Source organism: Rutidosis leptorrhynchoides, chromosome 3 (assembly GCF_046630445.1).
Source record: "Rutidosis leptorrhynchoides isolate AG116_Rl617_1_P2 chromosome 3, CSIRO_AGI_Rlap_v1, whole genome shotgun sequence".
NCBI classification, from domain to species: Eukaryota; Viridiplantae; Streptophyta; class Magnoliopsida; order Asterales; family Asteraceae; genus Rutidosis; species Rutidosis leptorrhynchoides.
The window spans coordinates 666,018,988-666,091,076 of NC_092335.1; the positions used below are offsets into that span (position 1 = coordinate 666,018,988).

At 34.0% G+C, this 72,089-nt stretch overlaps 2 protein-coding genes and 1 pseudogene across 2 annotated transcripts; all 3 read right to left on the bottom strand.

Annotated features, from left to right (window-relative positions):
* Positions 1 to 21,742: 21,742 nt before the first annotated feature.
* Positions 21,743 to 24,712, bottom strand: LOC139902582 (uncharacterized). Its single transcript, XM_071885190.1, has 2 exons — positions 24,463 to 24,712; positions 21,743 to 21,942 (listed from the first exon to the last, which is right to left on the bottom strand). The coding sequence occupies exons 1-2, from the start codon at positions 24,710 to 24,712 to the stop codon at positions 21,743 to 21,745; spliced, it is 450 nt and encodes a 149-aa protein (XP_071741291.1).
* A 2,221-nt stretch (positions 24,713 to 26,933) lies between these two features.
* LOC139899296 (general transcription and DNA repair factor IIH subunit TFB4-like) lies at positions 26,934 to 29,761 on the bottom strand (annotated as a pseudogene).
* A 38,083-nt stretch (positions 29,762 to 67,844) lies between these two features.
* On the bottom strand, positions 67,845 to 68,684 carry LOC139902583 (uncharacterized mitochondrial protein AtMg00310-like). Its single transcript, XM_071885191.1, has one exon. It carries the CDS (start codon positions 68,682 to 68,684, stop codon positions 67,845 to 67,847), a length of 840 nt encoding a protein of 279 aa, XP_071741292.1.
* Positions 68,685 to 72,089: the final 3,405 nt, after the last annotated feature.

The following is a 72,089-nucleotide window of genomic DNA, read 5'->3' on the forward strand; positions in this document are numbered from 1 at the left end:
GAGATTACATAATCGCCGCGGAATGTTTCTCCAATGAAGTTATGAATTAATACTTTGTCAGTTATTGTTGTTGGTACTCATTGGTATCTATGGTGCGTATGACGTTGATGCTCATGGGACAAATTGTGAAGTTGAGGTTTACGATGCGGTTGTGGTTGGAGGTGGTAATGGTACTGTTGGCGTTGATGATGGTGGTACTGGTTATGCTGCTGATGCTGCTGCTGGTGTTTGTAATCTCTGCACCATATTCTCCAAAGCCACTACCCGAGCGCGAAGCTCGTTGATTTCTTCTATTACACCGGGGTGATTGTCGGTTCGGACGAGCGGATAAATAAAATCTAAAATTTGATGTAATATATAATCGTGACGAGATACTCTGGAAATGAGCGAAAAAACAGTGGTTCGGACAGGTTCGCCGGTAAGTGCTTCAGGTTCTTCGTCAAGAGGGCAATGTGGTGGATGGAAGGGATCACCTTCTTCTTGTCTCCAATGATTGAGGAGGCTACGAACCCATCCCCAATTCATCCAGAATAGGTGATGACTGATTGGTTGATCTATTCCGGTCACACTGCTTTCAGATCTTGAATGGGATTCCATTTCGGAATCTGAGTGACTTGAACTGATGACGAATTCCATTTCGTACGATTGGATAAAGGATTTTTTTTTTATGAAATGATTTTGGCTAACGGATGGTATTCTAATTACATAGAATATATATATATATATATATATATATATATATATATATATATATATATATATATATATATATATATATATATATAGATCAAAAGATTTTGTAGATTACGGAGGACTTTGCGGGATATGTCAGGCAAAGTTTAAAGTAACAGATACGATAAGATATGATTTAGAAGATATGCTAAGATATGAATTTTTGTCTATACACTATTCATGCAATCAATGCAGCAAGACGTGTCTTAGACTAAAAATGATAAACAGGTAATTTTCTGAGGATGATAAGTAGTTAATTTTCGACACAAAATGATAAGCAAAACTTTTGACTTGCAGATACGGTCGAAGTCCAGACTCACTAATGCATCCTATCGACTTATCAGTTAGACACACTAATGCAGACCTGGTTCGCTAAGACCACCGCTCTGATATCAACTGAAAGGACCCGTTCATATACATTATAAACGATTCACAATAGTTGATTACATTGCGAGGTATTTGACCTCTATATGATACATTTTACAAACATTGCATTCGTTTTTAAAAGACAAACTTTCTTTACATCGAAAATTGACAGACATGCATACCATTTCATAATATCCACTATCCAACTATAAATTGATTTAATAATAATCTTTGATGAACTCAATGACTCGAATGCAACGTTCTTCGAAATATGCTATGAAAGACTCCAAGTAATATCTTTAAAATGAGCAAATGCACAGCGGAAGATTTCTTTAACACCTGAGAATAAACATGCTTTAAAGTGTCAACCAAAAGGTTGGTGAGTTCATTAGTTTATCATAATCATTTATTTCCATCATTTTAATAGACCACAAGAATTTCATTTCCAGTTCTCATAAATATACGTCCCTTGCATAGAGACAAAAATAATCATTCATATAGCGAACACCTGGTAACCGACATTAACTAGATACATATAAGAATATCCCCTATCATTCCGGGATCCTCCTTCGGACATGATATAAATTTCGAAGTACTAAAGCATCCGGTACTTTGGATGGGGTTTGTTAGGCCCAATAGATCTATCTTTAGGATTCGCGTCAATTAGAGTGTCTGTTCCCTAATTCTTAGATTACCAGACTTTAATAAAAAGGGGCATATTCGATTTCGATAATTCAACCATAGAATGTAGTTTCAATTACTTGTGTCTATTTCGTCAAACATTTATAAAAGAGCATGTATTCTCAGTCCAAAAAATATAAAGGGTAAAAAGGCAAATGAAACTCACCATACTGTATTTCGTAGTAAAAATACATATAACGTCATTGAACAAGTGCAAGGTTGGCCTCGAATTCACGAACCTAAATTAATTATATATATTTATGTGTTGGTCAATATTTGTCTAACAAATTAGGTCAAGTCATAGTGTACCACAATCCTAATGCTCGAGACTAATATGCAAAAGTCAACAAAAGTAAATTTGACTCAAAATAATTTCCAAAAATCTATACATGATTAATATATAGTTTAAATATCGTCGTTTTATATTTTTAAATATTTTTAAAAGATTTATTAGAGTAAATAATATAATTTATTTATTAATAAATAAAATTTTATATTAAATTTATATAATAAAATATACTTTTATATATATTAAGTAATAAAATTTATAGGGTTCATTTAATATCATAAAGATAATATGATAGGTATTATTAAAGTAAGTTATCACACGTAGTAAAATATGTTTGTATCACATATTTATTGATAAAATAATATCTATAATGATAGTAAGTAAAAGTTGTATTATTTTGTAATAATAATTATTATTATAAAAATATCAATATTTATAATTACTAAGATAACATTATGATAAAACGATAATTCTAATTACGATAACTTTAATTTTTACGATAATTTTTAATATTATCTTTAAAATAATAATTCTATTTAAAATAATAATAATAATGATATTTTATAGTAACAATGACATTTCTATTAAAATGATAATTTTTGTTAAAATGTTAGTTTTAATACTAACGATACTTTTAATAATAATAGTAATGATAAAAATAATAAGAACGATAATTTTATCTAAATCAATATCTTATAATATTTTAATTTCATCATGATACTCTTACTCATTATTTCCTAATCGTTTCGTTTAATAGTTTTTAATCGTCTTTTATATAGTGTTTATAATAATGATAATAATAGTAATCAAAATAATTAGGTGTTACAAATATTTATTTTAATTACACTAATATTAATAATGATAGTTACTATAACATTATTAACGATAATACTAATAGTTATCTTAATGATAATGTAGTAATAATAATAATAACAATAACAATAACCATTTTTAAATAATGATATATATATATATATATATATATATATATATATATATATTTATATATATTGATAATGATAATAATAATAATAATAATACTAATAATAATAATAATAATAATAATTGGATAATAATAATAATACTAATTATAACTTTAACGATAATAACGATAGTAATAATAAAAAAATAACAATTTTTAATGATAAATCCCTTTTTTTATAAAGATAATAATAATGATAATAATAAGATAAAACTAGAACGACGATAAAAACGACGATAATAATAATCATTTTTAATAAAAATATCGAAAATTCAATTGATTATAACTTCTAATCCGTTCATCGAAACCATTCTATATCTAAAGGAAAAGTTCTTAATTTTTCGCTAGCTTTCCAAGGACATGCATATCTTATACCTTATCTCAATCGCAAGTGTAACTAATTCAAGATTCAACATAACCTGTCTAAGGGCAATATCAAAAGTACAAGCATGCATAATCCTAAATACTCGAGCACTAGTCAGGGATACACTATTAGTATGTAAAAGTTAAATTATGAGTACTCACGTATCAATATTGAGATTCAATATTGCAGGAAATGTACGTAGACGCATCGAAAATGATAAACACTATATTGACCTCACGAGCATACCCATGAACCATACTCAATCACCTCCATAGCTATAACCCATAATTTCCTTAATCCTATCCTACTCGAAAAACAATTTCGAAATCACTCGGACAGCACTCCGTCGTAATATTTTATGTATACTAATAATATCTTAAAATAATACGGAGTAAATATATATATATATAAATCGATTGAGAGAGTTTAGAGAAAAATATTTTTCAATTTTCTATAAAATAATGAAACCTATTGAATTCTATTTATAATAGATTTTTGAATTATTAAAGTGAATTATTAAAGTATGAATTATTAAAGTGAATTATTAAAGTATGAATTATTAAAGTGAATTATTAAAGTATGAATTATTAAAGTGAATTATTAAAGTTAAAGTAAAGTAAAAATAAAGTAAAGGTAAATTTTAAGTATAGTAAAAGTATAAAACTATGTACGTATAATACGCGTATAAATATATATAATATTAATTTAAATCCTTATATATATTTAATAAAATAAAATATAAATATCGTTATCTTTATCATACTAGTTAAGTAATGAGTTGTCAAAAGTGGTTCTACATATTTATAAAAGTTATATACATTTTAATAATAAAGTTCTTTTTAAACTGAAAATGTTTTTGTACGTTTGAAACTAAATAGATCAATCGAGTCTTTATGAGATTCAATCTTTCACTATCCTTTGTCTAGTTCTCAATGATTGACAATTTGTTCTTATTTATAAATCACTTTACCATTTTCCGAATATTGTTAAAATGGAAAGATTTCTCAAATCAACGTGGGCCTTTCAACAGAGACTTGTAATCATAATTCAATATACCTGATAATTCAATCATTTGATCTTATCTTCTAATTCCATTGATAAACATTTTGAAACAGATACAATCATATAAAGTATTTAATCTAATATTTTGTTTACGTTTCAAGTTATAATATATATACACATATACATATATAATCATATTCGTTTAATGGTTCGTGAATCGTTAGAACTTGGTCGAGGTTGAATGAATGTATGAACATAGTTTAAAATTCTTAAAATTTAACTTAACAAATATTTCTTATCGTGTCGGAAACATATAAAGATTAAAGTTTAAATTTGGTTGGAAATTTTTGGGTTGTCACACTGTCCGCGTAGCTCTTTTGTCGACTCTGGGCGGTTTTCAATCTTTGTTGAATTTGGATGATTTTCTCGGTAGTTTCTTGTATTATCTCCGGACCCGTAATCTGTCTATCCCCCACTTCACTCCAACAATTTGGAGACCTGCACTTTCTACCATAAAGTGCTTCAAACGGCGCCATCTCAATGCTTGAATGATAGCTGTTGTTGTAGAAAAATTCTGCTAACGGTAGATGTCGATCCCAACTATTTCCGAAATCAATAACACAAGCTCGTAGCATGTCTTCAAGCGTTTGTATCGTCCTTTCGCTCTGTCCATCAGTTTGTAGATGATAGGCAGTACTCATGTCTAGACGAGTTCCCAATGCTTGCTGTAATGTCTGCCAAAATCTTGAAATAAATCTGCCATCCCTATCAGAGATAATAGAGATTGGTATTCCATGTCTGGAGACGACTTCCTTCAAATACAGTCGTGCTAACTTCTTCATCTTGTCATCTTCTCTTATTAGCAGGAAGTGTGCTGACTTGGTGAGAATATCAACTATTACCCAAATAGTATCATAACCACTTGCAGTCCTTGGCAATTTAGTAATGAAATCCATGGTAATATTTTCCCATTTCCATTCCGGGATTTCAGGTTGTTGTAGTAGACCTGATGGTTTCTGATGCTCAGCTTTGACCTTAGAACACGTCCAACATTCTCCTACGTATTTAGCAACATCGGCTTTCATACCTGGCCACCAAAAATGTTTCTTGAGATCCTTGTACATCTTTCCCGTTCCAGGATGTATTGAGTATCTGGTTTTATGAGCTTCTCTAAGTACCATTTCTCTCATATCTCCAAATTTTGGTACCCAAATCCTTTCAGCCCTATACCGGGTTCCGTCTTCTCGAATATTAAGATGCTTCTCCGATCCTTTGGGTATTTCATCCTTTAAATTTCCCTCTTTTAAAACTCCTTGTTGCGCCTCCTTTATTTGAGTAGTAAGGTTATTGTGAATCATTATATTCATAGATTTTACTCGAATGGGTTCTCTGTCCTTCCTGCTCAAGGCGTCGGCTACCACATTTTCCTTCCCTGGGTGATAACGAATCTCAAAGTCGTAATCATTCAACAATTCAACCCACCTACGCTGCCTCATATTCAGTTGTTTCTGATTAAATATGTGTTGAAGACTTTTGTGGTCGGTATATATAATACTTTTGACCCCATATAAGTAGTGCCTCCAAGTTTTTAATGCAAAAACAACCGCGCCTAATTCCAAATCATGCGTCGTATAATTTTGTTCGTGAATCTTCAATTGTCTAGACGCATAAGCAATCACCTTTGTTCGTTGCATTAATACACAACCGAGACCTTGCTTTGATGCGTCACAATAAATCACAAAATCATCATTCCCTTCAGGCAATGACAATATAGGTGCCGTAGTTAGCTTTTTCTTCAATAACTGGAACGCTTTCTCTTGTTCATCCTTCCATTCAAATTTCTTCCCTTTATGCGTTAATGCAGTCAAGGGTTTTGCTATTCTGGAAAAGTCTTGGATGAACCTTCTGTAGTAACCAGCTAGTCCTAAAAACTGGCGTATGTGTTTCGGAGTTTTCGGGGTTTTCCACTTTTCAACAGTTTCTATCTTTGCCGGATCCACCTTAATACCTTCTTTGTTCACTATGTGACCGAGGAATTGAACTTCTTCCAACCAAAATGCACACTTTGAAAACTTAGCGTACAATTCTTCCTTCCTCAATACTTCTAACACCTTTCTCAAATATTCACTGTGTTCTTGGTCATTCTTTGAGTAAATAAGTATGTCATCAATGAAAACAATGACAAACTTGTCAAGGTATGGTCCACACACTCGGTTCATAAGGTTCATGAACACAGCTGGTGCATTAGTTAAACCAAACGGCATGACCATAAACTCGTAATGACCGTAACGTGTTCTGAAAGCAGTCTTTGGAATATCATCTTCTTTTACCCGCATTTGATGATACCCGGAACGTAAGTCAATCTTTGAATAAACAGACGAGCCTTGTAGTTGATTAAATAAGTCGTCGATTCTCGGTAGTGGGTAGCAGTTCTTGATGGTAAGTTTGTTCAACTCTCGGTAGTCGATACACAACCTGAATGTACCATCTTTCTTCATGACAAACAAAACAGGAGCTCCCCACGGTGATGTGCTTGGTCGAATGAAACCACGCTCTAAAAGTTCTTTTAATTGGCTTTGCAGTTCTTTCATCTCGCTGGGTGTGAGTCTGTAAGGAGCACGATCTATTGGTGCAGCTCCTGGAACAAGATCTATTTGAAATTCAACGGATCGATGTGGGGTTAATCCCGGTAATTCTTTTGGAAATACATCAGGAAATTCTTTTGCGACGGGAACATCATTGATGCTCTTTTCTTCAGTTTGTACTTTCTCGACGTGTGCTAGAACAGCATAGCAACCTTTTCTTATTAGTTTTTGTGCCTTCAAATTACTAATAAGATGTAGCTTCGTGTTGCTCTTTTCTCCGTACACCATTAAGGGTTTTCCTTTTTCTCGTATAATGCGAATTGCATTTTTGTAACAAACGATCTCTGCTTTCACTTCTTTCAACCAGTCCATACCGATTATCACATCAAAACTCCCTAACTCTACTGGTATCAATTCAATCTTAAATGTTTCGCTAACCAGTTTAATTTCTCGATTCCGACATATATTATCTGCTGAAATTAATTTACCATTTGCTAATTCGAGTAAAAATTTACTATCCAAAGGCGTCAATGGACAACTTAATTTAGCAAAAAATCTCTACTCATATAGCTTCTATCCGCACCCGAATCAAATAAAACGTAAGCAGATTTATTGTCAATAAGAAACGTACCCGTAACAAGCTCCGGGTCTTCCTGTGCCTCTGCCGCATTAATATTGAAAACTCTTCCGCGGCTTTGTCCATTTGTGTTCTCCTGGTTCGGGTAATTTCTAATAATATGGCCCGATTTTCCACATTTATAACAAACTACATTGGCATAACTTGCTCTGACACTACTTGCTCCGCCATTACTCGTTCCGACACCATTTGTTCCTTTCGTTCTGTTAACCCCTGGTCCGTAGACCTCACACTTCGCAGCGCTATGACCATTTCTTTTACACTTGTTGCAAAATTTGGTGCAAAACCCCGAGTGATACTTTTCACACCTTTGGCATAGCTGCTTCTGATTGTTGTTGTTGTTGTTGTTGCGGTTATTATTGTTGTTGGGATGATTGTTGTAGTTGCTGTTGTTGTTGTTGTTGTTGTTGTTGTTGTTGGGCCGCTTGTTGTAGTTGCGATTGATGTTGCGATTGTTGGGATAGTTGTTGCGATTATTGTTATAATTACTGTTGTTGTTGTATTGGTGATTCTTATCACCGTTTTCCTCCCACTTTCTTTTGACTTGCTTCACATTGGCCTCTTCAGCAGTCTGTTCTTTAATTCTTTCTTCAATCTGGTTCACTAGTTTGTGAGCCATTCTACATGCCTGTTGTATGGAGGCGGGCTCGTGTGAACTTATATCTTCTTGGATTCTTTCCGGTAATCCTTTCACAAACGCGTCGATCTTCTCTTCCTCATCTTCGAACGCTCCCGGGCACAATAGGCATAATTCTGTGAATCGTCTTTCGTACGTGGTAATATCAAATCCTTGGGTTCGTAACCCTCTAAGTTCTGTCTTGAGCTTATTGACCTCGGTTCTGGGACGGTACTTCTCGTTCATCAAGTGCTTGAATGCTGACCATGGTAGTGCGTAAGCATCATCTTGTCCCACTTGCTCTAGATAGGTATTCCACCATGTTAACGCAGAACCTGTGAAGGTATGCGTAGCGTACTTCACTTTGTCCTCTTCAGTACACTTACTTATGGCAAACACCGATTCGACCTTCTCGGTCCACCGTTTCAATCCGATCGGTCCTTCGGTTCCATCAAATTCCAAAGGTTTGCAGGCAGTGAATTCTTTGTAGGTGCATCCTACACGATTTCCTGTACTGCTAGATCCAAGGTTATTGTTGGTATGTAGCGCAGCCTGTACTGCGGCTATGTTTGAGGCAAGAAAGGCACGAAATTCCTCTTCGCTCATATTCAAGGTGTGTCGAGTAGTTGGTGCCATTTCCTTCAAAATAGTCAAATGAAACAAGTTAATCATACAGAATATTAAGAGTAGTCAATAGTATCTCGTAGCATAATATGAACCTACCCGTTAAGTTCATACTTAGTAGCTAATATACAATTCAACTACTACAATTCTATATTAAAAACTGATTATAATAATATTTCGCGTTCAAACTTTTACACAATATTTTACAAACTTACAATACCGCTTATTTTACATATAGCATGAAATATAGCACACAATAAATTTGATACAAGATGGTTGTGAAGATAATTCTAGCTAGTACACAAGTCGTTCAGCAAAGGCAATATTCATACGTCCAGAAACAAGTCATGCATTCTGGTTTTACTAGGATTACTTCCCATCCTTGGTCTTGTGGAACATAACCGTTATGGCCGTTGATAAGACATCGTGTTGTAACGTCGTCAAAGGGACGAGGGTTACGTAATGTCCAACAGTCCCGTAACAATCTAAAAACCTCATTTCTTACCCCAATTACCGACTCCGTCACTTGTGGGAACGTTTTGTTTAATAGTTGTAGCCCGATGTTCTTGTTCTCACTTTGGTGAGAAGCGAACATTACTAACCCGTAAGCATAACATGCTTCTTTATGTTGCATGTTAGCCGCTTTTTCTAAATCACGAAGTCCTATATTCGGATATATTGAGTCAAAATAATTTCTTAACCCGTTGCGTAAAATAGCATTTGGGTTCCCCGCAATATATGCGTCAAAGTAAACACATCGTAACTTATGGATTTCCCAATGTGATATCCCCATCTTTCGAACGAAAGCCTTTTATAAATCAAGGCATTCTTGGAAAGTTCTTCGAATGTCTTACAAACTGATCTCGCCTTAAATAGTTGTGCCGAGGAATTCTGACCGACTCTAGACAAGATTTCATCAATCATGTCTCCGGGTAGGTCTCTTAAAATATTGGGTTGTCTATCCATTTTGTGTTTTTATACTGTAAAATAGACAAGAGTTAGATTCATAAAAAAAATACTTATTAATACAAGCAATTTTTACATATATCATAAAGCATTAGCACACTATAGTACATATATTACACCACACGAATACAACTATCTTATTCCGACTCGCTCGTTTCTTTTTTTCTGTTTTGGTTCGTTTTGCCAAGTTTCTAGGGATATATGATGTTCCCCTAATACGAGCCGTCATTTTCCACATTGGTTTAGAAAAACCTGGTGGTTTAGAGGTTCCCGGGTTATTGTCACAACTTAAGAAATACGGGTGTTGACGATACATATAAAGTTCATCGGGTTTGGAATCAAATTTCTCTATTTTTATGCCCTTTCCCTTATTGTTCTCTTTTACTTTATTAAATTATGTTGGGGTAATTTCTATAACATCATCGGAATCCTTGTCGGGATTCGATTCATCGGAGAATTGGTAATCCTCCCAATACTTTGCTTCCTTGGCGGAAACACCATTGACCATAACTAACTTTGGTCGGTTGGTTGAGGATTTTCTTCTACTTAACCGTTTTATTATTTCCCCCACTGGTTCTATTTCTTCTTCCGGTTCCGATTCTTCTTCCGGTTCCGACTCTTCTTCCGATTCCGACTCTTCCTCCGGTCCCTCTTCGGGAACTTATGAATCAGTCCACGAATCATTCCAATTTACATTTGACTCTTCATTATTATTAGCTGAGTCAATGGGACTTGTTCTAGAGATAGACATCTATCACATAATATCAAACACGTTAAGAGATTAATATATCACATAATATTCACATGTTAAAAATATATAGTTTCCAACAAAATTTGTTAAGCAATCATTTTTCAAGTAAACACGGTCGAAGTCCAGACTCACTAATGCATCCTAACAAATTCGATAAGACACACTAATGCAAAATACTGGTTCTCTAAGACCAACGCTCGGATACCAACTGAAATGTCCCGTTCTTATTGATTAAAAACGTTCCATATTAATTGATTTCGTTGCGAGGTTTTGACCTCTATATGAGACGTTTTTCAAAGACTGCATTCATTTTTAAAACAAACCATAACCTTTATTTCATAAATAAAGGTTTAAAAAGCTTTACGTAGATTATCAAATAATGATAATCTAAAATATCCTGTTTACACACGACCATTACATAATGGTTTACAATACAAATATGTTACATCGAAATCAGTTTCTTGAATGCAGTTTTTACACAGTATCATACAAACATGGACTCCAAATCTTGTCCTTATTTTAGTATGCAACAGCGGAAGCTCTTAGTATTCACCTGAGAATAAACATGCTTTAAACGTCAACAAAAATGTTGGTGAGTTATAGGTTTAACCTATATATATCAAATCGTAACAATAGACCACAAGATTTCATATTTCAATATACATCCCATACATAGAGATAAAAATCATTCATATGGTGAACACCTGGTAACCGACATTAACAAGATGCATATATAAGAATATCCCCATCATTCCGGGACAACCTTCAAATATGATATAAAATTCGAAGTACTAAAGCATCCGGTACTTTGGATGGGCTTTGTTAGGCCCAATAGATCTATCTTTAGGATTCGTGTCAATTATGGTGTCTGTTCCCTAATTCTTAGATTACCAGACTTAATAAAAAGGGGCATATTCGATTTCGATAATTCAACCATATAATGTAGTTTCACATACTTGTGTCTATTTTGTAAATCATTTATAAAACCTGCATGTATTCTCATCCCAAAAATATTAGATTTTAAAAGTGGGACTATAACTCACTTTCACAGATTTTTACTTCGTCGGGAAGTAAGACTTGGCCACTGGTTGATTCATAAACCTATAACAATATATACATATATATCAAAGTATGTTCAAAATATATTTACAAAACTTTTAATACATTTTAATGTTTTAAGTTTATTAAGTCAGCTGTCCTCGTTAGTAACCTACAACTAGTTGTCCACAGTTAGATGTACAGAAATAAATCGATAAATATTAACTTGAATCAATCCACGACCCAGTGTATACGTATCTCAGTATTGATCACAACTCAAACTATATATATTTTGGAATCAACCTCAACCCTGTATAGCTAACTCCAACATTCACATATAGAGTGTCTATAGTTGTTCCGAAATATATATAGATGTGTCGACATGATAGGTCGAAACATTGTATACGTGTCTATGGTATCTCAAGATTACATAATATACAATACAAGTTGATTAATTTATGGTTGGAATAGATTTGTTACCAATTTTCACGTAGCTAAAATGAGTAGTTTTTACCAATTTTGTTTTGCTCGCCATTTATTCGTTTCTAATCCGTTTTGAGTGATTTAAGCGGCCAAGGTATAGGTTTATAGTCGGAAATACAAGTTACAAGTCATTTTTGAAAGAGATAGTCATTTCCGTCGAAAGAACGACATCTTGATGACTGTTTTGAAAAACATACTTTCACTTTGAGTTTAACCATGATTTTTGGATATGGTTTCATATTCATAAGAAAAATCATTTTCCCAGAAGTATAGCTTTTAAATCAAAGTTTTTCATAGTTTTAATTATCCAAACCAAAACAGCCCCCGGTTGTAACTACGACGGCGTAAATCCGGTTTTACGGTGTTTTTCGTGTTTCTAGGTTTTAAATCATTAAGTTAGCATATCATATAGATATAGAACATGTGTTTAGTTGATTTTAAAAGTCAAGTTAGAAGGATTAACTTTTATTTGCGAACAAGTTTAGAATTAACTAAACTATGTTCTAGTGATTACAAGTTTAAACCTTCGAATAAGATAGCTTTATATGTATGAATAGAATGATGTTATGAACATCATTACTACCTCAAGTTCCTTGGATAAACATACTGGAAATGAAAAAAATAGATCTAGCTTCAAAGGATCCTTGGATGGCTTGAAAGTTCTTGAAGCAGAATCATGACACGAAAACAATTTGAAGTAAGATTTCCACTCAAAATAAGATTGTTATAGTTATAGAAATTGAATTAAAGTTTGAATATGATTATTACCTTGTATTAGAAAGATAACCTACTGTAAGTAACAAAGGTTTCTTGATCTTGGATGATTACTTGGAATGGATTTAGAAAACTTGGAAGTAAACTTGCAATCTTGGAAGTATTCTTGATTTTATGAAACTAGAACTTTTGGAATTTATGAAGAACACTTAGAACTTGAAGATAGAACTTGAGAGAGATCAATTAGATGAAGAAAATTGAAGAATGAAAGTGTTTGTAGGTGTTTTTGGTCGTTGGTGTATGGATTAGATATAAAGGATATGTAATTTTGTTTTCATGTAAATAAGTCATGAATGATTACTCATATTTTTGTAATTTTATGAGATATTTCATGCTAGTTGCCAAATGATGGTTCCCACATGTGTTAGGTGACTCACATGGGCTTCTAAGAGCTGATTATTGGAGTGTATATACCAATAGTACATACATCTAAAAACTGTGTATTGTACGAGTACGAATACGGGTGCATACGAGTAGAATTGTTGATGAAACTGAACGAGGATGTAATTGTAAGCATTTTTGTTAAGTAGAAGTATTTTGATAATTGTATTGAAGTCTTTCAAAAGTGTATAAATACATATTAAAACACTACATGTATATACATTTTAACTGAGTCGTTAAGTCATCGTTAGTCGTTACATGTAAATGTTGTTTTGAAACCTTTAGGTTAACGATCTTGTTGAATGTTGTTAACCCATTATTTATTATAACAAATGAGATGTTAAATTGTTATATTATCATGATATTATGATATATAATATATCTTATTATGATATATATACAGTTAAATGTCGTTACAACGATAATCGTTACATATATGTCTCGTTTCGAAATCATTAAGTTAGTAGTCTTATTTTTTACATATGTATTTCATTGTTAATACACTTAATAATATATTTACTTATCATTTAACATAATTAACCAAGTGTATCAATATCTTAATATGATTCATATGTACCTAGTAAGACGTTGTTATAACGATAATCGTTATATATATCGTTTTCGAGTTTCTTAAATTAATAGTCTCATTTTTATGTATATAACTCATTGTTAAAATACCTAATGAAATACATACTTATAATAAAATCATGTTAACTATATATATAACCATATATATGTCATCGTATAGTTTTTACAAGTTTTAACGTTCGTGAATCACCGGTCAACTTGGGTGGTCAATTGTCTATATGAAACCTATTTCAATTAATCAAGTCTTAACAAGTTTGATTGCTTAACATGTTGGAAACACTTAATCATGTAAATAACAATTTCATTTAATATATATATAAACATGGAAAAGTTCGGGTCACTACATTATGTGTCCAAGTTTGTTTGGCATAATAGACTTGGACACCCTGCAGATTCTGTTTTACAGGTTCTAAAAGGGTCTTTAGGTTTTGGTGATAGTAGTGTTCTGCCCTGTGATGTTTGTCACAAAGCAAAACAATCCAGGGATCCTTTCCCTCTTAGTGATCATGTTTCCACTTGTATAGGTGAGTTAATTCACCTTGACATTTGGGGACCTTACAAAATCACTAGTAGAGATGGTTATAGATTTTTTCTTACCATTGTTTATGACTATAGTAGAGCTGTTTGGATTTTTCTTCTTAGTCACAAAAGTGATGCTACTGAGAACATTATTAACTTTGTCAACATGTTTCAAACTCAATTTGGTAAACAAATAAAAAATTTAAGAAGTGTTAATGCTTCTGAGTTCATTAATAATAACTTGCACAATTTTTGTTTTAAATCTGGGATTCTGCATCAAACTTCTTGTACTTATACACCACAACAAAATGGTGTGGTGGAAAGAAAACACAGACATTTATTAAATGTTTCAAGATCACTTTTGTTTCAAGGGGGTGTACCACTTAACATGTGGAGTGAATGTGTTCTTACTGCTACATATCTTACTAATAGAACCCCTTCCTCTGTCTTGAAAGGAAAGTCTTCATATGAAGTCATTTATGGTAGACCTCCTTCTTTAAATCACTTAAGGGTTTTTGGATGCCTTTGTTTTTCAAATGTTTTAAATGAACATGATAAATTTGGTTTAAGGGCTAACAAATGTGTTTTTATTGGATATTCCAATCATCAAAAGGGATATAAACTTTATAATCTGGATTCTAAAAGTGTTATTTTTCCAAGAGATGTTAAATTTTATGAACATATCTTTCCTTTCAAGATGAAATCTTCAAATAAAATCAATAATGATTCTGATCTTCTTTCTTTCTTTGATCTAGAAAACCCTCAAGGTGGAAATTCTTCTCAAGATCCCAATGATGAAAACAATTATAATAATAATCAAAATCAAAATAATGAAGGTAGTATGGACACTACTACTGGCAGTAATAGTGAGTCATCTACTAGTGTAACTAGTTCAAATGATCATTCTTCTCTTGATCATTCTTGTGATGGACATGGTCCTAGTAGTACTCCTAAGTCTACCAGAGTAGACGATACATCTGCAACATTTATTGATGATGATTATATCATTTCTCCAGATCATGAGAATGATAATCTTACTGAGGGAAATTTGGTTCATGAACCTCCTAATGTTAATCTAAGAAGATCCACAAGAGAGTCCATCTTACCAAGAAAATTTAATGACTATGTTCTTTCTGCAAAATTTAAGTTTGGCATTGAAAATTATGTTAATTATTTAAACTTAGATAAAAGGAACTTCTCTTTCACTGCTTCTCTAAACAAACAGATTGAACCAACTAATTATTTTGAGGCATCTAAAACCCCTAACTGGGTTGATGCAATGAACTCTGAAATGGAGGCATTGCATAGGAATAAAACTTGGACTTTAACTGATCCTCCACCTCATAGGAAACCTATTGGATGTAAATGGATATATAAAATAAAATATAAATCCACTGGTGAAATTGAAATATTTAAAGCAAGACTTGTTGCTAAAGGGTTTAGTCAAACTGAAGGTGTTGACTATTTTGAGACTTTTTCTCCTGTTGTAAAAATAGTTACCATTAGATGTGTTGTTACTCTTGCTGTAAATAAAGGTTGGGAGTTGTCTCAACTTGATGTTAACAATGCATTCCTTTATGGAGATTTAGATGAGGAAGTCTATATGACTTTGCCTCAAGGTTATTATAATAAAGGTGTAACAAAAGTGTGCAAATTAGAAAAATCTTTATATTGGCTTAAACAAGCCCCTAGGAAATGGAATGAACAGTTGTGCAACTGTTTATTGGAAAATGATTTTGTTCAAAGAAAATGTGATTATTCTATGTTTATCAAAGATAAAGATAATATCTTCTTTATTCTTCTTGTTTATGTAGATGATATAGTTATCACTGGTAATAACATAGATGAGATTAATTCTGTTAAAAAATTTCTTAAGTCTAAATTTTTGATCAAAGATCTTGGTAGGTTAAAGTATTTTCTTGGCATAGAGGTTATTCAATCTTCTGATTCTATCTATTTGTCTCAAAGAAAGTATTGTATGGAATTAATTAATGAGTTTGATCTTTTAGCTGCTAAACCTATTTCTACACCTATTGAACTTAATGTCTCATCTTATAAAGGTAGTGATAATGAAAAAACAATAAATAACATCACAATATATCAAAAACTTGTTGGTAAGATTATTTATATCACTGTTACCAGACCTGACATAAGCTATGCTGTGCATGTACTTAGTCAGTTTATGCATGATCCCAAACCAACTCATCTTAATCTTGCATTTAGAGTTCTGAGGTATTTAAAAGGTTGTCCTGAAAAAGGGTTATGGTATAACAAAAGTGATAAGTTGAACCTAAATGCTTATGTTGACTCTGATTGGGGAAATAATCTTATTAATAGGAAATCTATATCTGGTTATTGTATTTTTTGGGGTAATTGCTTGATTTCATGGAAAAGTAAAAGACAACCAACTGTATCAAGATCTTCTGTTGAAGCAGAGTACAGGGCTATGGGTGCTTGTACTTGTGAAATTGTTTGGATTGTTAATCTACTTAGTGAGCTAAAACTTACTAATTTGATCCCTGTTGTGATGCATTGTGATAATAATCCTGCCATACAAATAGCTGCTAATCCTGTACATCATGAAAGAACCAAACATTTTGATATTGATTGGCATGTTGTGAGAGAAAAAGCAAATAGTCGTGTTCTTAATATTGTGAAAGTTGTTTCTGATCTTAACATTGCAGATGTGTTCACAAAGGGTTTAACTTATTCTCAGCACAAGTTTTTATGTGAAAAATTACAACTTAAAGTTCCTTTCACAAGTCAAGATTCTGGGGGCATGTTAAAACATGTAAGTAATATTGAATCTTGATTGCTCAAGGATTTAACTTGATTTGGTTTGTGCAGATTGTCAAGTGATAATCAAGATTGATTGCTTTAAGGACTTGCTGTAAAAGATGATAGAACATTTTGATTCTGGATAAAGAGTTTCAAAGTTGAAGGGGCTTTTATGTTCGTTTGCTTGTTCACGGACTAAAGTGTAAATATTTTACACTTTAGGTTTATTTCTATATAGAGCAGATTAGGGTTCGGTTAATTTATTTATTATCATTATCATCTTATTTTCTAAAATTCATCTACTCTATTCTCAATCCAATATTCTAAGTTGGATTGATTGATCTTGTTATTATTTTCTGTATTGTGGCTATTAATATGTTGTTGTTTTTCTAGTTAAACTGTTCATCATATTGTGAACAATCTTTGTATTCTGGATCTTGGTTTATATTGAAGTTCTTTGGTTGTGTTCGTGTGATTTCTGGTGTTGATTAATAGATTTTTACACTTATATGTATGGTTGTTTGGAATGAAAATACAACACAGAATTCTAAACACTTTCAGTTAATTACACAATTAAGCTATCGATCTTGAACTGATTTCATTAAACTGATGCATGATATCGCTGATTTTAATCTGTCCCATGATGATGTTGCAAATTTAGATTTCATTTCTCAAAGTTTCAATTTTTTCACAATCAGTAATTCTTTGTAGCCTTAGCTAGAGTACCTAATTAACTTTGTTAGTTACACATAAACTTTTAGCCTATGAATGATCGACCTAAAGTCTAAAAATGAACCATAAATGAGTTGATTAAGTAATTTATATAACCGTAAAGACGAAATTTGATAGTTGGAAAGTTTCTTCATCAAAGCATTTGTAATTACTTTTTCGTTACAACGTCACATTTCAAATTATAACCAGTGTGGTTAAAAATGCACAAAATATAGAAATGATAAGAGAGTAATTGGTTAGATGATTCCCACATAGTGTTTTGTAATAATTCTAAATGTAAACACAACAAATACAAGCAGCTAGCATCATGCAAGCACTATATATGATAAAAAGATCCATGGAGTTTAATTTATGAGGTGAGGGGACCATATATATGCTTTGTTAGAAAGGAAAGAGCATCTTTACCAAACTTCATGCAAACCTTCATCATCATATCAAAGTGAAGAAGGAGGTGTTATATTGTCTGCATGCAAACAACCAAAAGGTGGCAATAAATGGCAACATGCTAATGACATGACAGTAGTTTAAGTAACATATTGGGATTTTAATCTTTAAAGTTGCCTCACCCCTTCTTCCCAAACCATGCGTTGCATATATAGTTTCATGCATCATTCTTTTTGGAAATTTCTACCCGTGTAACTAGTGGCGAATTCAATATTAAATGTGTAATTAATACGGTAAATATGATAAACAAATAGCTTAATTGTGTAATTAATTATGGGCAAAAATATGTAGCTAAGATTTAATAGTGTAATTAATATTGTAAATGAAAAAAATGAATAAGATATTCATGTTCAATCTATCCGGAGAAGCAAGTAGTTTTACTTAGATGTATTATAAAAGGATAACTTAATTGTGTAAATGTGTAATCAATTATGGGTAACCGTATAATATTGCATCTAGATGTACATTGGCAAACCTACAAAATACAAATTTGGATCCATATATACAATACAAATAGATAGAAATTTAGTTAAATTAGTGGCAAATTCAGGATTTAACCGTGTAACTAATATGGTAAATGAATAAAGTTTTCACGTTTAAGCTACCCCTAGACGGAGCAGTCTTAATTAGATGTATGATAAACGAATAACTTTTGTGTAATTAATGGATGGGAAAAAGTATCTAGCTGAATAAAACTTATGAACAATATTTGCGCAACGTAAAAAAAAATTGCATCAAGACGTACATTAGCAAAACAATATCAACAAATAGATAGTCTTTTTGTTAAAGCATGTTAAATTTAAAGCACAAAGGATTGGTACACCATGTTTTTTCGGTGTTCAATTTATTTAGTATATAGGTGGAATACCGGGGTGGTAAAGTAAAAAAATAAGTGTGAGTGTTAACAAATAAGGGGGGAAAGAAAATATAAAACAAAAGAAAAGTCACCGAAGCTTGGCTTGAGTGATATAAAGTAAGATTCAATTTGGGGTACTGACAATTCAGGTTCGATTCTCACTACAAGCAATGAGTTTCCAACATTTGATGGTACTGCCAACATCAATGCGATTTGGGACGGTCTCTAGGGGTTTTTTGAAACTTTCGATGTTACTGTCAACATCGTCGCGAATCGAATTTCCTCTAAAAGTGTGTGTGGGTGACAGATGAGAGATCAATGTCGATATCGGCGTTCAAATAAAAAACAAACAAAAGAAAGAAGTTTCGATGTTTATGGGAACAATTGAAACCCAAGCTGAACGTAGTGTAACAATGAAACAGAGTGGGGCAACGCTTGGGGTCGCCGTTCAAATGTTGACTTCGACGCTCTTATCATTTTGGTTGTTTATGATGGTTATTCTGATTATATTTGCGTTTTTACGAGTAAGTTGTGATTTGTGATCAAGTACTTGTTACAATTTTCAGTAAGATAGAGGCGCACTCTTGACCTTTCTTATCATGTGATTAATCTTTATGTACTAGTCGAAACCTGGTATTTCGTCAACCATCATGTTCTAATTAGTTTGCGGCCATTATGCAAAAAGGTTGGGTATGTTTTCCACCATCTTTTTCCCTTTGATTCCCCTCGTATAGTGTTTGTGCATATGAAACCAATAGATACAAGTATACAATCTCATGCCCATACCAAACTTTCATCAAAATAGTAAAAAGTAGTTATTTCATCCTAAAGTTTATATTATATGGTCTCTTATGGAAAAACATAAAAACTACTCCGTAGTATTTAACTACAATTTTTGTATAAAGAAACAGAACAAATAAGACACTAACATGTTAACTATCGTTCGTCACGTGAACTACATTGATGTTACCAATATATACGATTGTTTTAATATAAATAAGCATGCATTTCTTATTTATTGCTTAAGTCAAAATAATTTACAAACTGTATACTTATAAATTATAAATAAAATACAAGTGAAATGATCCGTGAAACTACGGGTTTGTTTAAACGAAACAGTTTAATGATATATTTTAGGTATTAAGTAAACGTAAGTGCTAAAGTTATTTAGTTTAATGACCCGTGAAACCACATAGTCCGATTAAGAAACTTGTCAGCTGAACATTTCATCAAACACCTAAAATACATATTAAACAATCCACATTCAATCATAAGAGATAATATTAGTTGTCATTTTATTTTAAATAAAAGTGTAAATTAAAATATAAATTTAGAACTGATTTTCTTCTGTCTAGCTTTTATACCTTCTCGTACTCAATTCAAAAAAATTAATTAAAATAATTTAAAATTCTTTAATTTTAATAATTAAAATAATTATTAATAAGATTTATTAATAATAATTAATTAATAAGATTTAATTTTAATTCAAAATTATTTAGATTAATGACATCTCCCACCATGCTTAAATTTTTTTCTTTTATTTTTTGATTTTTTTTAACAAAAGAATTAGTCTAATAATGACATCATCATTATAGGATTTTAATAGAAACTATAGAAGATTAGTATAATTAGCATATGTTATTGTCTTTTTTTGGTAATAAATATCACATGCTATTTTTATTTTTTTTAAAGCAAACGATTATATTACTATTAATGAGGTACATAGACAACTAGGATCCATTAGAGATTATGGATCCATGTACAAAAAACACGAGGTTATAGATATGACAAAATGTATACTAACACAAAAAATAGCATAACAAATGTCAATTTCGAATGTGCTAGCTGAGATAAGCACTTGGATTTGTTAACCACGTGTGCCAATCAATCTTCTTAGTTCTCGATCTACTTGAAATCCATTCAAACGACTTGGATTGTATTTCATTTAGTGCAACCGGAGAGCTCCAACTTTTGCCTTGAAACACCATGTTATTTCGATTTTTCCAGATATAATATGCCCCGGCCCATTTTGTTGCTAACCACACAGAATTTCCAAAGCTTAAATTGTTGTTTTCTCCAGATCCTCCACCAAGAATTTCATTTAGGCTGAGGTTTGTGTAAATATTCAAATTCCACCATTTGTATATGCGCTCCCATACTTCAAAAGTCGATTTACAAAATACAATTGAGTGCTTAATGGATTCTAAGTCAGCATCACAAATTGGATACCGCATGCTATGAAGATCTATACCCCGTTTGTTGAGTTCCAATCTCACCGGTAACCTTTTTTTTTAAAGTACGCCACACAAAGATTTCTAATTTTTTTTGGCATAAAAGCATTTCGAGTTGTACTCGCCTGTGAGTTGTTGCTACCCAGAATCTGTTCGTCAATTGCTGAAGCTAAAAGCTTCACTTTGAACAGCTCGTCTGCTGCCATGGACCAACTCCACTTGTCTTTATTCCCACGATTAAAAGAGATAGTTGAAATAAGGTTGGTCAGTGATGTTAGTTCCCCTGAAGCGCGCCATGAAGGTTCTCTTCTCCAATTTCAGTTTCAATCTACAGCAGCATCAAATTCATCAAAACCTAGCCGATCCTTAATGGTTGCATCAAGAACTTGTTCAAGCCTACATAACCTCGGAAACATGTTACTTAGCTTATTACCCCTGATCCACTGCTCATTCCAGAAATACGTGTTGCTACCATCGCCAATTATTTTTGTGAATTGTATTTGCAAGTCATCCAGAGATCTACCTATTAAGACAATATCATACCAAACACCAAATTTTTGGAGATGATTCATTATCAGACAACAAACCACCACACGACCCATGTATGCTACGAATGACCTTGGTCCAAAGTGATCTGGTTTCGGTTTTGAACCTCCACAACCACTTCCCTAATCAAGATTTTTTATTTTTAATGACCCAATATTTAACCCCCTATTCTCGTACGTGTTTAGGACATTTTCCCATTTTACCCATGAGATTTTTGAATCCGAACCCGACCCGCCCCAAAAGAAATATCGTCTCACACTCTCGAGTAATTAAATCACACATTTAGACCCACGAGGAATTGAATTAAGCGTTTTCTTTTATCCCTCTCACCATTTATTCAGCCAGTGTCATAAGTGCATTGGCAGGTGCGGGCATGTGGAGCATCTAGGGCATCCAATTCATCCCGAAGACCTTTGAGTTTTTGATAATAAAGCTGCATAGTACAAGTAGTTTGTTTCAATTGAGTAATGTCATTTGACAATTAATAAATACGATACCATCAACTGAGAATAGTTCTCCTGTTATTTTTTCCATAAAGCAGCTTCAGAGTTTATGTAACATCCTCAATCGGGCCTAGATGTAAGATTACTAGATTGCCCTTAAGTTAGTATTGTGTTATTATATGCTTTTATTTTTATTTAATGTTTACTATTAAATAATAATGTGGTTAGGACCAGTTTGTGACAAGGGTCACAGAACAGGTTTGTTTATTTAATTTGGACTTCGTTTGGGTTGCCAAATGATGTACGAAAGATATCAGATAACTGATAAATACCCGTGTGCCACACAGTGTGGGATTTTAACCCACTTTTGATGCCTTATGCAGTGCATTTCTTGCACTTTCCAGACCCTTCTCAAATATTACCCCGTACCTAAATTCTTCCCCTTTGAAACCCTAATTGCTAAAACTAGTTCTTGAGCTCAAATTGATCTTGGAATCTTGTTCCTTGTTGTCTACTGATTCTAACAAGGTAAGAAACATGTGTTTTTATGTTCAATTCATGGTTAAATTCATAGTTTTGTGTAAGTTTTGTAAAAAGCTTGATTTTGTGTCAAAACCCATGAATTTGATGTTGTTATAGTCCAAACTTTGTGGGTTTATAGTCTATAACATGTAGTGATTGAGTTGTGGTAAGTTTTGGTGTCGAAAATGAGCTCTAGATCGAGTTTTGGCGATTTTAGCTTGAAGTCCGTAACTTGTGTTCAGCTTCTGAAGAAGATGAACACAGTCGGCCGACTGTCGGTCGACAGTCGACCGACCGAGGGTGAACCGACCGATTGACGATGACAACCGATCGACTGAGATTTACCTTCGGCCGATTGATGATATACCAAGTGAGACAACCGACTGAGAGGGTCAGTCGACCGATTGTGTAGACAGTCGACCGACTGTCAGTGTCAGTCGACCGACTGAGTGTCCAGGGCAGAATATTTTACCAAAGTGTTGATTTCTAGCCGTTACGCTGCCCGTTTGTATTTTGAGATTTTGATGTAAATTTCAAAAGTGCATAAGTGTTAAGGAGAAAATTTTTAGCGGACAGTTTTCTGACAAAATTTTCTGTATTGTGTTATTTGGTGTTTATGGACATAAACTAACTCGTGTATATGTATTTCTCAGGAGAAAAGGAGAAAGAGAAGGTTCAGTGATTAGATAGCTGAACACCTTCTCGTTTGCTGGTAATCGGTGAGTGGGACTAACTGGAGAATATAGTATATAGAAGCATGTTATATTATGATTGTCATGCTTGCTAGATATACTTATTGTTGTGATTAGTTAGTACCTTGTGATGCCTGCATGTTAGTTGATGATTGTCTGCTGGAGCCCAGTGCGTCCCTATCTTGTGGTAGCCTAATTCGATAGGAGAGATCAACCTGCGGGTTGGGTTCCTCATGTGGTAGCCTATTTGCATCCATGTAGTATATGTTTGAATGACGCGTACGTCGCGTGTGGATGATTTATGCAGCACGGTATGTAGGAGGAACTTCCGGTAAACCCCAGCCTGATCAACTGGAGGTTAATGGTTTGGCCGAACTGCCGGAGTCTCTGTAGACTGCACTACTGGGTGATGTTTGTGTGTTAGACTATGTGACATGATTAGTATAACACTTATGTATGCTATGGCCTGTAGTTAGTCGTACTCACTTAGCTTCGTGCTAATTCCCCTCCCTCTCCTCCCTGCAGGTTATTAGCTTTTGTAGTTTATGCTTTTGGGGAGAAGACGGGCATGAAGATGTTATGTTTGACAGGAGTCAACTCTGATGTTGTCTTGCTTTATGAAAACAATAATCTTTTTGTAAATATGTCTTTCTCTGTATAAACAAGTATTTTGTAATGACACGTGACACAGGTTGTATTAACAATAGTTAATGTGGATATCGTATTAAATTAATATTATGCTTCCGCCACGTATTAAAAAAAAAAATCATCGGTGTCACAGTTTACAAAGCTCAGTGAGCTACATATTTGATGTGTAATGGTGTTGAGTATCCATGAGACAATCATTTCCATTAGTTCTATCCCATAGAGCCCGATTGCTTGATATTGCAGCATGTTCAATGAGTTCTCCTGTTACAGTTTGGAGTTTGTTTTTAGCATTTAGAACAATAGTCATCGATCGTCTCCATAAGCTGTAGATCTCTGAACCATTCAATTTCTTCGAAATTAGTACGAGACCTGGATGATCTTGTTGATGGAGGAATAACGGATGATTCAATGAAGTTGTATCTTCTTCAGTGAACACCGACATGATTAATTGTTGTTGAATTCAGTGATTGAGATGAGCAATAATATGAATCGGAGAATGAAATTGATGAGAGTGATGATGAAATTAGGTTTAATTGTTGATTGAATATTGTGCGGAATTATGGATTATTGATTGTAGAGTCAATTGAATTGTTCGATCAGTCACCCGAGTTAAATGCAACATTGATCGGATTAAATTTTAGGTGATCGGAAAGAATGTCTGCTCTTCAAATCACATGGTGATTTGCATCTGATACAATAAGAGCAAAAGAGAATTGAATTGAATTTTAATTTCATTCAACTAACTATTACAAGCTACAAGTGTTGTATATAAATACATCAAGCTAACCATTTAAATAATATAACTGTCAACATTTGTAACTAACTCTAATAACTTAACTAACTATATATAGTTAAGAGATGTGAGGTATTTGCTAAGCTTTGCACGTTGACCGGAGGTAGAGTTGACTTTGGTGTTAACTCCAGTAGCTATACCATCACTTAAGTTATTATTACTCCATTCGTTCCAAAAAACAGACTTGTTTGACTTTTTGTTGAATTTAAAATATAATAATGTATTGTTTAATTTGTCATTCATTTAATGTATTTATAAAGAGTAATTAATAAATTAATTGATATATTTAAAGTTAAAATTTTTTAAAATTAAAAGAGACATGGTTGGAACTTTAATGATATTTAATGGTTACTTAGAGAAAAGGACAATAATTTTGAGACAAACGAAAATAAAAAGGTGGACAATTTTTTTGGGGCTGAGAGCCTGAGAGAGTATGAAATCAATAAAAGTTAATCAAATTGTATTAAGGTATGAGTGTTACATACGCTTGTGTTAGGAATAGAAATTCCTAGTGATTAATAGATATATGATTGGTGATTAAGTAGGCTAAGTTTTATGATTAAGTCCTTAATTGTAAGGAAATGGTATGAGGTATAAATACCATTTCATAAGTCTTCCCATTCCATTTACATACACTTACACTTTAAGTGTGTGTTTCCCCTAAATACTCTCTCAAACATTTTGAGAGACTAGTGATTAGATGCAACATTAGCTTGGTCATCATCAAGCTAATAGTTGAAGAAAGCCGTGGATCAATTTCGATATTGATTCCATTGGCATTGCATTGTATAGATCATAGTTACAGAATCAATAAACAAGTTTCTTCATACTCATATTCTGTTTTTATTAATATTCATATATTCATCATCATCATACCTTCTGTTATCAACCGGATTAACCCTAGAAACACGAATCGAAGCTTATTCTAGTAATTACAGCTTGCCTAACCCTTTGATTTCTATACTTTAAATACAGTTAACACAATTCGATAAATATATTTACCAACAATTATTATGGTAGCAAAAATATTATTATTATTATTATTATTATTATTATTATTATTATTATTATTATTATTATTATTATTATTATTATTATTATTTATTATTATTATTATTTTTTTTTAAAAAGACAAGTTGTTAACATCGAATACTCGAAATTAATATTATTATCAAAAACATTATTATTATCACGGTTGGTGAATATAACTCGAAATTAATATGACAGCCAAAAATGTTGGTGAATACATAGAAATTAGATAATGTGTCTATTTTCAAATTTGCATTATGTGGAACATACACTTAATGAGTTAATGGTCCAAAGGGCTTTTGTGTTAACTAAGAAGTAATTGATAATTATTGAATTTCTTTTGAATAATTACAAGCACGTGCTTAACCACGATTCAGTGCAGAATTTTTTTTTTTTTTTTTTCATTGTACGTAATTATGTGTATCAAATTAAAATATTTTATCACTAAAAAGCATAATATAACCAAAAAGACAATAACGTTTTTATTTTTTTGAACGGCGAATTTGCATCAGCGGATCATTTATTTCAACGATCTTCATCATTTTCACCCACACACGCTAGAAGGAAATTCCTACCTGGGTTGCTTATCAACTAATCGTGGGACTTGAGTTGCTTGGCAACTAATTGCAGGAAATTAGAAAGAAAAAACCTTCCGCCTCCAGGAATTGAACCCGGGTTGCTTGGCAACTAATCGCGGGCCTTTCCACACTGAGTCATGATACCATTGAAGCAAACATTCGTTGGTAAAAAGTAAATAATGTGTTTCATTAAACTAAATCAACCAATTTAATCTTCAATTCAATAATCAAACTAATTATAATTCACAAAATTAAGAAGCCTAACACTCGATACAAATCATAAACGGTCGCCAGTTATATTCATAAAGTGCTATATTATCATTTATCAAAGTTGAAATATGAACGTTGAGGTGCCTGTTGCAAGAAAGCAGAATTCTGGGACCCAATAACGCATGAATCTACAGGTACCTGTAGAAGAAAGAAACTTGTGAATCTTTTTAACATTACATTACCAGTTAGAGACTTAACATACAAGACGAGACGATATCGGTTGAGTCAGCCGTCAACTAACGTTGACTTTTAGCAATATATATATTTAACATATACATACTACACATAAATATAACAAACATAAGTATTTCAAACGTAAATATTTCAAACATATGTATAATCCGAGTATGAAAAATATTAAGAATTTGACCTAGCTTTGACCAACCTTGACTTTGACTGACTCAGACCCTACTCATACCGACTTTGACCTGACTTTTTAGGGTTGACCGACTTATTAGACGTTTTTGGGCGAAACGGGACAGGTTAGTCACCAAACCGACTAGGTGGCCATAACGACTGCCATTAACAACACTATCTATAGCAAGTTAATGGATGCAGAAATAAAGAATAACAAAATCGAAGCATGCATCTCATACCATTGATCTCTGAGCAGAGAAAATTGAGTTCATGATAGCAACATATCTGCAAAATAAACATTATTTTTCAGTAACCTAACAAGGAAAGAAAAAAGAAAGTGAATAGACATACTGTCCAGGTCCATCTTGTGATCCATGTAAGCACAAAATCTGTCATCATATATCAGCAACGAGATATGAATATGAATCCCCAATAAATTAAGACTCGCGTTGATATAATCACAGTAAATTACCCGCGGTTGAGGATGAAGCGACCCGGAACGAAATACTCGTTGTATGTCTAATCATCATTGTAATGTTAAAGAATCATTTTACTAAACATGATATAATATAATAAAAATTTAAGGTATAAAACAAGATACAACAGAGTGCCATTGAAAGAGATCCTGAAAGCAAGTAAGAACCGATCCCATAAACCGAGTTGTTTTTATTGAGCTTCTCATCCTTACACACAAACTCCTCGAGCTTATGCAACAACGTCTCAGCTCTCTGGTTTGTTTGGCTTAATGAAGAATCGTAAATGTAATCACATGAATTCAACCCAGTAGCTATCACCCTACTTGATTCAGTTGATTTAATAGAAGAATCGAATTCAAGAATGAAATAAACAGCATATAAATAAAAATATAATAACACGCTCGATACTTAAGATAGATAATGAGGGAAAACACTACATGAAATGGAGTAATTGTGTTACTGTTTACTTGAGATAGATAAGAAGTAGCAGTTGAACTCCAAACTAATGGATTTGTGTCAATTAATACCATCAGCAGGCTTACATCATCTGTAATAAGATTTAAATGAATCAATTTAATTGACGCATGAAAATAATATTTAATATATTTAGAGTATAAACATGATTTACCTGCATACTGCTTGGCTGAAACAGGGGTCATACTTGGTTTGTGTGATTTGTAAGAGAAGGTTTTAAACAGAAAGGAAAAGTAGAGGAGAGTTTTTCAAAGATCGAACGGTTAATTCAACTGAAAACCAAAAAGAAAAGTTACAAAGTTATAAGACTTATTATCTAAGAACAAACCGGCACTTGTTGTCAATGCCATGGTAGGTTATAGGAATTATTATCTAGGAAAATGCAAGTTTTTTACGGTAGAAGTTCATAAAGATAACACCATACAATTACTTGAGCTACTGTACTTGAATTTGCACTTTTAATGTTATGTACTATATGTCTATATACTATTAAGGGATCTTGCACAAGAACAATAGTATTAATTTGTAAATAACTCGTTAAGAAAACGAAAAAGTCCTCAACTCAGATATCACGTTTTCTAGAACTCGAATTCGAGAATATGGAGGTTAATCGCAATGAATCAGACGAACTCACTCAGGGATCTTGCGCTTTATGCCCGAGTTTAAAACCATTGCGCTTTATGCCCGAGTTTAAAGGTATACCTGTTGTCAATAATACTGCACACTGCCATTAAAATTAGATAATAAAACAATTTGTTACCTTAACAAAGCTATCAAAGATGTCAGTTAGTACTATTGGATTCTCTAACATCAGGCTTCCAATTTAATACTTATTCAGTGGTACATTTTAATAGACCCTAAAAAAAGACACCTGCTTTTCATTAAAATTTGAATATGCTCTCAGGCACTTTGGATACGAAACAAAAATTCAGCATCTTTTAAGCCACTCGATAACAACACGTCATTTTGTGAACCCATAAAGCATTCTTACTTTTTTTTAGTAAGCAGATCTATTCGAATACACTAATATGGAAGTAGCAATATTAATTGCAGTTTTACACCTATTCGCTTACGCACGTACATGGAACTCTCAAAGCTCTAAACCTAACTCATACAGGACTTGTATTCATACAAAAAAGCTTCTTTTCCAAATTTCCAAACGCACCTTGTTTTATTGAGTTGAATCATAAGCTCTCGGGTTTGATATCCATATATGCCAATCTAGCGATCCTTAATTACAACGAATTGTAATCCACTCGAAGCTCTTCACTTAGTAATACTATATAAAACTAGGTCTTGGATGAAGGCAAATGAAGATATGATTAACTCACAATTATACCACTTAAACAGATATATAAGATTATGTACCGGGAACGACGGAAACAATTGGAGAGTAAATGAGTTGCGCTTTTGTTACGGCAACGAAAGAAAGAAGATGTGTAGCGAAGACCGTACCGGTGCCGGCAACGTTGCAGAGCAAGACGAAACGAGGGAAATAATAGACTAGGTTTTATTTGATTCAGGGTTAGTATCTACAAGACTCGGCTAACTTAGCAAAATGGGAACTCGAAACTTGTGTTCGGGCCGGATAAATGGGTCTAGGCATATATTGACGTCATTTTTAAATTTTAGAGAGTATGGTTCTGGGGAAATTTTAGACACAAACCTGATTACTTGACCTGTATACTTGAAAAAAATGCCCGAGTCCATATACCCGACCCGTAAACCCGATAACCCGGACCGTAAACCTAATTACCCAACCCGTATACCCAATTACCTGGCCCATATGCTCGAAGAAAGACTCGAATACTCGTATGAAAATTCATTTACCCGTTAGTTCGTAGTATACGGAGACACGAATACCCGTGGAGAAACCCGTTTACCCGCTAGTTAGTAACTAAATGGGAACTCGACAGGTCGTGTCCGGGTTTGGGACGGGTTTTTGTAATCGTGTTAGAGTTTGGAATTACCTAAACCCGGCCTAAATCCCTCGTGGTGTCATCCCTACTTGCAACCGAGCGTGACTTTTGTCCGTCACATGAGGTGGAATCCTCTCTAACGCCCTTGACGCTTTAACGGGGCGTCACCTGTTACGCTGAACATGCGTCAGTCATCTGACGGGAAAAAATGTGTCTTGAGTTTTTCAGCCAATCATAATCCACCATTAATTATTATATATTACTAATATTTATATGATATTCAACTACCAATTACTCCGTATATTTTACTACATCACTCATTACAAATTTAACACTCAAATCTGACACTTCCTTTTACTTAAGTTCATTTCATGACCTTGCCGCATCACCAAAAGGTACACCATTTGCCTTTAACGTCACAGTCAGAGTTGCAAATAGTCACGTGAATTGTTTCTTTACAAATACGCTAATTTCTTAAATTATAAATACTTTCATTTTTTCTAATGTAAGCTATATAACCAAAAGTTACTATTGTATCACATACTTTTAGATTGTGTATCATTCCAAACAATATGTTACATATTAACTGCTGAACCAATTAAATGAAAAAAAGATGTTGACAAGCTTGAACTTAGACAACTTTCGAAGAACGTTCCGTTACAAACAATTTGGTCTACGTATTCCTTGATTATAGATGAGGTAAGTTTTCAATGGTTCTCGAATAGGAATTAAAAGTTTAGCCTTAAATGGAACCAATGGATCTCAAACCCACTGTTTTATGATCATGACATAGATGAAAGGTCTGGAATTGGATAATATACCAGGGCTCGAAGTTGTGATGTAGTCCAGCGGTTGGTGGTCTGCCTCCTTTAGGGGAGGTCAGGAATTCGACCCCCATTGGCTACATATTAAAAACACAATTCATCACTGCCATGAAGTATCCACCCATGGCACCTTTCCCATATCGTTTTGGGGGGGGGGGGGGGGGGGTAAAGGAGAGGGGGTTTTACTTGGCGGTGCCCTTGGATCGGTTTTAAGGTATCCTCCCGAGCAGCGATGGGGGCGGGGTTATTATCGCTGCATCGGCATAGTCGAAACGGGAGATGATCGCAACGGGTGGTTTAGTCCCTCTAGGATGATCCCAATAGCTGTTCAAAAAAAAAATATATATATATATACCAGGGCTCCAATATGCTGCGTGTTCTATCCTAATAAGTGACCTAGTTCGGGGCGAAATGGATCGTGTTTGGGCTGATTTGTAACTGGATTTCGCGGTATTGTGGGTCGAGCACGATCCTGCTTGTGTATTCATCAAGTCTGTCCTTAACTTGGTATCTTGACTCATGGATGGCTGCGTGGTATACCTTGGTTTTCATATGTTTTTGCATTTGTAATTCGGTTTATTTTCGCGAGTTGTATAGCTTTGTGCTTCTCTTACAAATGAATGTACATGTACATTTTCTTGATCAATAAAAGTTTACTGTTTTGCTGTAAAAAAAAATATTAGTAATCTACCTCAAACAATGTGCTAAAAAAAATCAAAATGTGAAATACAATTCTAGGCAAACCTACCGACGTCATCCAACTAATATATACTCCGTGTATTTTAATTATTTATTTGATTTAATTTGATCATCACTTAATAAAAGTACACCTCACAATTGTTAGATTCTTCTATTTTACTCAATAATCAAACTTCAAAAATGTGTGAAACTTTATTGTATTGTCCATAGTATTGATAGACCAGTACAAAAATGTTTATCTTGATAAATACGGTTAATGAAGTAATGTACTCCGTAATATTTATGTGTTCAAGTTTTTCAATAAGGACAATACTTTTACTAAAATATATGTAGTCAAATTGAATTATATGTGATCGTTTTTGTATCTTTCTCTTACTACCAAATTGAAATATGGATATCGAGATTGACCCCGGAGGTTTTCTCCCTGATCCATTCAGGGAGAAAATATCTGGGCTTTAATTTATCGATAAATTCTAAAAGTATTTTAAAGTGATAAATTTTATTTACGCTAAGTAAATGAACTTTAGTTCTTGATTAATGGGCTTTTTCTACGAGACTTCTTCTAAGAAGCTGAGGCCCAGGTTTTACTAAATTAACTTTAAAAGTCAAGCCTAGTGGACTGGCCTCGTAGGCAATTATATTATTATACCTATAACTAAAACACACGTCAGATTTCTTCATTTCAGTTATATCGAATTATTGTTTTGAGTTTGCGTTCACATTACAAACGGTCCGTCAACTTCGGCTCAATTTACACAACGATCCTTCAACTTTACACTTTTCAGGGGTAAAAAACATAAATATATAATTTTATTAAAATAAAAGAAACTAATTCCACCCGAATTTTTAACAGGCCCTATCTTCTCGCTCGGTGCGAGCTAAATTTTTCCGAGATCACCGTTCAACTCGAAAAAATCTAATGAACACAACGAGACTAACTACTCGCGAAACGGACATCGTTAAAAAATACTAGATAACGAGCCCTATATTCTCGCTCGGTGCGAGTTAAAATTTTCCAATACCACCGTTTAACTCGAAATAATTTTACGAACACAACGCGACTAACTATACACGAAACGGACATCGTTAAAAAACACTAAATATTTCGGGTTATATCACATACATATACATACACGCCCAACAAACAACTCAACTTACTAGATATATATTAGGTACCAAACAACGTATATTCAAATTCGACCGCGCGTCGGACACAACCGCACCAATGCACGGTCGAATTTTTTTCTAGTTAATATACGAAACATTATAATCTCAAATATCTCTCTCTCTCTCTCTCTCTATATATATATATATATATATATATATATATATATATATATATATATATATATATATATATATATATATATATAGGGTTTGTGGGTATGTGTGTTTGTGTGTATGTGTCTTTTTTTGTATGTATGCTTAGTTATGTATAGTTATGTTTGTATCTTCATGTAGAGATTTTTTTTTTTTTTTACCCGGGCCCCTTCTTGGTATTGGGTAGGTTTGTGTGTAATGCTATGTGTATGTATGGATGTATGTAGGTATGGATGTACGCATGTTTAGGGTTTGGGGTATGTTTGTTTATGATCGATGGTATGTATACATATATGTTTGCTTTATGTATGCGTATGGATGTTTCATATGTTTTTGTATATGAGTATGTATGTGTATGTATGTATGTTAGTATGTATGTATGCGGGAATGTGTGTATGTACACATGTATGTTCCTGTCATGTATGTTTAGGTACTAATTTATGTATGTATGTATGTATGTGTGTATGTATGTATGTATGTATGTATGTATGTATGTATGTATGTATGTATGTATGCATGCATGCATGTATGTAGGTACGTACGTATGTAGGTATGTATGTATGTAGGTATGTATGTATGTATGTATGTATGTATGTACGTATGTATGTATGTACGTACGTACGTACGTATGTACGTATGTATGTATGTATGTATGTATGTATGTATGTATGTATGTATGTATGTATGTATGTTTATGTGTGTTTATGGTTGCTAGATAGTTGTCATAAATGCGTTTTGTTCTTTTAGTGTAGCATTTCTCGATATGTCTTAGAGCTCCGCACTACAGTCTAAGGTATGTTTCCTTATATATACGTATATATATATATATATATATATATATATATATATATATATATATATATATATATATATATATATATATATGTATATATATCTATGTATATATATGTATATATATGTATATATATATATATATATATATATATATATGTACACACACACACACATATATATAACACATATATATACATATAGATATATGTTAGAAATCGAGTATGAATTGACTGCCGGATTCGTTCTTGAATCGTGTAATCACTGTCTCTATAAAGTATTTCGACCATTCGATTGCCTTGGTTGCACGAAATCTTTACTGGGATAAGACAAGAACGCAATCAGTGTTTTTGGCAATGAAATCACTGATCAAATTGTTAGAGAATATGTGTGTGTTTCTGTTGGTTTGATGAATGCAGAATGAATGAACAAAAACGTCTATAAACTGTTATAGGAAAACAGTTAAACCGAAAAGGTGTAACCCTTCAATTTTGGCGGGAAATTCGGTTATACCAAAAGTGTGATGCCCCGTACAAAACCATCGTGTACGAATCATCAACAACAGGATCATTACAAGGTTAAGTACTATATGCTGTAAAAAGAAGTTGCATTCACTATAAAAAGATGACGTCATTGATATTGCTTAATATATGCATATTCTTAGTCGCAATATCAGTCCCAAATGTTATGATTTTATGTGTATTCGAGTAGTTTTCGGTTTGTAATTGGTTAAAATGTTCAAAGCGTCGAATGAAATGTTATTATGGATTTTCAATGATATAAAGATCAAAATGAAGATAAAATGAAGATTTCTAATGAGCAACAAAAGAGTACAACATCGCGCCTCAAGACTACAAGTTAAAATGATCGAAATCACGAAATCAGCGCGCCTGCACGAAAAAAATCATAACTAAATCATACGAACTCAAAAAAGGCGAATCAGGTGTCCAGACGTCCGTAACTCAAAAATCTACAACTTTCATGAAGAAACCTTACGCGAAACGCGTACCTATCTACGCGAAACGTGTACGTTTTCGACCAGATTCAGATTCCAACAGCAAATGGACGGTTGCTTTATGTTTTATATTTATTCTTTGCAGTCTATACAGCAAAAAAGAAGTCAGAAAATAGATCAAGAGGAGGGACTTTTTTCTATTTAATCATATATATATATTGGATACTGTGAGGGAGTAGAGAATATTAGTAGTAGTTAGAGAGAATAATACACAACAAAATTATAACTACACTGTCCATTTCAAGTTCTAAATTTACTCCGTATTAGTTATTTCCAATTTATGTTCCATCTCAATTTAAATTTCAAGTGTAATAGGATAGTTTCAATATTGTACGGGTATTATTGTTCGTGTGCACGGGTGCTGTCATTTCCATTTTCTTACCATTTTGCAATCATTAAATTGAAGACCTTTTGTAAGTTTGTTACTTTCATTTTTATTATTGTCATTGCTACTTATTATTATGTTTATGTTTATGTTTATGTATTATTATTTTTACTCCCGTATCATTATCATGATTAGTTAGTAAATTCCAATAGTGTTCGCTTAGATGTAGATTCCATTAAAATTATCGTTATCAATTTTTATCATTATTATTATGTTTGTATATTTATATTTTTATGTTTACCCTAGTATAATGAGTAGTTAAATTTTCCTAGTGTTTGCTTAGATGTAGAGCCCCTAGTGAAATGGATTGTTATCATTTGTAAAAATTAAAATGTAACTTTAGTATTTTTAACATTGAGCCTAATTAAAAGAACCATTATTATGTATTTGGATATTTAACCCCTGTCACTTAATTTGTTAGATTAAAATAACGAAAGTTATTTTTATTTATATAAATTAAGCTTCAACATTAAAAGTGATCTAGACGAACTTATGACTAATTTACTAACACTAAATTAAAAGTAAGGTTCGGTGGTTTGGGTAATATCACTAGTCATATAATAGTGAAATTGTAAAAAGGGAAACCGTTATGATTTGGGTTTTGGCGAAGGTCAAAACTGGGTTGGGTCTCAATTTAAATACTTAAGAACTAGTAACTATCTAAATATAATCCAATGAAAATTAGATTTAATTTAGTTAGTCAAAACTTATTATTTATTCGAAAGGAAAATATAAGTTTTTTACTAAACATTTTAATACGAGTTTAAACTTAAAACAATCCATGGATCTAGAGGTGACACATTTAAGTAAACACCCCCATTTATACATATTGTAAAATTATTATTATTATTTACGTATTATTATTATTATTACACACTAAAATATAAATATTTATCAAAATATTCAAATCTGTACCAGCACTGTTTGTCACCTGGACTATAACCTACGCGAAACGTGTATACATTACACGAAACGCGTACTTTAAAAACAATACGCGGAACGCGTATTAATTTACGCGAAACGCGTAAGTATAAGTACGAGCACTGTAGCAGTTTTATTTAAATTTAATTTTTAATTAATTACTTTAACACTAATATTAATTTATTTCAAGTCATAATATTTATAATAGTAAATACTACATTAATTCACCTTTTATTAATTTAAATCATCCAAAACCAAAAACCAACTAAAACCCCATTTTCTAATATAATTAATTGTCATTAAATTCTTGAATACGCTTCTCCCTGTGGAACGAACTTGATTTACCAGTATCTATTACTGCACGATCGGGACCAGTTGCCTGTAGTGTGATAATATTTATTAGTTAGTTTTGTTGTAAAATTTAAAGGTCGGTTTTATCACATCAACTTTTTGGCGCCGCTGCCGGGGAGAAATTGTTCATTCAGGAATTTAATTACTTTTAGTTATTTGATCCTTTCGTCGGGATTTATTTTCCTACGAAAGTTCTGTTTTATTTTTCTCTTTGTTCTTTTTAAATTTCAACTAGGTTCCAGTCAGACTGTAATATGGATGATTTTGAGAATATGACCATGGAAAATCTTTTTAATGCCTAACAATTTAATCAATACTCTCAAACAAGTTTTGATGCTAATTGGTGCGATTCATCTATGTTTAATAGGGTTGAAACTACATACATTTGTGAAAATTGTGGAGGTTACCATTTGACTTGGGAATGTGATTATCATATTTCTATGGATCAAATGGAGAGTTATGAACCCATGAACTATATATGAAATGAATATCAAGAGAATAACTCGAATCCAGATTTTTATTATCCACACCAACCTTATTACGATTCCCCACAAAATTATCAACAATACCAATTTTCTAACCAAATGCCACAAAATTTTCAACAAACTCAAAATGAAGAAAATTACTCATATGATTTTCAAAATATTATGATGAGTTTTATTGAAAGTCAAACCAAAACTAGGGAATTACTAAATCAACAATGGCAACAAAATCAAACATCTATTCAAAATCTAGAAAGAGAAATGGAACGTTTGTTTACTATTCTTTCGAAAAGACAATCAGATGATTCGTCAGTTGAGTCTCCATTTTATTATCCTAACCCTATTTTACAGGTTTCAAACGACCAAACAATTAATGAGGAGGACGAGGTGCAAATTGAAATTGTAAAAATTAATTCACATAACCCTCCTGAATTAAAAGAATATGAAAAACATAAATGAACGTGGGGTAAATGGAAATAAAAATGATGAGCATTATGATTCCGAGGTCGAAGTGGTAGAACCAGTTAATCATACGCCAGAGATCTTTTCCTGTTATACTAATCCGCTTTGGTATAATGATGAGGAAAATGAGGGTGTTACACCCGAGATCTTTACAATTTATAATAATCCACTCGCGTATAATTGTGATAATGAGGAGGTCGAATTGATGAAGTCATCTGAAAACATTGAGGATGAAAAGTTTAATATATTAGAACCACTTGAGAAGTCACCTTCTCATGTGGAATTCGTATATCCTCATGAGGTTAACATTTGGAATATCTTAAAAAATGATCCATTTGGGCAGGATCCACCTAGGAGAATAAAATTTTTATTGCAAGCCGCACTTAGAGAAGAGTTGTGTGTTGACTCTCGGGTTGGGTATTCCTATTTCATGAAACCGAAAAAGGATTTATCTGATATATTATATACCATCCGAGATGTAAATGAATGTCTCACTTTTCTAATTCGTGGAACTTTCTCCACTGATTTTACATGTCGTTCGATAAATATAGAGAAATTTGACCCAGCTAGGCAATAAAGTGTGGGGTCGAGTCGAGAAAACGACTTGTTAAAAAAAATCATGTTTTGTGTGCCTTTTATTCATTATGTGATTTATAATATTAAAAGTAAAAAAAAATAGAGTGCATTTAATTCTTATTAAATTTGTGTGATTTTTAAAAAATCTAAAAAAATATTTAATTTTTTTAATACATTAATTTTTAAAAATTGAATTTTAAAATTTATAAACGGATAAAGACTAGGTTTTACAACCGAACTTTCCGTTATAAGAAATATAAATTTTATAAATGATATTTTAAAATTTTAAATAGTTACTAAGTTGAAAAAAAAAATAATAATTGTGTTTTTAGTTTATTATATATATATTTTTTTTGTTTAATATATGTACAAAAAATTTAAGTGTGGGGTAAAATTTTTGGTACTATTGAAGTACAGCCCCATCTTTTGTGTGATTAATATGATTGCCGACAGGTACTTACGATGATGATGCATTCAACACAAAGAAACACCAAATTTATATTGTGATAAAAGGATTTGATATGTTTATACGATAAGCATTTTACGATCTCCAATTTTTAACCAAGGAAGTTCTAACTACCTTTACACTTTTAGTCCTCTCAAATTTATATATTTTATCTGATTTTATGTAATGAGAGCATTACATAATCTTAAGCGTGGGGTGGGAATATATAAATTCTCGAGAACTTATAACTTGGTGTTTTTACGAAAATTTTGAAAATTTTTAAACAAATATATCTAGTCAATTTTTAAGGTAATTACGAGCAATTAAAGATTAGGTGTCAAAAATCGAAATTATTGTCTCCATACATTAAAAATACATAAGTTTATTTGATTAAAATATATAAAAGAAAACCAAGTATAAAGGAATTTATAAACCCATATGTTTAGAACCATCTATCACGTGTTTCTATGAAGTTTATTGCAGATATCATTGCTTTGGAATGTATAAACCTGAATATCTCATTAAGGAAGTAAAGTCTTCCAAAATGACACACTTGCTAACTTATGTTAGAAGATGTAGTCCAGAACAGCTGTAGGTTGACGAAAAATCTTGAAAAATCATCTCTATCATCGGCTGGAAATCCACCTCACCTCAACATCAAACAGGGTTTTTGGTGGTCAGACTTATCCTAACCATGAGATGGATCTGTCTCGTATAATGGGGGGCACATTGCAAATTAGCTTTTAAGACTAATGAATCTAATCCCTAGATGGATGATCTCCGTAAAGATCAACCGCATCTATGTTTGACCGCGGTCAACATACATATGCCATAACAAATTGAGGTGTGCAAACTCATGGTTCACCGATGATATTTGGACACGATATAATTTTATTCTAAAACTTATGCTATTTTATGAATTATATTGTGTAAAACCATTTTTAGGACATTCGGTTTCAAGTTCCATGATACTTCAATCATGGGGGCGGATAGTTTGCTAATCGCCGACTGAGACTACGGTTTTCAGTTACCCTCGACCGGAATTTGAGGTTAAAACCGGAAAACGCGTCTAGTGTAAAAACTAGCATGACATTTTAAAAAATCATAAATCGTTTTCACAAGGTCCAATTTTCCCTAAGGATCCAAATTTTTAAACCTTAATCACGAATTTCAACTTTGTTTCTGTTGTCAGAATTTTATTTCGTGTGGTGTGCGTGTGATCCAATAAATATTGTGTAGTGTTTCCAATTTATTCCATAAAGCGTGTGTTTTCATTTCGTGTGACGTGTGTGTGTGATGAATGATTGATATGGAAAATTGTGTAGTATTCCGAGTCTATTAAAAAGTTGTTATTGCTTGAGGACAAGCAACGTTCAAGTGTGGGGTAATTTGATATTGCTTAATATATGCATATTCTTAGTCGCAATATCAGTCCCAAATGTTATGATTTTATGTGTATTCGAGTAGTTTTCGGTTTGTAATTGGTTAAAATGTTCAAAGCGTCGAATGAAATGTTATTATGGATTTTCAATGATATAAAGATCAAAATGAAGATAAAATGAAGATTTCTAATGAGCAACAAAAGAGTACAACGTCGCGCCTCAAGACTACAAGTTAAAATGATCGAAATCACGAAATCAGCGCGCCTGCACGAAAAAAATCATAACTAAATCATACGAACTCGAAAAAAGGCGAATCAGGTGTCCAGACGTCCGTAACTCAAAAATCTACAACTTTCATGAAGAAACCATACGCGAAACGCGTACCTATCTACGTGAAACGCGTACGTTTTCGACCAGTTTCAGATTCCAACAGCAAATGCACGGTTGCTTTATGTTTTATATTTATTCTTTGCAGTCTATACAGCAAAAAAGAAGTCAGAAAACAGATCAAGAGGAGGGACTTTTTTTCTATTTAATCATATATATATATTGGATACTGTGAGGGAGTAGAGAATATTAGTAGTAGTTAGAGAGAATAATACACAACAAAATTATAACTACACTGTCCATTTCAAGTTCTAAATTTACTCCGTATTAGTTATTTCCAATTTATGTTCCATCTCAATTTAAATTTCAAGTGTAATAGGATAGTTTCAATATTGTACGGGTATTATTGTTCGTGTGTACGGGTGCTGTCATTTCCATTTTCTTACCATTTTGCAATCATTAAATTGAAGACCTTTTGTAAGTTTGTTACTTTCATTTTTATTATTGTCATTGTTACTTATTATTATGTTTATGTATTATTATTTTTACTCCCGTATCATTATCATGATTAGTTAGTAAATTCCAATAGTGTTCGCTTAGATGTAGATTCCATTAAAGTTATCGTTATCAATTTTTATCATTATTATTATGTTTGTATATTTATATTTTTATGTTTACCCTAGTATAATGAGTAGTTAAATTTCCCTAGTGTTTGCTTAGATGTAGAGCCCCTAGTGAAATGGATTGTTATCATTTGTAAAAATTAAAATGTAACTTTAGTATTTTTAACATTGAGCCTAATTAAAAGAACCATTATTATGTATTTGGATATTTAACCCATGTCACTTAATTTGTTAGATTAAAATAACGAAAGTTATTTTTATTTATATAAATTAAGCTTCAACATTAAAAGTGATCTAGACGAACTTATGACTAATTTACTAACACTAAATTAAAAGTAAGGTTCGGTGGTTTGGGTAATATCACTAGTCATATAATAGTGAAATTGTAAAAAGGGAAACCGTTATGATTTGGGTTTTGGCGAAGGTCAAAACTGGGTTGGGTCTCAATTTAAATACTTAAGAACTAGTAACTATCTAAATATAATCCAATGAAAATTAGATTTAATTTAGTTAGTCAAAAATTATTATTTATTCGAAAGGAAAATATAAGTTTTTTACTAAATATTTTAATACGAGCTTAAACTTAAAACAATCCATGGATCTAGAGGTGACACATTTAAGTAAACACCCCCATTTATACATATTGTAAAATTATTATTATTATTTACGTATTATTATTATTATTACACACTAAAATATAAATATTTATCAAAATATTCAAATCTGTACCAGCACTGTTTGTCACCTGGACTATAACCTACGCGAAACGTGTATACATTACACGAAACGCGTACTTTAAAAACAATATGCGGAACGCGTATTAATTTACGCGAAACGCGTAAGTATAAGTACGAGCACTGTAGCAGTTTTATTTTAATTTAATTTTTAATTAATTACTTTAACACTAATATTAATTTATTTCAAGTCATAATATTTATAATAGTAAATACTACATTAATTCACCTTTTATTAATTTAAATCATCCAAAACCAAAAACCAACTAAAACCCCATTTTCTAATATAATTAATTGTCATTAAATTCTTGAATACGCTTCTCCCTGTGGAACGAACTTGACTTACCAGTATCTATTACTGCACGATCGGGACCAGTTGCCTGTAGTGTGATAATATTTATTAGTTAGTTTTGTTGTAAAATTTAAAGGTCGGTTTTATCACATCAGTCATAACCGACGTCAATTGTTTTACACCAACAGTATGTTTCTACGAATAGCAAGCATGAATAAATGTATGAGACTCTTAGGTCGTTACAAAACATAGTTTCAAATGTAATAAAGTTTGAATGCAAGATAAATAGTTCATGCGGTGATAACACTAGAGCAGCGGGTGTCTACGGCAAGACTAGTACACAGCGGAAGCAAATAACCTTAAGCACCTGAGAAAAACATGCTTAAAAACGTCAACACAAAGGTTGGTGAGCTATAGTTTAAGTATAACAGTATGTAAGGTAGGCCACGAGATTTCAGTGCTACAAAGAGCGTTTCAAAACAGTATGATAAAGTATATGTTAACCGTGGACACTTGGTAACTAACTTAACGTTTATACCCCCTGAAAGTACACTTGGCAAGTGCGTATGTCTATGAAGTATTAAACACTCGTTAATTGCTATCGCGACTAGCCCGAGTGGGGATGTCAACCCCTATGGATCCATATCTAAGATTCGCGTTCACGGTTCAAAAACCAATGATTAAACGTTACCGAGCTAAAGGGAATGTTTATGCCGTTGTATAACCCACACATATATAAAGTTTAAGTACTCGTGCCTAGTATGTAAAACATAAAATCCGCATGTATTCTCAGTTCCCAAAATAAGTTAAAGTAAAAAGGGAATGCTATAACTCACAATGATAAAGTAGCGGTAAAGTATGACTCGGGAAATAAGCAAGTATGTAGGTTGTCCAAATGGGTCCTCAACCTAAGTCAAATAGTACTAAGTCAGTAAATCATCCGAAAAGGTTTAAAAGTATGTAATTAAGGTCTTAAGGGTCATCATCATTCATCATTTAACAAAAGGTGTAAAGTAAGTTTCGTTCATGAAAGTAGTTTAAAACAAAGGCTGAGTTCGGTCAGTCACCATGGCCTCTATACCTACTGAAATAAGGTGAGACTAGTGGCCATGGCTCCGTATATGAGTCCTTTAGTTGTGGTAAAAATTACAGAAGCAAACTCGTCTTCGTTTGACCGTGGCGACGGTCTAAGTGCGAGTAGGTCAGAATATTCAGCACAACGTTAAATGGACATAGTGACGATCGGAGGGCCATAAATCCTAAACCGTAACTCGGATTAAGACGAGTCCTATATGAAAAGTTATCTAATCGAACAGAGCTATCTGAAAATCATAATTACAGTAGCCCAGGTCGTACGGGTCAGACACAGAAATAGTATAACAGTAGGGTCAGTAGGTTCCGGTGGTTCTTGGTGCTCGATGCTTATCATGGTTCTCATCCTTGATGCATATAGCTTCAAGTGTACAACTCGTTGATGTGTTTGCATCATTTTCACCAAGGTTTGATCATCATAACCCAAGTGTAAGTCTAAGACATGAAGCACAACTCACTTAAGTGTTGCAAGTGTTTTGATGAACCAAAGTTACATCAAAGTCTTAGATCTAACACAAACATGAACTTTAAAACTAATAATAAGTTACAAACTTGAAAGTGAACTTATGAAATCAAGATCTTAAGTTGTAGAACATAGTTCTTAGTTAGATCTTGAAGATCCAAGGCTCAAAAGTCTAGATCTAACATAAGTGTACAAAGTTATAATTAAAGAAAAGCTTACTTATGTGTTCTTGAACTTTCAAAGTTAACTTTTGTTCAAGATAAATGAGATCAAGGTTAACTAGTAACACTTGACCAATAACAACCAACAAACATGAAATTAAAGTGCATAATATGAAGAAATAAACTAAGTACACAAGTAAATAAGTTCATGGATTGCATACTTTAAAGATTCAAACCAAAGTTTGATCTTTAAGAAAGTAAACTTTAAAGTTTACTAACATGAATTACAAGTATGATTTACAACACATGAACCTTAAATCTTTTGAAACAATAAATGAAGAACATAAGCTAGAAACTTTATGTTCTTGTATGCCTTGTAAGAACAAGTTAGATGAAGAATCAAACTAACAAGTTTGCTTCTTAAAAAATAGTAAGTAAACAACAACAATATGAAACAAGTAATTAAACAACATTAAAGAACAAAAGATGATGATGATTGTGTAGCCAAGGGCTACGGTTTTACAAGGAAAAAGGAAAGGAAGAAAAGCTTCAAGTTACTTACAAGAACTAAAGAGAAAAGAGAGAAAGTTGGAAGTGTTTTTGTGTGTGTGTTTGAATGAAAGAAATGTGAGTAGAAGTAATACAAAAAAAAATGAAAATGAAACCCTCCTTGTAGCCATCTAAACCGACGGTTTTGGGATCAAGAGGGGGGAGGGAAATGCTCACTAGTCACTAACATGTAAAGGTTTAAAAAGTAGGATAATAAGGGTGCATGCATGGGGATTATGTGAAGACTAGATTCTTATTTCCTTAACTAACTAGTTACCATCTAAAGTGATACTTACAAGTGAAAGATATGGGCTAAATAGTCCAACTAAGAAGTAGGGTGGGTTTATAAGCCCATATTCAAGAGTCCATTTATATTAATCAAGTCCAAGTTCCATTAATTAACAAATAAATCCAATTAAAGTCCAAGTAACTAACTAATCACTATAGTTAATTAAAATGATTAATAAAATCAATCATGAATGTAAATAATACTTGAAAATATTATTCGTGTAAGTTTCGCATGTCACAAAGACGTTTCGGGCAATTAAAGTCAAGTACGGGCAATCATGGCAACATGTAAATGTAATAACATACATTCGTTTAATCACACGTAATAATAATAATAATTATTAATAAATAAATGTTGAAAAATCCAAGGTCGTTACATTACCCACCTGTTAAAGAAAATTTCGTCCCGATATTTTAAGCTGAGGTAGATGGAGGAGTCGGGAAAAGGTGAGGATACTTTTGCATCATTTGATCCTCTGGCTCCCAAGTAAACTCAGGTCCTCGTTTAGCATTCCATCGTACTCGGACGATCGAAATCTTGTTGCGTTTCAAAGTTTTGATCTCACGATCCATAATTTCAACAGGTTCTTCCACAAAGTGAAGTTTGTCGTCAATCGTAAGTTCTACAAGTGGTATGATAAGTTCAGGTGCAGCAAGACACTTCTTCAAGTTTGACACATGGAAGGTAGGATGAACTGAGCTCAATTGTGCTGGTAGATCCAAACGGTAAGCAACGGGTCCAACACGTTCCAAGATTTCAAAAGGACCAATGTATCGTGGGTTTAACTTTCCACGTTTTCCAAAACGGATCACACCTTTCCAAGGTGCAACCTTCAACATTACACGATCACCAATGTTGAATTCAAAGTCTTTACGTTTAAGATCAACATAACTCTTTTGGCGATCACGGGCAGTCTTAAGTCTAGCTTGAATCTGAGCAATCTTCTCCGTGGTTTCGTGGACTACCTCGGGTCCGGTGATTTGATTTTCGCCTACTTCGGCCCAACAAATAGGAGATCGGCACTTGCGACCATACAACGCTTCAAAAGGTGCAACATTAATGCTAGAGTGATAACTGTTGTTGTACGAGAATTCGGCTAATGTCAAATGTCTTTCCCAGGCCTTTCCAAAATCAATGACACATGCACGCAACATGTCTTCCAACGTCTGAATTGTTCGTTCACTTTGCCCGTCGGTCTGTGGGTGATATGCTGCACTCATGTCGAGACGAGTTCCCATGACTTCTTGTAAAGAACACCAAAATCTAGAAGCAAAACGGGGATCGCGATCTGAGATGATCGATAACGGTACACCATGACGAGATACAACCTCTTTGATGTATAATTGAGCAAGTCTCTCCATTGTATCCATTTTCTTCATCGCTCGAAAGTGTGCAGATTTAGTAAGGCGGTCAACAATAACCCAAATGGTATCGTATCCGCCCACCGTCTTTGGTAGCTTGGTAATGAAATCTATTGTGATCCTTTCCCACTTCCATTGTGGGATTTTCGGCTGTTGAAGTAAACCAGAAGGTCTCTGATGCTCGGCTTTAACTTTCGAGCAGGTTAAACATTTACCAACATAGGTCGCAACGTCCTTCTTAAGATTCGGCCACCAATACTGTTCTTTAAGGTCGTGGTACATTTTGCCCGCTCCAGGATGAATCGAATATATCGATTTGTGGGCTTCATAAAGTATAAGGTTCCGTAGATCTCCATAACAACGTACCCAAATTCTTCCGGCATAACATCGGAGTCCAGACTCCCTAACCTCGAATCGAGAGACAAGTATGTTCAAATGTTCGTGAGATATATTCTCCTCCTTGAGAGCCTCATCTTGGGCTACTCGGATTTGACTGTTGAGGTTTGAATGGATGGTGATGTTCAGAGCCCTAACACGAAGAGGTGCCGTCCTCTCCTTTCGGCTTAAAGAGTCAGCTACAACATTAGCCTTGCCAGGATGATAACGGATTTCACAATCGTAGTCATTGAGCATCTCGATCCATCGACGCTGTCTCATATTCAGTTGCTTCTGATCGAAGATGTGTTGGAGACTCTTGTGATCGGTGAAGATAGTACTCTTAGTTCCATACAAATAATGTCTCCACAATTTGAGTGCAAAGACAACGGCTCCAAGTTCAAGATCATGAGTGGTGTGGTTTCGCTAATGAATCTTCAGTTGACGAGAAGCATAGGCAATAACCTTTAATCGTTGCATCAGTACACAACCAAAACCACTTTTCGATGCATCACAATAAACAACAAAGTCGTCACTGCCCTCAGGAAGTGATAGGATAGGTGCGGTGGTTAACTTCTTCTTCAAAGTTTGAAATACGAATTCGTGTGCGGGTTCCCAAATGAACTTCTTCCATTTGTGAGTCAGTGCGGTCAAAGGACGCGCAATCAGAGAAAATCCTTCAATGAACCTTCGGTAGTAACCGACGAGACCTAGGAATTGGTGAATATGAGTCGAAGTAGTAGGGGTCTCCCACTTGCTGATAGCTTCATTCTTGGTGGGATCAACTTTGATACCCTGGTCGCTCACAACATGACCCAGAAATTGTACTTCCTTCAACCAAAATTCACACTTGGAGAATTTAGCGTAAAGTTGCTCTTATCTCAGGAGTTCAAGTACTAGTCGGAGGTGTTGCTCATGCTTTTCTTCGCTCTTAGAGTAGATGAGGATATCATCTATGAAGACGATAACAAACTTATCCAAGTACGGCTTGCAGACACGATTCATGAGGTCTATGAACACGACAGGTGCATTTGTTAAACCGAATGGCATCACGAGAAACTCATAATGACCATAACGAGTCCTGAATGTGGTTTTCATTACGTCACTTTCCTTTACTCTCAACTAGTGATAACCGGATCGTAAGTCGATCTTTGAGTAAACGCTCGATCCTTGTAGTTGATCAAAAAGATCGTCAATGCGGGGAAGAGGATACCGATTCTTGATTGTCAATTTGTTGAGCTCACGGTAGTTGATACACATATAGAAGGATCCATCCTTCTTTTTCACAAACAATACAGGTGCGCCCCAAGGCAAGAAACTTGGTTGGATAAATCCACGGTCAAGTAGTTCTTGTAGTTGGCTTTGTAATTCTTGCATCTCAGAAGGTGCGAGTCTATAAGGTGCGTGAGCTACAGGTGCAGCTCCTGGCACTAAGTCAATTTGAAACTCTACTGCTCTCTGCGGCGGCAATCCAGGCAATTCTTCAGGGAAGATATCGGAAAATTTGTTCACAATTCGAACGTCGTTCACGCTCTTCACCTCAGTTTCTACCGCTTTCACATGTGCTAGGACAGCAAAACGTCCCTTCTTCATAATCTTTTGCGCCTTCACGCAACTAATGAGGTTCAGCTTCGAGGTACATCTCTCTCCATAGATAATCAGTGGCTCGCCATCTCCTTGTGGTATACGAAGAGCTTTATCTCCACAAATAATATCGGCTCTTATCTTGCTCAACCAATCCATACCGACTATCACGTCAAAACTTCCCAGTTTGATGGGTATCAAATCGATTTCGAAATCTGCACCAGCTATGTTGATGATAGCTCCTCGACTAATATGGACAACTTTCTCAAGTTTTCCATTGGCGACCTCGACAAGCATACTCTCTTTTAACGGGACTAATGACCAATTAATCTTATCGCAAAAATGTCTACATACATAACTTCTAACCGCACCAGTATCAAACAAGACAGAAGCTAAAAGATTGTTGATTTTGAATATACCTGTCACTAAGTCGGGGTTTTCACGTGCGTCCCTTGCATTAACATTGAAAGCTCTAGCGCGCGGTGGTCCGCCATCTTTTCGCTTATTTGGACACGCATTTCTGAAATGGCCAGTCTGCCCGCATTCGTAACACTTCCTTGGCCATGTGGGGTTCGGCTTCCCATTCAAAGTGGTGACCTTGCAGTCTTTTCCAACATGCCCAGACCATTGGCACTTCTCGCAGACAACATTGCAATACCCAGTGTGGTGTTTGTAACACCTCTTGCATTGAGGTAGGGTTCCCTTGTAGTTCGGGTTAGAGTTGGTGTTGTTGTTGGGGTTGGGGTTTCCACCGTTGTTGTTTCCTCTGAAACCCTCATGTCGTTTCGCCGGGTTCTGTTCATAGTTTCTTCCCCTGTTGTTGTTGTTGTTGTTGTTGTTGTTGTGGTTATCCCATTTGCGCTTCTCACTAGTACCCGCTTCAGACTTAGTTTTCTCCAGTTCATCGATGGTTATTTGATTCATTAAAGTATGCGCCATGCGCATCGCTTCGGGAACATTTGGTGGTTTGGATGAGGTGACGTTTCCCTTAATGCTCTTAGGGAGTCCCCAGAAGTATCTCTCCATTCGCTTGAATTCTGGGGTGACCATTGTCGGACACATCAGGGCTAGTTCCAAAAATCTCCTGTTGTAACCATCAAGGTCGTTCCCAACGGCCTTTAACTGCATGAATTCCATTTCCATCTTTTGGATTTCGGTTCTTGGACAATACTCCTCAATCATGGCACATTTAAATTCTTCCCATGGCGTAGCATACGCCTCATCAATGCCTTGTGCCTGTGCCATTGTGTTCCACCACGTGAGCGCGCCGTTAGATAGCGTGCAAGAAGCAAATTTGGTTTTGCTGTCCTTCGAACAGTTGCTAACTCGGAATACTGATTCAAGTTTCTCGAACCATCTGGTGAGACCAACCGGTCCCTCAGTGCCGCTGAAGTTATGTGGTTTACAGCTCTGGAATTCCTTGTAAGTACACCCATTTTGAACGGGTTGAATAACCGGTGGTGGTGGCGGTGGCGGTGGCGGTGGAGCTTGGGGTTGCATTTTCGCAATGGCTGCGACTACACGTTCTTGGATCATCTCTTCAATTTGAGCAGCAGTAGGTGTGGATCGACCGTTAGCCATGGTGTTCTAAACAAAAATTTTGACTCAAGTCAAAATCCAGCATTCAATATATAATAATACAGTATATAGTAACCAACATGGAGTCAAAACATCACATGTTATTAAATAATGCATCTAGGTACAAATACCACAGAATCATCGTACAGTAATGTAAATAGAACATTCTGTAAAAATTAAATAACGCAAAGTTACATTAATAATAATAAGTTTCATACATCTGAATAAGTCCGTACAATACATAAGTGAAACATAAAACTACAACTAGATTACATAATGAAATCTAAATACAAAAGCCCTACGGTGAAGGTGGGTGAAGGATGTCCATAACATGTCCATCTGGTCCTCTAGCTCAGCAACTCGAGCTCGGAGGGTCTCCACCTCCCTTGTCAATTCCTCGATAGTGGGAGATGTTGGGGCAGGTGGTGCTGGGGGTGCCGGTGGTGCGGGTGGTGCCGGTGTTGCAGACATTACATAACGGGGTGCAGATGTTCCGGCTCCAGAAATAGTCAGTACGTAACGGGGTGTCTTATGCACTTGTGGGTCGGCAGGGTACGGCACAACCGCTTACGAGTAGTAACCCTACGACGTTGACCAAACACGTCAGTGAAGGCTCGTCCTCTGTTGATCCCGGAATGATGGTACCGTCGAAGCGATACCGCTTCTTCGGCGGGGTGGAGGGTGGCTGAATAGGTACATCAGCAGGGTCCTCATCATCACTGGAGTCGTCTGAGGAGGTGTCGTCGGATGAAGCATCAGTGGATGACGGGTCGTCCGAATCATGTGGTGGCTGTACGGGTGGCTGAAATGGCCGTCCTTGAGCGGCCATCATCTGTTGGTAACGAGCGGGTCCGATCGGAATGAGACGCCCATCAGGGGTGCGTTGGCACCAATGGCGATACCGGTTACGGAATGGACCTTCCCCGAATTCCGCGGGAATCACAATCTCACCGGAGCGGGGCTGTGATCCTAAGGGTCCGGGGGCAGATGGAGCTGAAATCTCCGAAGGGTCCTGGGCTCTGCTGGATGTAACCAATGGTGCAGGCGCCTGGCTAATAGTCCTGGAAGATGAAGCACCAGGGTCACTCGTGGGTAGCGGGATCGGTGTGTCGGCAGCAGCAGCAGGTGGGGTGGCTGACGAGTCTAAACTGCCCAAAACGATAGCAGGTGGAACATCCGACATCTGAACAAGGAAAAAATAAATTTTCCATGTCAGTAAGTCATAAAGCAAGCACGTATTAGGCCAACAGTTTAAATCATGTATAACAATAAGTAGCATGGCAATAATAACGAATCGTACAGAAGTAGCATGCAATCGAAAGCAAGTAATATCATACAGTAGTGAAAACATGTAGTAGCATACGGCATATAGCAGTAAAAGTAAGCAGCAGCATGCAGTAAATTCAGCAGAAACAAATAAACTAGCAAGTTGTAAATTAGTCCTATTAGTGAATCCTACTCGGGTCGGTCTTAGACTCACTAATGCAACCTAATTCTTTACAACCAATGCTCTGATACCAAATGTGATGCCCCGTACAAAACCATCGTGTACGAATCATCAACAACAGGATCATTACAAGGTTAAGTACTATATGCTGTAAAAGAAGTTGCATTCACGATAAAAAGATGACGTCATAACCGACGTCAATTGTTTTACACCAACAGAATGTTTCTACAAATAGCAAGCATGAATAAATGTATGAGACCCTTAGGTCATTACAAAACATAGTTTCAAATGTAATAAAGTTTGAAGACAAGATAAATAGTTCATGCGGTGATAACACTAGAGCAGCGGGTGTCTACGGCAAGACTAGTACACAGCGGAAGCAAATAACCTTAAGCACCTGAGAAAAACATGCTTAAAAAGGTCAACACAAAGGTTGGTGAGCTATAGTTTAAGTATAACATCATGTAAGGTAGGCCACGAGATTTCAGTGCTACAAAGAGCGTTTCAAAACAGTATGATAAAGTATATGTTAACCGTGGGCACTTGGTAACTAACTTAATGTTTATACCCCCTGAAAGTACACTTGGAAAGTGCGTATGTCTACGAAGTATTAAACACTCGTTAAATGCTAGCGCGACTAGCCCGAGTGGGGATGTCAAACCCTATGGATCCATATCTAAGATTCGCGTTCACGGTTCAAAAACCAATGATTAAACGTTACCGAGCTAAAGGGAATGTTTATGCCGTTGTATAACCCACACATATATAAAGTTTAAGTACTCGTGCCTAGTATGTAAAACATAAAATCCGCATGTATTCTCAGTTCTCAAAATAAGTTAAAGTAAAAAGGGAATGCTATAACTCACAATGATAAAGTAGCGGTAAAGTATGACTCGGGAAATAAGCAAGTATGTAGGTTGTCCTAACGGGTCCTCAACCTAAGTCAAATAGTACTAAGTCAGTAAATCGTCCGAAAAGGTTTAAAAGTATGTAATTAAGGTCTTAAGGGTCATCATCATTCATCATTTAACAAAAGGTGTAAAGTAAGTTTCGTTCATGAAAGTAGTTTAAAACAAAGGCTGAGTTCGGTCAGTCACCATGGCCTCTATACCTACTGAAATAAGGTGAGACCAGTGGCCATGGCTTCGTATATGAGTCCTTTAGTTGTGGTAAAAATTACAGAAGCAAACTCATCTTCGTTTGACCGTGGCGACGGTCTAAGTGCGAGTAGGTCAGAATTTTCAGCACAACGTTAAATGGACATAGTGACGATCGGAGGGCCATAAATCCTAAACCGTAACTCGGATTAAGACGAGTCCTATATGAAAAGTTATCTGCGAACAGAGCTATCTGAAAATCATAATTACAGTAGCCCAGGTCGTACGGGTCAGACACAGAAATAGTAGAACAGTAGGGTCAGTAGGTTCCGGTGGTTCTTGGTGCTCGATGCTTATCATGGTTCTCATCCTTGATGCATATAGCTTCAAGTGTACAACTCGTTGATGTGTTTGCATAATTTTCACCAAGGTTTGACCATCATAACCCAAGTGTAAGTCTAAGACATGAAGCACAACTCACTTAAGTGTTGCAAGTGTTTTGATGAACCAAAGTTACATCAAAGTCTTAGATCTAACACATACATGAACTTTAAAACTAATAATAAGTTACAAACTTGAAAGTGAACTTATGAAATCAAGATCTTAAGTTGTAGAACATAGTTCTTAGTTAGATCTTGAAGATCCAAGACTCAAAAGTCTAGATCTAACATAAGTGTACAAAGTTATAATTAAAGAAAAGCTTACTTATGTGTTCTTGAACTTTCAAAGTTAACTTTTGTTCAAGATAAATGAGATCAAGGTTAACTAGTAACACTTGACCAATAACAACCAACAAACATGAAATTAAAGTGCATAATATGAAGAAATAAACTAAGTACACAAGTAAATAAGTTCATGGATTGCATACTTTAAAGATTCAAACCAAAGTTTGATCTTTAAGAAAGTAAACTTTAAAGTTTACTAACATGAATTACAAGTATGATTTACAACACATGAACCTTAAATCTTTTGAAATAATAAATGAAGAACATAAGCTAGAAACTTTATGTTCTTGTGTGATGACCCGGAAATTTCTGACCAAATTTAAACTTAATCTTTGTATGATTAACATTTCCGACACGATAAGCAAAGTCTATGAAGTTGAATCTCAAAATTTTGAACTATTCAATTACCCTTCGGTTGTTCTCAATGATTCGCCAACCATTATATGTAAATAGATACATATATACACTATAACTTGAAAACGTAACAAAGTTTTAAATTGCATGATACCGTACATTAAACTTATTGGTTTATATATCTATTTGAATATATATGATTTCAAGTTATTTAGTAAACGATAGTAACATTCGATTATTGATTCGATTGATATTTAGATAAGTTAACTAAAACGTTTAAGATGAACAAGTAAAACACTAATTTGCTACAGTATTTTTAAATTGCTACAGTACCCAAAATGCTACATTGTTTTCGAAAATCACTATTTGCTACAGTAAAAATTGACTTTGCTACAGTACCTTTGCTACAGTAAAACACTATTTCAAAATAAATAAATAAAATATATATGTATATGTATATACAGCGAGACGATGATTTATAGAAGCAAATAACCAAAACACTTAATTGATTAAAGCTACACTTCAAGTGACATAGTTATGGATAATTCAAGGCTATATTTTGACAAAGGTACGTGTCTCAAAATGTAAATTACAAGTTTTCTCAGCGTACGAAGGGACACTCGAAAAACCGGAACTGGGACATAAGTCGCGAAATGACGTACGACTTATCGGAACGAAAATTACAAGTTAACTATGCACGTAAATTTAATATAATATATAATTAATTATATAAATTATATATATTATATATATAATTAAATATTATATCGACAAACAACGAGACAAAATCATTTTGAGCTGGACAGCGAAGCCATGCGATCGTATGGCCTTTACACTAGTTTCCCATGCGATCGCATGGGAAGGAAATTCAGAAAACATCTATAAATCGAGCTGGTTCCTGCACTCTTAACACACACACATATCCGAATACATATTACTCCCTCTGTAATTATTATTATTATTTATATTATTATTATTATTATTATTATTATTATTATTATTATTATTATTATTATTATTAAGATTAATATTATTATTAATCTTATTATTATTACCGTTATTATTAGTATTATACATAAAATACTACGACGAGGTCTTGAGCGTGTCACTTTCAAAATGGGTTTCCAAGCGAGCCAGAGCTAAGGAAAATATGGGTTATTGCCAAGGAAATTATGGGTAATGTTCGGGGGTATTTTTGTGAATCAAACCTCGTGTTTATCATCTCCGATGCGTCTACGTGCTTTCCTGCAATATTGTATATCAATATTAAACAGTGAGTTTCATATGATCCCTTTTACTCAATATATTTTTGGGCTGAGAATACATGCGACTGTTTATAAATACTGAAAATACTAGATTTATATGCGTGAGTTTCATTTGCTCCCTTTTTAAATGCTTTTGCAATATATATTTTTGGGCTAAGAATACATACACTTTATTTTAAACACAATGGATACAAGTACATACTAAATTCTACACTGAGTTTGAACCGAAAATCCCTTAGCTTTGGTAACTAGTAACTGCCAGTTATAAGAACTGGTGGGCGCGAGTAGTAGTATATGGATCCATAGGGCTTGATATCCCCGTCCGAGCTAGAGCACTAGCCTTTTAACGGACGTATGCTATTTGGGAAGCGTACACGTTGGTTTGCGTGTATTATTAAGATGATTATACAAAGGGTACAAATTATATATACGTTAAGTTTAGTTACCAGGGTGCTCAATTTCGTAGAATATTTTGATAAACGTTTCTGGATGAAACAACTGAAATCTTGTGATCCATCTTTATATACAGATTATACGAAACATTAAAACTATGAACTCACCAACCTTTGTGTTGACACTTGTTAGCATGTTTATTCTCAGGTTTGCTAGAAGTCTTCCGCTATTTGCTTAGATGTTAGACAAGCTATGTGCATGGAGTCTTACATGACATATTTTTCAAGGAAACGTTGCATTCACCAAATCATCACCATGTATCTTATTTTGACTGCATTGTCAACGGAAGTACTGTTATAAACTATTATTTATGGTGATTGTCTATATGTAGAAATCATTAGATGTCGAAAACCTTTGATTAAAATATTCATCTATGGTGTGCCTTTTCAAAAGAATGCAATGTTTACAAAACGTATCATATAGAGGTCAAATACCTCGCAATGAAATCAATGAATGACGTGTTTGTCCATATGGATTTGGAGCGATCATCACAGTTGGTATCAGAGCGTTGGTCCTAGCGAACCAGGTCTTGCATGAATGTGTCTAACTGATAGTTGTTAAGATGCATTAGTAAGTCTGGACTTCGACCGTGTATGCATGTTAAAAGTTTTGCTTATCATTTCTTGTCGAAAATTACATGCTTATCATTCTTAAGTCTAGACACATTTTACTGCATTGATTGCATAAATAGTGTATAGACAAAAATTCATATCTTAGCGTATCTGTTACTGTAAACTTTTCCTGACATCTTCCGAAAATTTCTCCGTGATTTATGGAATTTGGTATTATATATACATATGTAAATTATGTATTGAAGAATACCAAACTAAATTCTATAATCTATTTCATATAAAAAAAAACATCTATCTAATTATACAAGATGGATCCCGTATCTAGTTCAAATTCCTTAAATTCCGACAGCTATTCCGATATAGATATTCAGCTGAACTCCGAAGACAGTGTAACCGGAATGGATCAACCAATTAGCCATCATCTATTCTGGATGAATTGGGGATGGGTTCGTAGCTTACTTAGTCATTGGAGACAAGAAGAAGGCGATCCCTTCCATCCACCACATTGCCCTCTTGGCGAAGAACCTGAAGCACTTACTGGCGAACCTGTTCGTAATACCATTTTCTCTCTCATTTCCAGAGTATCTAGTCATGATTATATACTATCTCACATTCTAAATCTTATTCGTCCGCTCGTCCGAACCACCGATCATCCCGGTATAATAGAAGAAGTTAACGAGCTTCGCGCTCGGTTAGTGGCTTTGGAGAATATGGTGCGAAGGTTACAAATACCAGCAGCAGCACCAGCAGCATAACCAGTACCACCATCATCAACAACAACAGTACCATTACCACCACCAACAACCACATCCGCATCCCACACCTCAATATCACATCTAAAAACTGTACTTCGGATATCACCATCATACTCACCGTAGATACCAAGGAGTGCCAACAACAATAAATGATGAAGTATTGATTCATAACTTCATCGAAGAAATATTCTAAGGCGATTATGTAATCTCTAAAATCTTAGAGATTATTTATCCCAGTTCTAACCGTAAATCAGATGAATAGAAGGAAGAATAGAAACCCTGACAAGAATGATGCGTAAGGTACAAGCTAGACTTGTTTTACCAACAACATCAATAGTACCCTTAGCCTCACCAGCACAGTCAGTGCTGTCAACATCATTAGAATCATCAGCACCTCTAACATCACAAGCTCCGCTAGTTCAAGAAAGCACCGTGGATATTATTACAAGTCAACAACGCGTATATTTGTATCAACAAGTTATGAAATATTAACTCATTCCCTCTGAAGAATTTATATGTATATCTTATATATATTTTAAAACCATCATAAATCTTTTCGTACTAAGCTATTAAGTATGAATTGAAAAAGGGTAAATACTACTCGGTTAAATTCATATTACTAATATGCTATGATGTACATCCTTCGTTAACAACTTAACCTTCGTTAACTAAAATCTCTGTTTCAACCCAATGAATTCTATTTCATAATAAACTAAGTGTATTAATCAATTACATGATTGATTTTACATTTTCAATTTCTTGAAACTTTCCAGAAAACATCATCTGTGTCGTGTAAGGTTAACAAAAATTCCACGAGCACCAACATCCTTCATCGAGGAATATTAATAAGAATAAATAATGAAGTGTTGATTTCATTAGTGAAAAACTCCGCAAAGATTATGTAATCTTTAATGTTTTAGAGATTAATCATTTCTAAGTCAAGCTGAAAATCAAATGAGCTTAATATGATATTAACTCATTAAATCCGTATTACATCTGAAGAAATATACATACATATATTTTCATAAAGACTGTAATGAAAATTCTTTTGTACAAAATATTACTTGTGAAATCTTTAACGGGTAGGTAATTCCCGGGAAATATATAAGTTCACAATTAATATGTTATACTGTACATTCTTCAACTTTGATTCAAAAATTATTAACTATACTCACTATCTTCACAATGATACACAATCATTTCATACAAATTCAATCACATATTCTGATATCGACGGATCAGAATCCAAGCCATAACTCTGAACCGGTGACATCATTCTTAGATCTCTACATCTTTCAAAGCTATACTTTGACTTCAAAACTATGCAAGATCCTTTAGCATTGTTTTTACCGAAAATAACCTTGCAATTCCTTTTCAAAGTATCCAGTATTATCAACCATTCAACCAGTCAACGACGACCTTTCAGACTTGTAACTTTGGCATATACGTTTTTGTTACTGGGGAACCTTTCATGTTGCACCACATTAACAGTAAAGGTACCAGCAAATTCATTAATCTGTGACGTAAAGTCTCTCCGAAAAACCATTATAATTGTTCATTGAAACCATATCATGTACTCATCCACATCTTGTAACGGTAATTTCCATTACAACTACCGGGAATTAACAATCAGTATTTTGAATCTCGCAGCATTTTCTACGACAACAGTTATATATAGATAACATCGATCTTCTAGATTTACAGATTTCGAATGTGAAGTTTCTGAAAAACACCTTAAACTACGAACTAGTTCTCGAAATCTTAAAAAATGCTGATGAAGCAGCAAAAACTATAAACAACCTTAACAGTAAAAAGTTTGATGATAAAGGATAGTGTTCTGGCAAAGCTCAGAAAAAGAGAAAGTTTGGAACTGAAAAACGGATTGAGCAAAGTATGAAGGAGGCTGTGGATAAATCACAAGGACGAAACCTGCCTTCAAAGAATCCAAAAGATTCAGTATTTACTGAAGCCATTAACGAATACCTTGCTTCCGAATCTAAACCCTTGCGGACAATATTCTTCATCATCCTCTGATATTAGAAATTCTAAGATATCATCGTATCTTTCATTATAAATATCCTCCATATTTCTGGAGATAATTTCATAATCATTCGTATCAGAAATCAATTTCTCCTTGCGATATCTGTGTTACATCATAAAAGAAACTATTTTAGTTTCGAAATTCCGAAACTTTCAAGTTTAAAATATGAATATTTTGTAAGTGGTGTTGGGAGCTGAAGCATGAGTTAGTATAATATAATGACACTTGATCAACGTGATTATATTACAGTAAGTCATGCTGAGTTTCTAATGGAACTTGATAAAGGTTCACATATCACACCCTCATCATGAACCATGTTACATAACTCTTTTATTCTATTTAACCTCTAAACATATCAAGAAAATATTTTCTTGATGATTCGGTCTTTTCTGGATATTCTGGTAATTTGACAAATCAAGATCGTGCCATTACAATTTCTTTCTTAGAACATTAACTATGTTCATTCCGAAATGTATAGCTACGAATTCTGGACCATTATTCCCTTGACTTAAAGTCGGGAAGGAAAAATGAAAGCATGGAGCTCCTAAATATAAGGGAAAATATAAAGCCTGACAACAATACATATATTACAAACCATGTATATCAATGCGTATAGCAATATAAAGACACGGGAGAATGATAAATACAACAATCCCTAGAGCATAATAGAAATAAACAGATTCTTCTGGTGGGAGCTGAAAAAGAAGGAAGATTGTGGCAAACGTCAATATTAGGTCAAGAACCAGAACTGGATTTAGCATTTTCACAATCTTTTGAATGTATTAATTGGGGAAGAAAGTAGGGATGGTCAAAATAATGAGACGGAAGAGGTCAATTTATAGCAAAATATCAGACATAGCAATCGAGGCAGATTACACATTTAATCAAAGAAAATTCTAATTTCAGCAAATTCCGAAGAATCAAATCTTATTTAGATTATGAAGATTTTCTATTCCTTAAATTCCGGAAATCAATCGTTACTACGTCAAGAGATAAGACGAATCATTATTCTCCATTTCACTCTATTACGATAACTTCCCTCATACGCTTCAAGTAATTGGATTGTTTTATCCATATTATTCAACAGTGATAAAAATTCTATTTATCAACACATATTCGTCATGAAAACATTTTTATTGTTAACCATGACGACCTCACTCAAATTTCAGGACGAAATTTCTTTAACGGGTAGGTACTGTGATGACCCGGAAATTTCTGACCAAATTTAAACTTAATCTTTGTATGATTAACATTTCCGACATGATAAGCAAAGTCTATGAAGTTGAATCTCAAAATTTTGAACTATTCAATTACCCTTCGGTTGTTCTCAACGATTCGCCAACCATTATATGTAAATAGATACATATATACACTATAACTTGAAAACGTAACAAAGTTTTAAATTGCATGATACCGTACATTAAACTTATTGGTTTATATATCTATTTGAATACATATGATTTCAAGTTATTTAGTAAACGATAGTAACATTCGATTATTGATTCGATTGATATTTAGATAAGTTAACTAAAACGTTTAAGATGAACAAGTAAAACACTAATTTGCTACAGTATTTTTAAATTGCTACAGTACCCAAAATGCTACATTGTTTTCGAAAATCACTATTTGCTACAGTAAAAATTGACTTTGCTACAGTACCTTTGCTACAGTAAAACACTATTTCAAAATAAATAAATAAAATATATATGTATATGTATATACAGCGAGACGATGATTTATAGAAGCAAATAACCAAAACACTTAATTGATTAAAGCTACACTTCAAGTGACATAGTTATGGATAATTCAAGGCTATATTTTGACAAAGGTACGTGTCTCAAAATGTAAATTACAAGTTTTCTCAGCGTACGAAGGGACACTCGAAAAACCGGAACTGGGACATAAGTCGCGAAATGACGTTCGACTTATCGGAACGAAAATTACAAGTTAACTATGCACGTGAATTTAATATAATATATAATTAATTATATAAATTATATATATTATATATATAATTAAATATTATGTCGACAAACAACGAGACAAAATCATTTTGAGCTGGACAGCGAAGCCATGCGATCGCATGGCCTTTACACTAGTTTTCCATGCGATCGCATGGGAAGGAAATTCAGAAAACATCTATAAATCGAGCTGGTTCCTGCACTCTTAACACACACACATATCCGAATACATATTACTCCCCCTGTAATTATTATTATTATTTATATTATTATTATTATTATTATTATTATTATTATTATTATTATTATTATTATTATTATTATTATTATTATTAAGATTAATATTATTATTAATCTTATTATTATTACCGTTATTATTAGTATTATACATAAAATACTATGACGAGGTCTTGAGCGTGTCACTTTCAAAATGGGTTTCCAAGCGAGCCAGAGCTAAGGAAAATATGGGTTATTGCCAAGGAAATTATGGGTAATGTTCGGGGATATTTTTGTGAATCAAACCTCGTGTTTATCATCTCCGATGCGTCTACGTGCTTTCCTGCAATATTGTATATCAATATTAAACAGTGAGTTTCATATGATCCCTTTTACTCAATATATTTTTGGGCTGAGAATACATGCGACTGTTTATAAATACTGAAAATACTAGATTTATTTGCGTGAGTTTCATTTGCTCCCTTTTTAAATGCTTTTGCAATATATATTTTTGGGCTGAGAATACATACACTTTATTTTAAACACAATGGATACAAGTACATACTAAATTCTACACTGAGTTTGAACCGAAAATCCCTTAGCTTTGGTAACTAGTAACTGCCAGTTATAAGAACTGGTGGGCGCGAGTAGTAGTATATGGATCCATAGGGCTTAATATCCCCGTCCGAGCTAGAGCACTAGCCTTTTAACGGACGTATGCTATTTGGGAAGCGTACACGTTAGTTTGCGTGTATTATTAAGATGATTATACAAAGGGTACAAATTATATATACGTTAAGTTTAGTTACCAGGGTGCTCAATTTCGTAGAATATTTTGATAAACGTTTCTGGATGAAACAACTGAAATCTTGTGATCCATCTTTATATACAGATTATACGAAACATTAAAACTATGAACTCACCAACCTTTGTGTTGACACTTGTTAGCATGTTTATTCTCAGGTTTGCTAGAAGTCTTCCGCTATTTGCTTAGATGTTAGACAAGCTATGTGCATGGAGTCTTACATGACATATTTTTCAAGGAAACGTTGCATTCACCAAATCATCACCATGTATCTTATTTTGACTGCATTGTCAACGGAAGTACTGTTATAAACTATTATTTATGGTGATTGTCTATATGTAGAAATCATTAGATGTCGAAAACCTTTGATTAAAATATTCATCTATGGTGTGCCTTTTCAAAAGAATGCAATGTTTACAAAACGTATCATATAGAGGTCAAATACCTCGCAATGAAATCAATGAATGACGTGTTCGTCCATATGGATTTGGAGCGATCGTCACATCTTGTATGCCTTGTAAGAACAAGTTAGATGAAGAATCAAACTAACAAGTTTGCTTCTTAAAAAATAGTAAGTAAACAACAACAATATGAAACAAGTAATTAAACAACATTAAAGAACAAAAGATGATGATGATTGTGTAGCCAAGGGCTACGGTTTTACAAGGAAAAAGGAAAGGAAGAAAAGCTTCAAGTTACTTACAAGAACTAAAGAGAAAAGAGAGAAAGTTGGAAGTGTTTTTGTGTGTGTGTGTTTGAATGAGAGAAATGTGAGTAGAAGTAATACAAAAAAATGAAAATGAAACCCTCCTTGTAGCCATCTAAACCGACGGTTTTGGGATCAAGAGGGGGGAGGGAAATGCTCACTAGTCACTAACATGTAAAGGTTTAAAAAGTAGGATAATAAGGGTGCATGCATGGGGATTATGTGAAGACTAGATTCTTATTTCCTTAACTAACTAGTTACCATCTAAAGTGATACTTACAAGTGAAAGACATGGGCTAAATAGTCCAACTAAGAAGTAGGGTGGGTTTATAAGCCCATATTCAAGAGTCCATTTACATTAATCAAGTCCAAGTTCCATTAATTAACAAATAAATCCAATTAAAGCCCAAGTAACTAACTAATCACCATAGTTAATTAAAATGATTAATAAAATCAATCATGAATGTAAATAATACTTGAAAATATTATTCGTTTAAGTTTCGCATGTCACAAAGACGTTTCGGGCAATTAAAGTCAAGTACGGGCAATCATGGCAACATGTAAATGTAATAACATACATTCGTTTAATCACACGTAATAATAATAATTATTATTATTAAATAAATGTTGAAAAATCCAAGGTCGTTACATTACCCACCTGTTAAAGAAAATTTCGTCCCGATATTTTAAGCTGAGGTAGATGGAGGAGTCAGGAAAAGGTGAGGATACTTCCGCATCATTTGATCCTCTCGCTCCCAAGTAAACTCAGGTCCTCGTTTGGCATTCCATCGTACTCGGACGATCGGAATCTTGTTGCGTTTCAAAGTTTTGATCTCAAGATCCATAATTTCAACAGGTTCTTCCACAAAGTGAAGTTTGTCGTCAATCGTAAGTTCTTCAAGTGGTATGATAAGTTCAGGTGCAGCAAGACACTTCTTCAAGTTTGACACATGGAAGGTAGGATGAACTGAGCTCAATTGTGCTGGTAGATCCAAACGGTAAGCAACGGGTCCAACACGTTCCAAGATTTCAAAAGGACCAATGTATCGTGGGTTTAACTTTCCACGTTTTCCAAAACGGATCACACCTTTCCAAGGTGCAACCTTCAACATTACACGATCACCAACGTTGAATTCAAAGTCTTTACGTTTAAGATCAACATAACTCTTTTGGCGATCACGGGCAGTCTTAAGTCTAGCTTGAATCTGAGCAATCTTCTCCGTGGTTTCGTGGACTACCTCGGGTCCGGTGATTTGCTTTTCGCCTACTTCTGCCCAACAAATAGGAGATCGGCACTTGTGACCATACAACGCTTCAAAAGGTGCAACATTAATGCTAGAGTGATAACTGTTGTTGTACGAGAATTCGGCTAATGTCAAATGTCTTTCCCAGGCCTTTCCAAAATCAATGACACATGCACGCAACATGTCTTTCAATGTCTGAATCGTTCGTTCACTTTGCCCGTCGGTCTGTGGGTGATATGCTGTACTCATGTCGAGACGATTTCCCATGGCTTCTTGTAAAGAACACCAAAATCTAGAAGCAAAACGGGGATCGCGGTCTGAGATGATCGATAACGGTACACCATGACGAGATACAACATCTTTGATGTATAATTGAGCAAGTCTCTCCATTGTATCCGTTTCCTTCATCGCTAGAAAGTGTGCAGATTTAGTAAGGCGGTCAACAATAACCCAAATGGTATCGTATCCGCCCACCGTCTTTGGTAGCTTGGTAATGAAATCTATTATGATCCTTTCCTACTTCCATTGTGGGATTTTCGGCTGTTGAAGTAAACCAGAAGGTCTCTGATGCTCGGCTTTAACTTTCGAGCAGGTTAAACATTTACCAACATAGGTCGCAACGTCCTTCTTAAGATTCGGCCACCAATACTGTTCTTTAAGGTCGTGGTACATTTTTCCCGCTCCGGGATGAATCGAATATCTCGATTTGTGGGCTTCATCAAGTATAAGGTTCCGTAGATCTCCATAACAACGTACCCAAATTCTTTCGGCATAACATCGGAGTCCAGACTCCCTAACCTCTAATCGAGAGACAAGTATGTTCAAATGTTCGTGAGATATATTCTCCTCCTTGAGAGCCTCATCTTGGGCTACTCGGATTTGACTGTTGAGGTTTGAATGGATGGTGATGTTCAGAGCCCTAACACGAAGAGGTGCCGTCCACACTCTCCGAACCCGTTGGTAAGTATAGCTAGCTAACACCTGCATTCAAGTAAATTGCAACTAACTAAAATGTTCGTTGGATGACACTAAAATCACCAACAATATATACACATACACACACACACACATAGTGAGAGAGAGATATATTGTATTACTTTATTTATTTATGTGATGACCCGGAAATTTCTGACCAAATTTAAACTTAATCTTTAACGTTTCCGACACGATAAGCAAAGTCTATGAAGTTGAATCTCAAAATTTTAAACTATTCAAATACCCTTCGATTTTTCTCAACGATTCGCGAACAGTTATATGTAAATAGATACATATATATACTATAACTTGAAAACGTAACAAAGTGTTATGAAAATGATACAGTGCATTAACCTTATTGGTTTGATTATCTGATTGATATTTAGATAAGTTAACTAAAACGTTTAAGATGAACCAGTAAACCACTAATTTGCTACAATATTTTCGAATTGCTACAGTACCCGAAAAGCTACAGTGTTTTCAAAAATCACTAATTGCTACAGTAAAACAACTTTGCTACAGTAACTTTGCAACAGTAAAACACTATTTTAAAATGAAAATGTATATATGTATATGTATATAACGAGACGATGATTTATAGAAGTAAATGACCAAAATACTCGAAAGTTTAAGATATACTTTGAGTGGTATAGTTTATGGATAATTTAAGACTATATATTGACAAGAGTACGAGTCACGAAACGTAAAATGCAAGTTTTCTAAGTGTACGAAAGGACATTCAAAAAACCGGAACCGGGACATAAGTCGCGTGATGACGTACGACTTATCGGAACAAAAATTAAAATCAACTATGCACGGGAATAAAATATAATATATAATTAATTAATTTAAATTATATATTATATATATATTATTTAATTATGTCGACAAGCATTAGGACAAAACATTGGGAGCTGGAATCCCTAGCCATGTGATCGCATGGCCACAAAGGGTTAACCCCATGCGATCGCATGGGGTACTGTTTCAGGCCAAAGTACTATAAAAGCTCGATCTGGTTCTTTGTTTCCTCAATCATTTTACTCCGTATATATTTAAATTATATATTATTATTATTATTATTATTATTATTATTATTATTATTATTAAGATTAATATTATTATTAATCTTATCATTATTAGTAGTATTAGTATTAGTATTATTATTATTATTATTATTATTATTATTATTATTATTATTATTATTATTATTATTATTATTATTATTATTATTATTTTTATTATTATTATTATTATTATTATTATTATTATTATTATTTATACATAAAATACTACGACGAGGTCATGAGCGTGTCACTTTCAAAATGGGTTTTCAAACGGGATAGAGCTAAGGAAATTATGGGTTATAACTATGGAAGTTATGGGTAATATTCATGGGTATTGTTTGCAAATCAAACCTAGTGTTTATCATCTCTGTTGCGTCTACGTACTTTCCTGCAATATTGAATCACAATATTGATACGTGAGTATTCATATCTTATCTTTTATATATTAATTGTGTATCCATGTCTAGTGCTCGAGTATTTATATTTATGCATGCTTGTATGCTAAATTTCGTCGTTAAACAGTTTATAATGAATCTCGAATTAAATACATATATTACTGGTAAAAGGTATATGATATACATGTTTTTGGAAAGCTGGCGAAAAATCAATGACTTTTCATTTAGATATCGAATAGTTTCGATGAACGGATTAAAATATATGATCAACTGAATTATGACTGACGTTAATTGAAATTGCTTTTGAATCTGCAATTAAGATTTAAACAACTTGTTTACGAGATTGATAAATTGGATTTTTGAATATTACCAACCGAGTAAATGAATCCTTATATAAGGTACGTCTCGTTTTGTTAAACAACTGTCAAAATTGACTTTTTCAAACGACTTTGGATAACTTTTGTATGTCGATCTCGGGCATTAGGATTGTGATACACTATGACCTGACCTAGCTTGATAGACATTTATTGACCAACATATGTTCTCTAGGTTGAGATCTACGATTATTTGGTAATCCGAGTTTCGGTCACATTACGATGAACAACTTTATGTGCTGCTAAGGTGAGTTTCATTTGCTCCCTTTTTAATTGCTTTTGCAATCTATATTTTTGGGCTGAGAATACATGCACTTTATTTTAAAAACAATGGATACAAGTACATACTAAATTCTACACCGAGTTTGAACCGAAAATCCCTTAACTTTGGTAACTAGTAACTGCCAGCTTTGGTAACTAGTAACTGCCAGTTATAAGAACTGGTGGGCGCGAGTAGTTATATATGGATCCATAGGGCTTGACATCCCCGTCTGTTCCAGGTATAGAAACCCTAGCCTGAACTATAAAACAGACGTATGCTATTTGAGTTTAGTACACGTTGGTTTGCGTGTATTGTACATGTTGGTTGCATGTATATTAAAACAGGGTACTTATTATATAGACGTTAAAGTTTAGTTACCAGGGTGCTCAATCTTGTAGAATATTTTGATAAACGTTTCTGGATGAAACAACTGAAATCTTGTGATCCACCTTTACATACAGATTATACGAAACAATAAAACTATGAACTCACCAATCTTTGTGTTGACACTTGTTAGCATGTTTATTCTCAGGTTTCCTAGAAGTCTTCCGCTGTTTGCTTATATGTTAGACAAGCTATGTGCATGGAGTCTTACATGACATATTTTTCAAGGAAACGTTGCATTCACCAAATCAACACCATGTATCTTATTTTGACTGCATTGTCAACGGAAGTATCATTGTAAACTATTATATTACGGTGATTGTCTACATGTAGAAATCATCAGATGTCGAAAATCTTTGATTTAAATATTCATTTATGGTGTGCCTTTTCAAAAGAATGCAATGTTTACAAAACATATCATATAGAGGTCAAATAAATCGCAATGACATCGATGAATGACGTGTTCGTCCATATGGATTTGGAGCGATCGTCACAATTTATTAGCTTTAGCTTACTAGTATTATATTATTATTATATTTATTATATATGACTCTATTAAGTGAGCCAACAACAAACATCGATTTAGTGGCGATTTGACTGCCGCTTAAAGCCTAAACTGAACTCCAGGCATGATTTAAAGCCCATGAAAATTTGATTATACCATTTTCATAGCGTCTTTTTTATTATTTATTTATTTATTTTACTCTTATTTATTTGTTTATTATTATATGATTATTATTTATTTTACTTATTTTTAGTTTTATTCTTTTTTAAATGTTTTATTTTATTTTATTCTCTTATACTTTTTGGGCCGAAGGTCCCTTGGAAGCAATCTTTTTATCCGTCGAACAGAGAGAGTGATGACTTTCTCTACTATTGGGAGTGTTTCACTCAGGGTATAGAAATGATTTCTCTTTATTCTAGGATAGAGGAAAGATTGTCTACGTCTCACCTCCCCCATACCCCACACTTGTGGAATTGGGTTTTGTTGTTATATATATATATATATATATATATATATATATATATATATATATATATATATATCAAATTTTTTTAACGGCCATAGAATATATAAAAGAAGAAAAACGATCTCTAGCAAGACGCTAAGAGATAATTACAATGGGATAGCAAGCCATGAGTTTCAATTTGAAACTAAATGGCCCCTATTTTTAATCCATCTAAAAGAAAGTAATCTGATACAATCAAAAAGACTACTAAGATTACAAAAAATGTTATTAAAAATAAGACCGTTTCGAAATCGCCAAATAGCCCAAAGAAGAGTCACAATAATCGCCACAACCCGATTCTTGCTTGAAGTAGGTAAACTAATAGCCTCTAACCACGAAATGAACGAGTCCCACGAAGAAAAGGTACGCATATCACAATCAAGCGACAACCGAACCTTACGCCATAAATCCGAAGCCACCTCACATGTGAAAAACAGATGATCTTTGGATTCAACTCCATTATTACAAACTGGGCACACAACCGTAGGTAACTATATGCCTCTCGCAGATAGGTTCCAACGAGTAGGAAGAGCATCGAGCCTAAACCTCCATAAGAAAATATTCACCTTATTAGGTAAGAACTTGAACCAAATGGTGTTGGTATCCAAAACAGGCAGAATCTTTCGATCAATCACAAGTCTCGCATCCTTCACCGTGTACAAGCCATCATTCGAAATCGAACAAGACCATGAGTCTATCCTATCCGACAACTGAATGTTGTCGATATCATTCTGAAGAGAACATAACAGTTGTTCGTTTCGGGTACCCAAGTACTCCCTTGTCCAAGTCCATTGCCAATGACCATCTACCCATTTATTAGCAACCATATCATCTTTACATAAGTCCAGGTGATATAATCTATTGAAACGAGAAAACAAAGTAGTATTACCACACCACAAATCATGCCAAAACCTTACTTTGGTACCATTTCCGATGACCATATGAAATATGTTCGAAGGCAAGATGCCCACGGTCTCAGCTTTTGAGCATGTCGATACAATGTTATGCCAATAACTCGATCCATTACCTGATGTATTTACAAAAATATCACCATGTATAGACTTTATAATCGACAAACACAAGGCGTCCGGATTGTTAACATAGCGCCACCTACACTTGCTAACAAGAGCAATATTAAAAGCTTTAAGACTTCCAATATTTAGACCACCATGATCAAAAGGAGCCAACACCTTATCCCATTTAACCCAAGTCAATTTTTTATTGAGTTGATTGCCACCCCAGAAAAACCTAGATCTTATCGATTCAATTTGTTTCAAAACCGATTCCGGACATTTGAATAACGACATAAAGTAAATCCCGAGGCTACCCATAACCGATTTAATAAGAGTCGACCTACCTCCGGAAGAGATTAAACTAGCCTTCCAGGATGCTAACTTATTACGAAATTTGTTTACTAGAGAATCCCAACTAGAAGATAATTTCATATTAGCACCAATGGGAATACCTAGATAGTTTGTTGGAAAGGATCCAACTCGAGTACCAGTAGCATTAGCCAAAACAGTGACTTCCGAATCCTCCACCCCAATACCAAAAAGATGCGACTTGTTAACATTAATAATGCATATATATATTATATATATCAATTTATAACAAATGAATAATTAGCAAAACATATTTAATCTCAGCCATCATATCATTATTTATAAAGCAAATTTAACCATTAAATTAGATTATTAACTAATATTTAATTAGTTCTCCACATCTCAAAGATTCCACTACAATTCAAATTTCCATAAATATACCCTTAATATTTATCGTTACATTCTTTCTAAATTAGCATAAAAATAGATAATTAATAGTAAGTTACTCCGTATATAAATATAAAATAAGTTAAATAAACGTAGTAAAAAAAAGTATATGCCGTTCGGGAAAAAAAAAAAAAGTAAAAAAAATTATATCAAATTGTATTTGGCTTCAATTTGACTTCTGCTACGAACCAACTCAATTCAACTAGAATCATTGCTGCATTATTATTATTAATTAATTAATTAAATATTATTATTCCATTATAAAATTAACAATTATAAACTGTGATATAAAACATCATATATACGGCTCAGGTAAAGAATTTTATCAATTCACAGTCGTGGGATGGTCATTGATACATCATACCCGCTACGGGTAATATTCGAATCATGAATTCGTAATACCCGTTTGAACAACTTGTTAGTATACCCGTTAACCCGCAACTTACATTTAGTTACACATTGTCCGTTTTTAAACTACTAATAACTAATTATTTACCTACTTTAATTAACGTGTACTTATATAAAATTATATTATGTTAACTGTATGACTACCTAATATTCATAATTTCAACTAAGATTGTACGTTTATTCATTTACGATTGTTTAAACATACATTTTTTCCATTAGCGAGATAACTCCCCTTTCTCCCATAGAGGGTAAATTTAGGATAATCAAGCTCCCCGAGCGCCAGATCTGGTACCGAGTGAATTGCGCATTATGCACACTCTTTGATCACACTCTCTTTTTGAACAATTTGATATATTCAGGAATTGAACCTGGGTGGAGTGCTTCATTAGACAACTCGATGACCACTTAGGCAAACCTGTGTAGTTATATTTAGTTTAATCAATAATGAAAACAGTTATCGTTTCTCAGGTGTCCTACAACAATATTATATTATAATATACATACATGAGGTATATTGCAAAAATAAGGTTATCTACTGGGAAAATTGCAAAAAATAAGGTATATAAACAAGACAGAAAATTATGTAAAGATTATGTCCAAAATATAAAGTAATAATTTGTAGAATTAAATTCAACAAGAACAATTTTGTCAGTTCTGCCATTGAGCATTTATTTATGGGCCTTAGCTACGAGGGCTTTTTAGTATTCTCACTCTTGGACTGGTGCTTGTGAAGTTCAAGCCGTAGAAGTAGGAAAATTCCCCAAAATACACTTTTTTAAAAAGTTTTATTCCAAAATACACTTTTAGAAAAAAAGTTGTCTAATTACACCATTAAGTCGACCACCAGTTGGGTCGACTACCTATATACCCGGTCGACCACACCAAAATTAAATGTGGTCGACCACCGTTTATAACTGGCAAGGTCGATTTCTGTTGGCTATCGGTCGACCACTATATTCGACCCCAAAAAACACGGGCGACCTTAATGATGGTCGAGTATACAAAAAGACACTGAAATAGCGAGTTGGGATAACAAAATTCAAATTTCAACTCTAACAAAAATTCGCTCCACAAGCCCTAGTTACGAACCCTGATTCATAAACCCTCATTCATTGCAGATTCAATCAAGAGATCACTTCAACAGTTTGTAGATAAACCCTAATTCCATTGTCAGTGTATCTATTTCGTCCCTACATTCAATCAAGAGTTCCCTTCAAAGATGACAGATATTGAGGTACAACCTATTTCGTTGTTATATGTATATGTTAGTTTATCCGTATGTGTATATATGTATATCTATGTATGCGTCCCTGTATTTATATCTATGTGTGTATGGATGTATTTGTATGTGTGTACATGTCAGTATATGATAGGTATATGTATATGTATATGTATATGTATATGTATATGTATATGTATATGTATATGTATATGTATATGTATATGTATATGTATATGTATATGTAACTATAGATATACAATTCTCCCATTGTTTTTGCTAAAGTGTATATATCTGTATATGGTTATGGGGATGCCTTAGGTCAGAAGATCACTTGCATACTCGACCATTCAAAGGGTCGACTGCCAAAAACATACACTATAGTCGACCCCATTTTGGGTCGCCTATAGTTGAATAAAACTGTAGTCGACCAAAAAGAAGGTCGACTATAGTGTATTTGCTTTTCAATTGTATGTACCTGTATGTATGTGTATGTATATTAACATTTATGTATAATGACATTATCATTGTCTGATTACAGGTTTGGTTCGAGGCCAAGGTCACCATTCGAAGCAAGATGTCTCTTATAAGGGAGATTAAGAACAAACTCACTCCGGCTCAGACAAAGATTTTCAGAGAGACGTGTTTCGGTCATTGGTTAGATATAAAGTGTGATGACAATGATCTGGCCGGGATACATACATTGCTTATTAATGAATCAGACTGACCGTCCGAAAAAGTTTGTAATCAACGGACGCGAAATATGTGAGGAGCCAGAAGAGCTATGGTTTCGAGTTACCCGAGACCATGTCATTAGGTGTGGTAGACGTGAGTTTTGCTTGGTTACCGGGATGCGGTTTGGTCCAGTTACATCTTTTATAGATTGGATAGGTCAAGAGAGGTCGGATTTTGACCACTCGGTTTCATCTCGTGTTTTTATTAAACGACATAGTGGTCAACGTCATATTTCGGAGTTTCACGACGCATTTTTTAAAGATGAGTTGAAAGGAACTGACAAGGATAAGGTCATAGTCGCCATTGCGTTGATAATTAACTTATGCTTCCTTGGGAAGCAGTTGCGGGATAGCGTAAACGATGACATGCTTCTTTTATTAGAGGACTTTGAGTTGATGAACAAGTATCCGTGGGGTTCTTTCTTATGGACCAAACTTTACAATAGTTTGCATCACGTGTTAGTACCTTATAAAGAGAGGGTAGCAGATAAAACCCGGAAGGGGGTAATGACATACCATTTGAACGGCTTCACTTGGGCGTTTAAGGTAGTAATCCGTACTTATAAATTTTAAGCAATTAACATGTTTCATATTTAACCAAATTTG

What these genes read in the sequence shown, in the direction of transcription:
- LOC139902582 (XM_071885190.1), bottom strand. Translation starts at nt 24,712, where the DNA reads ATGTCGGTGTTCACTGAAGAAGATACAACTTCATTGAATCATCCGTTA. An exon ending in TAGAACTAATGGAAATGATT is followed by an intron (nt 21,943 to 24,462) that starts GTCTCATGGATA and finishes TTGTCTTAATAG; the next exon opens with GTAGATCTCTGGATGACTTG.
- LOC139902583 (XM_071885191.1), bottom strand. Translation starts at nt 68,684, where the DNA reads ATGGGTAGCCTCGGGATTTACTTTATGTCGTTATTCAAATGTCCGGAA.